The sequence below is a fragment of the Triticum aestivum genome, chromosome 2A (assembly GCF_018294505.1).
Source record: "Triticum aestivum cultivar Chinese Spring chromosome 2A, IWGSC CS RefSeq v2.1, whole genome shotgun sequence".
Lineage (NCBI taxonomy): Eukaryota > Viridiplantae > Streptophyta > Magnoliopsida > Poales > Poaceae > Triticum > Triticum aestivum.
In genome coordinates, this window is record NC_057797.1 from 465291425 (window position 1) to 465362818 (window position 71394).

At 45.9% G+C, this 71394-nt stretch overlaps 3 protein-coding genes and 1 pseudogene across 6 annotated transcripts; all 4 read left to right on the top strand.

Moving 5' to 3' along the window:
* Nucleotides 1-1942: 1942 nt before the first annotated feature.
* On the top strand, nucleotides 1943-5631 carry LOC123189005 (protein DETOXIFICATION 16). The gene is made up of 9 exons (XM_044601319.1): nucleotides 1943-2158; nucleotides 3074-3345; nucleotides 3436-3980; nucleotides 4071-4157; nucleotides 4238-4294; nucleotides 4496-4734; nucleotides 4836-4954; nucleotides 5057-5143; nucleotides 5223-5631. The coding sequence occupies exons 2-9, from the start codon at nucleotides 3097-3099 to the stop codon at nucleotides 5280-5282; spliced, it is 1443 nt and encodes a 480-aa protein (XP_044457254.1). The 5' UTR covers nucleotides 1943-2158; nucleotides 3074-3096; the 3' UTR covers nucleotides 5283-5631.
* Nucleotides 5632-15027: 9396 nt separating this feature from the next.
* On the top strand, nucleotides 15028-22104 carry LOC123189006 (protein MAIN-LIKE 1). The gene is made up of 7 exons (XM_044601320.1): nucleotides 15028-15246; nucleotides 15341-15426; nucleotides 16003-16096; nucleotides 19437-20626; nucleotides 20702-20812; nucleotides 20911-21073; nucleotides 21775-22104. Exons 4-7 carry the CDS (start codon nucleotides 19440-19442, stop codon nucleotides 22087-22089), a joined length of 1776 nt encoding a protein of 591 aa, XP_044457255.1. The 5' UTR covers nucleotides 15028-15246; nucleotides 15341-15426; nucleotides 16003-16096; nucleotides 19437-19439; the 3' UTR covers nucleotides 22090-22104.
* A 2894-nt stretch (nucleotides 22105-24998) lies between these two features.
* LOC123189007 (protein DETOXIFICATION 16) lies at nucleotides 24999-31588 on the top strand. Of its 4 annotated transcripts, XM_044601322.1 has the most exons (10): nucleotides 24999-25196; nucleotides 28482-28579; nucleotides 28679-28938; nucleotides 29049-29593; nucleotides 29695-29781; nucleotides 29859-29915; nucleotides 30257-30495; nucleotides 30674-30792; nucleotides 30895-30981; nucleotides 31103-31588. In XM_044601322.1, exons 3-10 carry the CDS (start codon nucleotides 28702-28704, stop codon nucleotides 31160-31162), a joined length of 1431 nt encoding a protein of 476 aa, XP_044457257.1. In that variant the 5' UTR covers nucleotides 24999-25196; nucleotides 28482-28579; nucleotides 28679-28701; the 3' UTR covers nucleotides 31163-31588. The 4 variants fall into 4 exon arrangements, with proteins under 4 accessions (XP_044457257.1, XP_044457258.1, XP_044457256.1 ...); XM_044601323.1 differs by lacking the exon at nucleotides 28482-28579 and having other exon boundaries at nucleotides 28675-28938; XM_044601321.1 differs by lacking the exon at nucleotides 28482-28579 and having other exon boundaries at nucleotides 25000-25196.
* Nucleotides 25695-27827, top strand: LOC123191708 (BTB/POZ domain-containing protein At5g66560-like; annotated as a pseudogene).
* Nucleotides 31589-71394: the final 39806 nt, after the last annotated feature.

The following is a 71394-nucleotide window of genomic DNA, read 5'->3' on the forward strand; positions in this document are numbered from 1 at the left end:
ATCTCTCTCTCTCTCTCGTGTTCTTGAGGTGGTACGATCTTGATGTATCGCGAGCTTTGCTATTATAGTTGGATCTTATGATGTTTCTCCCCCTCTACTCTCTTGTAATGGATTGAGTTTTCCCTTTGAAGTTATCTTTGAGTCTTTAAGGATTTGAGAACACTTGATGTATGTCTTGCGTGGGATACCCGTGGTGACAATGGGGTATTCTATTGATCCACTTGATGTATGTTTTGGTGATCAACTTGCAGGTTCCGCCCATGAACCTATGCATAGGGGTTGGCACACGTTTTCATCTTGACTCTCCGGTAGAAACTTTGGGGCACTCTTTGAAGTTCTTTGTGTTGGTTGAATAGATGAATATGAGATTGTGTGATGCATACCGTATAATCATACCCGCGGATACTTGAGGTGACATTGGAGTATCTAGGTGACATTAGGATTTTGGTTGATTTGTGTCTTAAGGTGTTATTCTAGTACGAACTCTAGGATAGATTGAACGAAAAGAATATCTTCATGTTATTTTACTACGGACTCTTGAATAGATTGATCAGAAAGAATAACTTTGAGGTGGTTTCGTACCCTACCATAATTTTTTCGTTTGTTCTCGGCCATTACTGACTTTGGAGTGACTCTTTGTTGCATGTTGAAGGATAGTTATGTGATCCAATTATGTTATTATTGTTGAGAGGACTTGCACTAGTGAAAGTATGAACCCTAGGCCTTGTTTCAACGCATTGTAATACCGTTTACGCTCACTTTTACCACTTGCTACCTTGCTGTTTTCATATTTTCAGATTACAAAAACCTATATCTACCATCCATATTGCACTTGTATCACCATCTCTTCGCCGAACTAGTGCACCTATACAATTTACCATTGTATTGGGTGTGTTGGGGACACAAGAGACTCTTTGTTATTTGGTTGCAGGTTGCTTGAGAGAGACCATCTTCATCCTACGCCTCCTACGGATTGATAAACCTTAGATCATCCACTTGAGCAAATTTGCTACTGTCCTACAAATCTCTGCACTTGGAGGCCCAACAAAGTCTACAAGATGAAGGTTGTGTAGTAGACATCGGGGCCCACAAGCGTGGCAGGGCGCGCCCCCAGGCTTGTGGCCACCTGGTGGGCCCCCTCTGGTAGTTTCTCTGCCCAAGAATTTTTATATATTCCAAAATAATTCTCCGTAAATTTGCAGGACTTTTGGAATTGTGCAGAATAGGTCTCTCAGATTTGCTCCTTTCCGGTTTAGAATTCCAGCTGCCGGCATTCTCCCTCTTCATGTAAATCTTGTAAATTAAGAGAGAAAAGGCATAAGTATTGTACCATAATATGTAATAACTGCCCATAATGCAATAAATATCAATATAAAAACATGATGCAAAATGGACGTATCAGGTCCCTTGTCGTGCACCCATCAGGTCCGACAAGTGCCGACGTGGGAAGTGAGGGCGACAAGACTCCTCCTACCGGCACGTCCATCCTCTCCTTCGGCGCCGCAACCAAGCGCACGTTAGCATGTGTCGGTGAAGGCGGAGCCTGCCTAGGCTCCGAACGGCGAAGAGAGATAGGGGGCAAGGGGGTCAAGGGCCTCCTGCCCGCAACTCCCCCTCCCCTCGACACCGGAGAGGCGCTGGGCAGACCCAACTGGCCTCTCGGAGACCTCTGGTCTCGGGCCCTCTGCCTGCTCGGCAACCGTCTCCAAGACCTCCTGTCTCGGGGCGTCGCCCGTCGCCGTCGTAGCGGGCACCATCAACATGGCGCCGGTCCCAAATATCTTTTGTCTCGGGGCGCCGTCCGTCACAGGCAGACAAGCCTTAGTCGGTACCGACGGCAACACTCGCTCCGACGGATCATTCGGCTCTACCCTATTATTCCATAGGGCATTATTGAATAATATAATAATATGGTTGTGTGCATCGCTTGATGCGGATCGGGTTCAACCTTCTTTTTAAAAGAACTATATGTGGTGTGAGAGTGTGACATGCATCACTCATTTTCTCTGTAGCCGCCCTGCTCGCGGCCCCATCGCCCTTGTGTGAGGAGGACTTGTTCTGCCGCTTCCTCGCCGTGGCCACCCGGGCCGCCGACGTCTAGCCCCCGCGGTGTTCTCCCTCTCCGCGGAATCTTCAACACGCCCTCTACCTGCCTGCGGTGCTGTTCTTATCCCCTTTCTCGCCTTTTATCGGTATTGCTCCATTGGAGAGGTTCGCCACTTCTCTGGAATTTGACTCCGTGCTTTGGTTGTAGCATCTAAGAGCGACAGAGTTTGCTCTTGCCTCATTTTGAAGTACATCTTAGGAGGTTCTGTTTTGCGCGCAGAGGAGGGATGTCTTGAATTTTCTTGGATGGATTCAAGAAGCCATTCTGAATTTTTACTTTTGCGGTTCCTAATCACAGGAGTCGTCAGTTGATTCGCTAGTGGCCCTGGATCTTGGAAAATGCCCTTCCGTTTATATGTACTCCCTCCGTTTCAAATTACTCTGTAGGTGGTAGCACGTGAGTGGTCAGACACAACAGAACAAAAAAGGAATAAATTTTAAGATATGCGCGCTTAGAAACGATTGGCCTTAAACTGTTTACATTATTGATGATATGTTCAAAAGGTGTGACAGTGACAACGAGTGGGCAAAGGGAATCCATGTTTGATTTCATTATTACTACCTTGGTACTATATTCCTCTGATTAGTATTGCAGATCTAAGTGCACTCAAGAAGGGATAGAAATGGCAATCTTGTTGTGGTCGAGCATGTATTCTTTATTATCCCATCCACTGCAGATTGCCGGATAGTTATTCTCTCAGTTGTGTTGAACCTTGTTGCCAAGCTGCCTCCTTAGTCTCCCATGGAGTTTTAGTCCACTTGACTTCTGTACTCTGAATCGTCTCAATCATGCTCAAATTTTCTTGTTGACACATGCTGAACTTGGCTGCCAAGCTAATGCCCTCTGTTTCCTCTCGATTTCCTGTCGGAATTTGGCTATATAATATTGGTGAAATCCATCGGTATCTTCTTCCACGTTCGTGTTAAATATCCCTTCATTTCACTTGTGAACACCTTCCTTGTTCAGAAGTAGAGTGTGAAGTTCCAAGCATGCTGCCAAACATGGAGGAGCCCCTTGTTGGAGGCAAGAGTGAGAAGACAGGAGGGCCAGGAGAGAGCCTCCTAGTGATTGAGGTCAAGAAGCAGCTGTACCTTGCCGGGCCTCTCGTCGTCGGAAGCCTCCTGCAGAACGTCGTCCAGATGATATCAGTCATGTTTGTCGGTCACCTCGGTGAGCTCGATCTCTCGAGTGCCTCCATCGCCACCTCCTTCGCCGGTGTCACCGGCTTCAGCTTGTTGGTATATATATATTATGTCGACTTTGTCTCTTACATATGTTGGACCTCCTGAACAACTAACATCAGCTTTCTTTGTTCATGATCATTTGAGGCCGGCATGTCCAGCAGCTTGGACACACTGTGTGGGCAAGCCTTCGGAGCAAAGCAGTACCATCTTCTTGGCATCTACAAGCAGAGGGCAATCCTTGTGCTCACTCCTCTGAGCGTCGTGGTTGCTGTGATATGGGCATACACTGGGCAGATCCTCCTCTTCTTCGGCCAGGACCCTGAGATTGCCATGGGAGCAGGGAGCTACATCCGTTGGATGATCCCAGCGCTGTTCGTCTACGGCCCGCTGCAGTGCCATGTCCGGTTCCTACAAACGCAGAACATCGTCCTCCCGGTGATGCTGAGCTCAGGTGTCACAGCACTGAACCATATCTTGGTGTGCTGGTTGCTGGTTTACAAGCTTGGCCTGGGCAACAAGGGTGCTGCCTTGGCCAATACAATCTCTTACCTGACCAATCTGCTCATCCTGGCTCTCTACATCAGGCTCTCTCCATCCTGTAAGAGGACTTGGACAGGGTTGTCAATGGAGGCGTTTCGCGACATCCTTAGCTTTTTGAGGCTTGCCGTTCCATCTGCTCTCATGGTTTGGTGAGTTTGAGTTTATCCTTCTCTAATTGCAGGTATAATTTTCCGTCGTCCATCTCCAATTGAATTTCATCCTACATTTATTTTACACAGTTTGGAGTGGTGGTCATTTGAGCTGCTTGTACTTTTTTCTGGATTTCTTCCAAATCCTAAGCTCGAGGCGTCGGTGTTGTCTATCAGGTGAGGTGTCATATGCATGGCTTATTTCACATCTGGATCGCCTTCGCCTTCTCTGATAGTAACAGCTCAACTTGCTGCAGTTTAAATACTCTTTCATTAGTGTTCAGAATCCCATCTGGGCTTGGTGCAGCTATAAGGTCAGACTGAACAACTTGAATTCATAAACCTGATTTTTGATCATATAGAGTACTTCAATGATACTCCTTCCGTAAAGAAATATAAGACATTTGAGATCACTGAAGTAGTGACCGAAAACGGCTTACATTTGTTTACAGAGGGAGTATTATCTATCTTACCATACGGAAAACCTGATATTCATTATTATCTTGCCTCTGTAGCACCCGTGTATCAAACGAGCTTGGTGCTGGGCGACCTGATGCTGCCCGTCTAGCGACCTATGTGATCATGGTTCTGGGTCTTGTATCGAGCGTATCGGTCGGTCTTGCTATCATTCTGGTGCGCAATTTATGGGGGTACGCATACAGCAACGAAAAGGAAGTGGTGGAATACATTGCCAGAATGATGCCAATTCTTGCCGTGACATTCTTGTTTGATGACCTGCAGTGTGTCCTTTCAGGTAAGTGCAGTGTAGGTGCTTCAGAGAAAATAAATTTGGAAATTATAAGGAGCCTGCATATAGATATAGGATGAACAATATCTGTGATCGGCGTTTTTCAGGTATCGTTAGGGGCTGTGGCTTCCAGAAGATTGGCGCGTATGTCAATCTCAGCGCGTACTACCTTGTCGGCATCCCCGCGGCTTTATATTTTGCCTTTGTGTACCACCTTGGTGGAATGGTACTTATTTTACTTATGTTATTATACAAAAAGCTCTAAGTTGACCTATATTCCTCATTTGACTTGAGGAAACCTCTGAAAAATGTCGTCATGAACTGTTAGGGGCTGTGGTTCGGATTAACCTGTGGACTTGTCGTGCAGACAGTGTTGCTCCTGTCCATCACCCTGCGAACCAACTGGGACAAAGAAGTAAGCGTGCGGTCATATTGTTTTGTGAGTTTTGTTATGTTGGCTTCTCAGTGATCATACTGCATTGTTGCTTTGGTAGGCTTTGAAGGCAAAGGACAGGGTTTTCAGTTCTTCCCTACCTTTAGACTTGGCAACATGAGACACACAAGACAAGATGCACAATTTTCTCAGGAAATTAGCCAGGGAGATGTGCATGGGGATAAGGAACCAACGAGGAATTGGTTGCTAAAATGGTGCTTCACTGGCATGTGCAATTCTTCACAGAAACATCTGGAAATAGGCGATCCGCTTTGGTAAAAACAATTTGGATACGGAAAAATAAAAATGTTAGGATGAGTAGAGGCGCAGTACTACCCTTGATAATGTAAGTAAGGGCAGGGAATAAAGTGTTTCTTCACTAGAATCCATAGTGTGGATCCAGGATTTCCTGAGAGGATTGATGAGATTATTCTCTTCACGGAAAGGAGGTTCCTCGTCAGCATTGCATATGCTTGGCTTTTGTGCTTGGTAGTGCATTTCTGAGGCATGAGGACGCTAGTGATTACGATTGAGGACCACTACGTATCTAGAAAAGGCTAAAAGTAATGTTCGCCAGGACAAATAAAACAAGGAGACGACGTTGAGACTTTGCAGAAATGTGCTTCATGGGCAAACGGCGGTGACAAAAGTGTTTATCATCTTGGCTGGATGATTTTGAGCTTTCGTGATCGTAGTAGTAGCGTGGCCGCCCCCACGTGAGTCGGCAAAACTTGGTGTTGGTGCGGAGGTGCCCACCATGTATTGGACGGAGAACGCTCCTGGCCCGTTGTGTCCCTGATCTAGTGCTTTCTTTCTCTTTTGACATCATTCCTGATCTAGTGTTAGTGGCATCGCTGCGCACTATGGTTAATGGGGAGAAGACTAGAATAAAAACACAGGGTGTGCAAAAATGGAGTAAATAGCATAAAACTACTAGTTTACATGCTAGGGTTCCAAAAAACTATCACTTTTTAATTTTTCTCAGAAAGCTACCAGTCGCGCGGTTCGCTGTTTCAAAAAACCCAAAACGCCCGTGACTAGCGATTGAACCATTTTTCTGACCGCCCGGACCCACATGTCAGGCCACCTGGCCACGCGCGCTCACGGCGCGGCGTTGACGGCCGTTAGCCCGTGCGGCCCGGTCGGAACTGGGGTAAATAAACCCCCTCGGTCGGTCGGGCGCTCCTGCTCACTCACTCTCTCCCTGCTCGCTCACTCCCCTGCTCTCACTCCCCTGCTCCAGTACGAGCTCGCCGCCGCTCGCCGTCTTTGAGGTGGCTCGCCGTTGACCTCCTCGCCACCATGCCTTCCTGGAACGACGAGGAAACTAGCTCGGAGGAGGAGTGCGAGGTCGTCAGCATGGACATGGGACTTATGGTAAGTTCTTTGCCACCTAGGGTTAGGGTTAGGTGCTAGTAGGCCTAGGCTACCGCCATGGATCTTGCTAAGTGTAGTGTTGCTGTTGTAGGATTCTTGTTCAATAGTGAGGCTGGGGTTTGATTGTAGGATTGATGTAAGCTAGGGTTCATCTCAGTACAGTGTTAGGGTTCATGTTGAGTTGGGGATTTTTTTAGTGTTCATGTTTAATGAAGCGTGCAAGTATATTCTGGTGTTGAGTGCAGATTGAAACTAGTGTTTGCTGGTTATTTTGGTTGCTGGAGGAACCAGACACCACTGTGGAGCTCCTTTTCTGTGGCCAACTTGAGCTTGCTCATCCCAAGTGCATTCTGCATCAAATGAGGCCTATTAAGCGTGTTGCTTTTGAAGGGCCTTTAACAGGAAGGCGTTTCTATGGCTGCCCAGTCCAGGTTAGATGGCAATAAACTTTTCTGCTATGTATGGTCACTGATGATTGATATGATGCAACACTTTGTTTGATATGATGCCAATAAACATTTTTCTGCTATGTATTTTTGTTACTTTGGAAACTTAATCATGGCATTATAATAACTTATCATATCTCATTTATGTTATTCATTGTTAGAAATTATCAAGTATATACAAGTTAATCATGGAACTGAAATAAGCTCCTAGTCCATTTGTAATAACTTATCACATTTATAAATGCAGGAAAATGGTGTGAATTGTGGTGTTGTAGAGTGGGTTGATGGGCCTTGGCCGACTGTTCTTCAGAGATGTTTGTGCAAGCTATGGGAGATGTTCCATGAGCAGAACTTTGGAAGGGTACAGGACAAGGAGAAGTTTGAGAAGGAGTTGGCCAGGCTTAAGAGTGAACATGAAAGGGAGTTGGCCAAGCTTAGGACTGAAAATGACAAGCTTTGCATTGAGTACACCAAGCTTGTTGATGATGTATCCAAGATGTTTGATTGGCATGATGGTAGGGTGGACAAGAAGGTGCACCAGAAACAAGTGGAGGAGGAAGAACTTGAGAAGAAGAAGAAGGAGCTAGAGGAGAAAGCTATGTTGGAGGTGCAGATGGAAAAGCTCAAACTTGCAAAAGAACAGAGGTGCATTTTGCAGAGCCAAGCTGATATCATTAAGAACACCAGGAAGGCTATGAAGGATGTTCAAGTTGATAGAGATGTTCTTAAGAAGGAGAAGGCAAAGCTTGAGCTTGTTGTTGTTGAGCTGCTGAAAGAAGGGTATGGCAGCAAGGAGAAGTTAGAGCAAATCAAGGCCATCCTTGAGTCTTGAAGTGGCTTTGATATGTTGGTGAAGTAAGTACATCCAAAGGCCTTTATATAAGGATGTGGCCTGGCATGACTGCAAGTGATTATGAGTGTACATTTTGAGGGAATGTGAAGTTTAACCTAGTGTAAGAACCTTATTTACTATGTTGTTAAGTTGTAATGGATCACCTATGCTATTAAGTGTTGTAATGGATCTCCTATGCTATTATGTAGTGGAAAATGGATCTCTTATGCTACTAAGTTGTGAAAATGGATCTTGTATGCTATTAAGTGTTCAACTTGATCTTCTATCTTTTAGATGTTATATGTTAGCCTACATATATTATTTCTGTGAGTAATTGGGCTTAGTGGCCCACTATTCTCTGACCAAATGCAACCCTAGGCCTACTAAACCCACCCCATCCATCTGTCAATATAAACCCCTCCCCACCCCCACCCTTTCCCAGTCACTCCACCAGCCGCCACCCAAAAGAAACCCTACAGATGGATCCTGACATGGGAGATGTCACAGAGGAGGAGGGGGAAGCTGTGGATGTTAGGACAGCAGCAGCAACACAGAGGAGGAGGAGGCGCAGGCAGAGGGCACTAGAGGCGACCCAGGATGAGCAGCAAGAGGAGTTCAACCGCCGACTCTCCGACAAGGTACTGGAGAAGTGCAATGACGAAGAACTAGAGCTGGTTTTCACTGGTGGCAGGGGAAGGTCATTCATGGAGATCATTAGGTGGGCAAGGATGAGGGCAGTCATGGCTCCTCATCCAGCAACTAGGGCCAAGTGGGTCCGTTTCTTCGAGCGATATGACTGATATGTCAATCTCATCTCATCCATCTATATACCTATCTATCTATTTTTCTATGTTGGTGTACTATGTAAGATCTATTCTATGTAATAAGTGGTGTTTGATGCTACTCTGAACCAATGTATCTATGTATTTATGCTACTCTCAATGAATTTATGCTACTTTCAATGAAATGTACTAACTGAATTCACTGACAGAAGATACACTCACTGAAATGTACTGACTGATTCAACAAAGGAATCTTTGTCTGAATGAACAAACTGCACAGTAGTTATTACAAACCATGGTAGTTCAACTGACTGAGTATCTCTGAAACAAAATAAAGTTACAAACCATAGTAGTTATTACAGACCATAGTAGACCCAAATCCATCCAAGAGCTCAAGTTACAAACCATGGTAGTTCAACAAACAGAACCATGCCAAATGAACTCAAGTTACCCAAATCCAAGAGCTAGTTACCACTTGCATAAAAATAGTCTTTCAGCCTCCCACTTGGCTTCCTGATCCTCTTTGACCCCTCCTGGACAACAGTTGAATTTGGTTGCCTTGGTGCAATGAAAGTTCTTCTCTGGACACTTGAAGATCCGGTGTTCTTTGCTGGAGAAGATGTAGATGATCTGGTGTTCTTAGCAGGAGAAGAAGTGTTAGTCCTGCTCCTCTTAGCTGGTTGTGCTTGTGCTGTAGCTGCTGGAATAGTTGAAGCAGCCCTTTTTCTTGCCCTAGGCCTAGAATTAGCAACTGGAGCTGGTGAAGGTGCAGAAGGTGTAGCTCTTGCTATAGCTGGTCTTGCTTCAGGTGTAGTAGCAGCAGGTACTCTTGGAGGCCTCTGAGCATTTGTAGCCATAGAAGAACCAGCTTGAGAGTAATTTGCTCTATTTTCCTACACAATTAAGAAACATTGTAAGAAAATGAACAATGAAAAGAGACAATGAAATGAGACATGGCCTCAAATGACCTGGTGCTTGTTCATCCTCATCTGAAACTGGGAAAATTATATGCTTGTATGTTTCACAGTACATGGGCTTTCTGAAGAAGTCATTGACAAAGTCTTCAGGATGTAGCTTCACTTTCTACATTGCAGCAATGGAATGACTGCAAGGCACAACAGTCATGTCCCACCTCCTACAGTCACATGTATGGTTGTTCAAGTTAACACAATATGTGTGCTCAGATCTACTAGTCACCTGCCAGATGCCTGGACCTGCCATGTATGCATCACAATACTTAGCCCACTTCTTGCCTTCTTCTAAAATTTCTGAGTAGGTTGGTGTAATCTCCCATCTACATGACTCTGTTTTCTCTCTGGTTTTCTGAAACTTGATCATCAACTTTGTTCTTATGCCCTCTAGCATAGTCCTGATTGGCTTGTTCCTAACATCCAATATCATTCTGTTGAAGACTTCACTGAGGTTGTTAACAACCAGGTCAGTTTTGCAAACAGTATCCATTTTATATCTTGCCCATGTATGGTCTGGTATCTGTGACAACCACCGCCAAGCTTCAAAACTTTCTTTCTTCAAATTTTCCATCCCTTTTTCATGACCACTCTTAGTGAAGGAATAGGCAGCCTGATCTAAGTGTTTCTTGAGTTCCTCCCCTCTAAAACCACCAAATTGAAAGTTGGCATATATATGTCTAAGACAGAACCTCTGTGGGGAGTCAGGGAATACATCATTGATTGCATTCAACAATCCCTGTTAATTATGAATTAATGATGGCTTAGAATGATGGATAAGTATGATAGTCAGGGAATACATCATTGATTGTATTCAACATACCTTTTGCCTGTCAGGCATAATTGTGTACTTGCCAAACTTGTTTCCACTTCCAATAGCAATTCTCAGCTGTGTGAGAAACCATGTCCAGTTGTCTGTGTCTTCCTTGTCAACAACACCAAATGCAATGGGGAAGATGTTGTTGTTCCCATCCCTGCCAGTAGCTGCCAATATTTGCTGTCCAGTGCTGAGCTTGATGAAGCAACCATCTAAACCTGAAAATATGATCACATTAGTTGTAAATAACATGAATGCAACCATCTTAGATATATGTGTAAGGATCAGGTACCTATAAATGGCCTGCATCCATTGAGAAAGCCCTCTTTGCATGCAAAAAGGCAGTAGAACATGTAGTTGAACCTAGGGGTAGGAGCTGGATTTTCTAGGTCATCTTTGGTTGTCACTATGCATCTACTGTCTGGATTAGTATCTAACACACACTGTAGATAGTCCCTTAGTCTGTGATATTGGAGTCTGTGATCTCCTTGCACAACTTCAACTGCTTGCCTCCTTGCCCTATATGCCAAGCTTTTAGGCACATGAACACCAAATGTTTTCTTTGTGTATGACATAATTGTCTCAACACCAGCTCCAGGGTTTGATCTAATGGTATCCTCACAAACCTTGGCAACCCAGTTTACTGTAACTTTGGTGCTCTCTCCACTTGCTCCACAAGTGTGGTCCAAATTCATCTTCTTGATGCTGAAAGTAGACTCATTTGCTATTCTAGAGGCCACTATATAAAACTGACAACCTTGCTTTCTATCAGAGCACCAAGCAATAACCCTAGTTGGTTCATTTTTGTGATACTCAAAATTCCTAAGTGTCCTAACATGGAAATTTCTTAGTGCTTCTCTGAACTCCACAACATTTAGGAAGCACAAATGCAATGCAAACTGCTCATGTGCATCAGGGACTGATGGATCATACCACCTCCTCTCCTTCCTCTTCTTCAACCTTCTCTTCCTACCAGAAGGCAGCCTTGGAACTTCTTCTTCATCACTAAGACTAAAATCATCTGGAAAGCAGTATTCATCAGGTTCAGGAACCCAATCTTCAAACTTGATGTGTTCAGGCTCACTGTGTGACTTGCTAGTTGGGCCTGGATTTCTGACAGGATTAAGCTTCTTTGCTCCTTTCTCTAGTACATCTGAGGGTTCTTCATGTTCAGAAAGGATTTGGTCTTCCTCCCAAAACTCAGAAGGTTCTGAGTTTGCTCCACAATAGTGATCTGCAGGTTCTTCCTCTCCCCTAGTCTTCTGGCTTGTCCTTGTGCCTGCCTCATCTTCACCCCTACACCAAGCCTTGTATGATATATTCTGCCCTTTGTAATCACCCCTAAAAAACTCAAAATCTAAAGAGGATTTGTCCATCTCATCTTCATCTTCATCTTCATCTTCATCATGTTCTACTTCTACATCTTCTTCTTCTTCCACAACATTTTCCCCTTGTTGAAATTACAACTCTGTTGTGTGTTAAGATAGGGCTCCTTAGGGATTGCTGCTGCCAAAGTTGCATTAGAGAGTGGATACAGGACCCCTTGTTGGGAAACACTATAAACAACAGGTTTACCAACATGATCAATGGGGATCTGCTCCTCAAGCATGATGTGATCCATGTTAACATCTGCTAGGCTTGGATCAGTAGGCTTTCTGACAGTGATGTTCAGGATCTTCTTATCAACAAACCAGTCAAGCATGTCCTCTAATGCCTCCTCACTATCCAGGACCTCCACCCCTCCAAGCCCTTTCCCTCTTCCTTTACATAAGTCAGACAAGCATCCATTCCATAACCCTCCAACTCAGCCAATGCTAATATGGTCAGATAACTAATGTCTGAAGAAACTGAATACTTTCTCTCCATGTTATCTGTTCCTTGAAAATGTAGCCTCATGTCTCAAATCTCATCATCTAAGCTGTAGGATTAAATTGACAAACAATTAATTTTTAACTCACTAAAACTTTAAACAATGACCAAATGTACTGAACATTACTGAACTTTCTTCTAATTACAGTGAATGCACTGACCAAATGAACTAACCAAATGCACTTTCTTCTGAACTGACTTAACCAATAAAACAATGTACCATGCCAAGAACAAACAATTACTAACCTTAGTTCTAAATTGAACTAAAGGACCCAGAAATTTGTAATTTGAACTAAAGGTATGAAGTGCTAGAAATTTCTTACCTCACTCCACCAAAGGATGAAGCCCAAGTGTGGCCTCCTTCTGGATCCGCATGGATGGACTTCGCCACTGCCCTAGCCGCGCGGACTGCCGGATCTGAGCACGCCGGATCGACCTCAGCCGCGGGCGGTGATGGCTGCTGCAACCGCTGCGCCGGGAAGCTCGAGCTGCCTCGCTCTGGGGCCACCTCTGGATGTCCACCGCCCTCCTGGTCGGTGACGCCTTGGCTCAATAGCTCGCCACCGACGGCATTTGGCTGCGCCGCCGCCATCGCCAACCTAGGTCACTGCGGGGGAGAGGGGAGAGGAGGGGGAGACTGAGAGAGAGTGCGGCCCGACCAGCTCCTTTCGTTCCGATCGGACCGCACGGGCTAACAGCCGTCAATGGCCGCGCTGTGAGCGCGCGCGGCCAGGTGGCCTGACATGTGGGTCCGGGCGGTCAGAAAAACGGTCCAATCGCTAGTCATGGGCGTTTTGGGTTTTTTGAAACAGCGAACCGCGCGACTGGTAGCTTTCTGAGAAAAATTAAAAAATGGTAGTTTTTTGGAACCCTAGCCTATAAACTAGTAGTTTTATGCTATTTACTCGCAAAAATGAGATGCATGTCCCTTAAAGTCCGCCACATTGGTCCAGCAGGCGGAAATGATGCTATCAAGACAGCTCAACATGGACAAAAATGTAATTGACCCTTTTAGTATCGGTTGCATGTGTTCTACTCCCTCCGTCCCATAATAAGAGTGTTTTTGACATTACACTAGTGTCAAAAACACTCTTATATTATGGGACGGAGGGAGTATTTAGTACTAGTAGTTTATTGAACACTTCCGGTGTTTTGGTTGTTTTCTCTACTATCTTACGCTAATGTGGAAGGCACATTCTACACTAGTTTCGATGGCATTTTTTTCTACTGTGTTTTTGCACTAATGTGTACTCACTTTTTTTAATATTGCATTTTACATGAGGTGTTTTTTTTTCACTAGACTACACCCATGCTTATTGATTGCAGCTTTGGTATGTTTTTTAGTGTGGTGAGTCAAGTTGCTAGTTCACCTTACCGAGGCTAGCAAGCACAATTAACTCATTACCGTAGTTAAATGTGTATATTTTCATTAGGGCATCTCCAATGCTAATTCTCAAACCACCCATAACCATCCGGACTGCGCGGCTCGAACGTGTTTTCCATCCAACGTGAAAATATATCGATCTGCCGATTGGTCCGGACGTGCATTTTCTCGCAAAATGGAAACAAACCGAGGGGCTTTGTGGGAGTCCAGACAACTGTCACGCCCGCTTCTGACTACCCCACCAAAAAACCCTCTCCCGCGCACGCACACATTCCCGCCCGATGTCAGCTGCCCGCATTCATGCCGGCCCAGAGCGAACGCGACCGCTCACTGAAACCGACATTAAAGTGGCTCATCGGCCGAGAGCGCCCCGCGCTGCTCGCCCGCTACGCACGCCTTCTCTCTGCATTTAAACGTCATCCGTCTACCCGTCTACCTTCATTAAACCGACGTGTGTGCCGAGAAACCTACTCCGGTGCCCCGAGTGCCACGCGCCCATCCCTGTGCCGGCCGACATTAAACATCTCTTAGGCTGTTGTTAATACAAAATGTGCCGAGGAACCTACTCCGGTGCCCCGAGTGCCACGCGTCCATTCCTGTGCCGGCCGACATTTATCATCTTGTTGTTTAAAGTGTCTGCGCTAGGATGTTGTTAACCTCACCGACAAAAAGAACCAACACATGATTCGATGGTTACCAGAGTAGTTATACCATAATCTCAAGGATCAAACCCTATGTATGATGTCCATGTGTCTTGTTTAAACGGAATGTTCCGGTGAGAGACAACATTCAGTCGATTTTTTGTCCAAAAGGACCCCCTGCCGAACGCTATTGACAAAAAAGACTACCTACGGATAAAAATGTCAAAAAAGACCCCCTCACCAGTGGCGGCAGGCGCGGCAGGTGACACGTGTCACCTGCCGCCACACCAGGAAGCGGCGGGCCCGGCCGCCACGACAGGAGGCGGCCGCGCGCGGTATAACAGATTCGGCACAGTGCAACGTAACGGGCGAGGCCAGGTGGGCCACGCCACCACTGGCTGAGGCGGCCACTGCTGCCCATGCCGCGCCCAGGCCGACAGCAGCATCTTCACGGGAAGCGAGGCGCGGGCCCGGCCGCCACCGGGTGAGGCGGCAGCGCGCATGCGGCCCAACAGCCCCTGACGGCGCTGATTTCTACGGCGCTGATTTCTATGACAGCGACCTGACGACGCTAATTTGGACGGCCTGCTGCAGTGCGTGATTTCCGCAGATGCTTTGTAAATTGGAATCTGATTCCTGCAGCCTGCGTGATTTCCGCTTCTTGCGACACCCGAGAGCGGTGTAGTTGCTGCGTGTGATGAGACACCGCAATGCTGGAATCCGAGGCTTCGGTAGCTGAGTGTACCTCGTTCTGCCGACAATACAGTGCTCCTCCTCTTTATATACGCACAACCGCGGCTGCGCATACACTCTCTCGAATATCTCTCCTTGCCTTCACTGCCTCTCTACTCTGTCTAAGTCTACAAGAATACACAGAAGGAAATACTTGGTAGCTACTTTCACTCGTGATTTTGGCCGATTTAGAGTTGGTTTTCGAAGATGGTGAAGTTGAAGAAAAGATAGATTAAGGTAAGATCTATCCATTTTTGTTGGTTTTGTTTGCATGCATGATGTTTTTGTTCTGTTTGATTAGTTCCTAAGTGTGTACTCTATGTTGTTTTAGGCATTATTTCAGCACTTGGAGGAGTCATTTGGAGTTTCTGGAGTAGGATTTGCCGTGCTAAGTGAAGTACGAAGGGGGAGATCAAGGTATGAGCTTTGCAATACATGGATTTTTTTGTGATGCACGGTGGTAATTAGTTAGTCATTTAGCTCGTCATTAGCTATGTGATGTTAGTGCTTAGAGGTTCGGAAAAAATTCAAACGACGGATACAACATTTAAACTATTTTTTTGATAAGAGTAGGTTGAAGATGTTGTATCAATGTTAGTTGCATACATTTGTATTGACATGCGAGAAGCTCTTAATACGGTAATTAAGAAAAAATTACACTGTAATTGTTCATTGCATGTGGTATGATATTTCATGTGGTATGTTTATTAATAAGTCTATGGTTAGGAAATCGTAGGTCTACTTTGTTATGTCACAATAATCTAAATTTTATATGTTAAGATTAGGTGGTAATGTACTTAATGATAAATGTAATTAGGTAAAATAATTCATCTTAGTAGCAAACAAGGAGGAGATGACGTGATTGAAGAAATTGTGTTACCATCTTCGCTATCCCTTTTGAGATGATGACCACATACATGCAAGTGCTATTTTCATACTTTTGATAGCAGAAAGAAAAATCCGTGTGTAATATTGATGTTCATGTGATAATAGGTTGACTCTGTTCATATATTACTGGTGACGGATATTTATTCGAACTATTTGGACGCTTAATTGCATTTGCAAGCACATCCATATTGGACCTAAGGTATAAAATGACGCCGTAATTTTGTTAATATTTTTTATATTGATGTACTGTCATGCCGCTGCAAATATTATTATTTGTAAATAAATGAATTTTATCGTATGATATGAAAAACATTATATCATGCCAGAAGAAATTAGATATTTTACTCATATGATATTTAAATGTTATTATCGTAATATTATGTTTAGTGGTTGTTTGGATAGCGAGTACTTACCCTCAGTTTTGTCATAACCTGTTGTAAGGAAATTATGTAGAAAACCATATTTTACTAAAAGTCGTTTTTCCAGAAGCTAAGTTTTTGCATGTTACGAGAACTATTTTAGGATATTTTTGGGGTAGTTAGAGAAAAGCAAACAGAGTTTTAGTTTGTTACGCTCATAGACAAATTTGAGAAAAATAGATCTTTAAATACCCGTTAACCAAACAACCCCTTAAAGTCTAAGGAAATGATTCTAAAAACAAACCGAATATTTATAACGAAAATACGGTTATTATTTTAGTCATAAGATATGTAAATATTGTCATCGTTACTAAATGTTCAGTTACTAATTATTTGAAATGTAAACATGTATGTTGGTTAGGTACTATGGAAAATTTAGTAGTATACTATGGGAACGTCTTACGCGACGGTCCATGCGGGGTGGATGTGTCCTTCTGTGAGTCGACTACAGTAGTGGTGAGAGACATGGTCAACGTGGGTTACGCAGCTGTTAGAAGGTGCATCCGAGCGGTGTTTGGCCCAGTGATGCAGGAAAAAAAATGACAATGGAGGCCTTCGTCGTTGACGGAGGAAATGATGGGACAGTTGCCCGTTGGGGTTTGCGGCCTGTCACAGGTGATCGGTCGTGGGGGTCGTACATGAGGTTTGCAAGCAATCCCAATAACTCAATGTATGGTCAGCCGATGGTGTATGTGGAGTTCATTTCAGTCACTGATGTTGCCGGATGCAGTAGCAGGGGTGGTGAGGTCGAGTTGGCCATCACATCAGCCCCTAGCATCGGCCCATCGGAACCGACGGGCGGCCAGCCTGTGTATGACACAAGATATTGGTCGGCGGCCGTTGACATGAGCGAACACGTGGAGGGATTGCCAGAGGCGCTAGATGATGATGATCATTCTTCTGCGTCTTCGGAGTCAAGCGGAGAAGAAGATGTTCCTCCTCAGAGGGCGGTCGCGGCGGCACTGCAACCTGGGTTTTTACAGGATATGAGCATCCAACGAATTTCACTCTGCTTCTAGCCTAGGAGCGGGAAGCCTGGAGGTTGGGCAAGTTTTCCCAGATAAGAAGTCTGCTTACCAGGCAATGGGTAGCTATGCAATCGGCATCCACCGCTAGCATAGAGTGAAGCAGTCTGATAAAAAAGAGTTGAAGGTCATATGCATCCACACCGCGAAAGGTTGCCGCGGAAGAGTTCTCGCTAGACTGAAGCCTGGGGTATGTCAGTCATGGCATATCACAAAAATAGTGGAGCATACCTGTGAGCAAACTGGGACTCTTTCAGATCACTGCAATGTGACAGCAAAATTTGTGGCACAGACGATGGAAACAATTGTGCAGGGAAGTCTCAACATTAGTGTTAGGGCTCTGCAAAAAGATGCAGAGGATCTAATTGGATTCCCTGTTAGCTACAGCAAGGCTAGGCATGCGAAGGAAAATATATTCAAGAACTTGTATGGTACCTATGAGGAGGCATATTCTTATGCCCCTAGAATGCTTCATCAAATAGCAAGTGCTAATAGGGGGACTCAAGTTTGGCGGAGAGAACGTCCAAACCCAATGAACCCGGGTGAGCTAATCCTGGACCGCTTATTCTGGGCATTCGCCCAGACTATACAAGCCTTCAGGCACTGTCGCCCGGTATTATCTGTTGATGGTACCTTTCTCACTGAAAAGTACAAGGGCACACTATTGGTGGCGATTGCAGCGGATGCAAATAATCAACTTCTTCCTATTGCATATGCATTGGTCGAGAGCGAGAACAAAGATAGCTGGTTGTGGTTCCTGAGCTGCGTGAAGATTGGTGTCGTGAAAGAGCGTAAAGGTGTTTGCATCATTTCTGATTGCAACACTGAATTATTAAGCGCTCTTGAAATAATTAAGGTGTCGGAAGAAGAGTGGGGCTGGCCCGATCTAGAGGGAAGGTGGTGCATGAGGCATTTGGCAGCAAACTTTTACTCCAACTTCGAAAACCAGGATTGGTTCAAGTTATTCAAGAGGATGTGCATGCAAAAAACTAAAGCCAAAATGAATGCGATATGGGCAGGTATCAATGGTGAGATCGACCGCGCGGCCTTGCCGCAGAGAGAAGACCGGAGGGGTCGTAGGACGGCCATAAATTTGAGCCAGTGGATCACCGAGAATTGCCCTCATTTGGAGAAGTGGGCACAGGCTCACGACACCGGGGCTCGGTATGGAATAATGACCAGCAACATGTCAGAGGTGTACAATGGTGTTCTTAAAGGGGTGCGAGCACTGCCTATCACAGCCCTAATTGAAGAAACTTGGAACCGGACCCTGTCATACTTTGCAGACAGGGTCACCGTCGCCAAAGCACAAGTTGAATTGAACAAGCCATGGTTCGAGAAGATGCAAAGACATCTGGACGAGAAAGCAAAGAAGTCCCAAAGTCATGGCTGCAGGAAAGTGGACGCACTTAGGAATAAGTGGGAGGTCAATGTGCGAGCCAAGTACGTTAAGGGTCACCACAGAGGATCAAAAAAGCAAGCTGTCACCCTTGGCTCAACCTCCTGTGAGTGCACTTGTAATAAGCCCAAGCTTGAGGGCTACCCTTGCAGTCATGTGCTCTGGGCGGCTGTTGTTCAAAAAATCAGCTTCGAGCCATACATATCGCCGTACTTTAACATGTACAATCTGTACAACACTTGGAACGGTGAGTTCTGGGCTTGGGGCATTGATATGAACTACAAAATGTTGTGGCCAGATGGGCCGAAATGGGTTCCGAACACCGACTTGATGAGAACCGCAAAGGGACGACGTCAGTCTAGGCGTCATCGCAATGACATGGACCATAGCCAGATGGGAGAACCAAGGCGATGTCGCGTTTGCAGGTGTCCTGGACATTCACGCAAAGACTGCCCGTATCGAGCCAACAACAACGCATAATGTTGATATATATGTACTCGCCATGTCTATTTATATTTCTACTCGTTATGTGTACTTATATTGAATTTAAATTCATTCTCTTTGTATTATTGTACTCCTGATGTTAACTTCAGATAATTAATGTAAATCGTATCTCTTTGTATTTTTTAAGTTAATTTAGATTTGCATTTGTATTTCTGTCTTCCTCGTAATTTATATTTGTATGTTTGTGTGCAGGTTATGGGTGAAGTGCCAGTGCTTTTGCAGGGGCCCCATGACGCCGGGCACCGTTGCCACCTATTTTTGAAACCAAATACTAAGCATGACTATCGGCCTTTCAGACTTCGAACCATAAAAAAAACATGGCCAATACACAATCATTTCCTTGCTCACCTTGACGCTTATGGACTACAAGGTTTTGCTAGGCTCACATCATGCGACGACCAAGTACGTTCGGACCCATCCCTTTTGACATCCCTCGTTGACCGGTGGAGACCTGAAACCCACACCTTTCACTTTCGTTTTGGGGAGCTTGCACCTACACTGAAAGATGTTTCTATGATCACTGCTCTACCAATTAGAGGTGAGCCGATAGTCTCTCCACGAGTGTCTCCATCTTGGGCATTAGATATAGCAGCCCGTCTTGGGATGGAAATGCCAGAATCACAACGTTCTGGTAACCCTCGGGGCATCCCACTCGTCTGGCTTCGTGATAACTTTCTTAATTTATCTAGCTTCGCCAATGAGGAGACGAGAAAAAGACATCTGTTTGCATATTTGTTGTGGCTCCTCGGGAATCTATTTCCAAATTCACATGGGGACGTTGTTGTCCCTGGTCTCATCTACATTGCAGAGAATATGGTAGATGAACCTTTACCCGAGCAGCCAAAATACAGCTTCGGTTCTGCCATGCTATCTCATACATACAGAGGCTTGTGTGATGCCACGCAAAAAACCTCTTTCGCACAAAAAGCTCCATTACTTTGTGTCGCCTATGAGTTTCTACAGTTGTGGTCCTGGGAATACCTCCCTGTAGGACGACCTCGTATAGTACAACCCATATACCCATATGACTTTGGCGAGGGTGCTAGCGCAACTATGGCCACCAGGTGGACAAAGGCACGGAAACGTTGGTCTCCAGATATTGCGAAAAATTGTTACCCTATGTACCACCAGCAGTTTGAGATACTTGATGAGGCAGAAGTCACATGGAACCCGTGGACTCAGGACCAGCTAAAAATGGTCTTTGATGCTCGACACTTCACACCAGGCATGTTGACCGATAGTGCATTCTGGCTGACTCGCTGCAACTTATTGTTCCTGTGGTGTGTTGAACCTTACAACCCAGAGCGTGTAATGAGACAGTTCGGTCTCTATCAAGAAATTCCACCACCTTTTCCCAGACGTATCGATGAGGAAACACATAAGTAAGATGTGACATCCCTAAATAGTTAGTGTCATTTTTAATTTACTAAACTCACACTTTGTTACATAATTTGCAGGCTAACCAATATGGGCAGGGGTTGGAGTTTATACGATTGGAGGGAAGAGAACAGTGAATGGGTACACAAGTGGACAAATGAAGCGCTAGCAGATATAGTGCGTCAACTTAGGTATATTTTATGTACATTATTTTTTTATGATGATCATACGATGCGTGAAGATGCTTTGCTTTCATCACAACGGTTTATGTAATTATTTAATTTTGCAGGCCGTACGATGGAAGTACAGATCAAGCGTACAAGCAGTGGTACTGCATGAACACACGTGCTAGCCTGGCCAGTCAGCCAGCTACTATACCAACACATCTCACACAAGAGGAGCAGGCGCGGAGACATGTTGAGCTGCATGCAGCTTACTATCGTGACCACCTGGTAATCACTTGTAACTTTTTTATGTCCATCATTTCATAATCATTGGAACTAAATAACATTCAAATATTGTTCAGCTTGAAAATGTCAACGAAGTAGGGCAGATGGCTACGGATAGCATGCCGGCCCAGGGCCCATATCGCAAGACATTCCAGAAACTTTTGCAACAATTCGTGGCAAAGAAGTTCAGATGCGGTAGAGGCGACGACGTTGCCACTGGAGCATACATGCCGGTAGCGAGGTCAGCCAGACCGAGTGCGGCACCATCGTCCAGACCGAGCGAGGCGCGTACGAGCCATGAGCAATGGGGGGAGGGTCCGAGTACTAGAACGACATTGCCACGACATGACTCATCTCTGCCACTGCATCGCTCTTCTTCGATGCAGCTTCGTCAGGGGCAAACATCTCAGGACCATGGCACGGGCTTGGATTCGATGCTCGAGCAATTTCTTTCCCCTAACCCATATGCGTACACAGGATATGATGCATACACCCAAGGTGAGGGATCTCAGCCATTTCTCTCCACGCGAGGGATCCCCATGCCCGAGGAGACTCGTGTACCAGATTTAAACCAGCACCAAGTACAATGGCCAGACAGTATAGGAGAGGGATATGCTCAGGTAGTCATGTTTACATCTCAATGCATTTACAATGATATCATATATTATCCTCTAACAGTTTGTTTAAAATGTTTCTATGTGCAGGACACACCTGATGTTAATTGGGGCGATGAGAACACCCAACGCGGCGTCAACACAGGCCTCCGAGGAGCATCACATGATCATGGCGTCAACACAGGCCTCCGGGGAGCATCACATGATCTTGGCGACACGGTTACATCATTAGTTACAGAGTTCTTCGGAGGGGATGTTATTGGCCCATCTTTTATCCCCCGGAGTCACAACCATACGCCTACAATTACGCTTCAGGTTCGCAACAAGGATTCGCGACTCCACCACCTACGCAGGACTCGCAGACACATGAAGCCGAAGTGGAGTACGGCCGCGGTCTTCGTGTGACCCGGTCACCTAATCGCTTGTCGCCTTCCGGTCGTAAGGAAAGGCCAGGTGGTCGTCGTTAAGTAGGGTGATTCATCTATGCACGTGCGCGACCCATTGTATCTATATATGTGTGTATCAGACTTTTCGATTTGAACATCTATGTTTGCTGAAATAAAAATGCACCAGTCAACGCTTTCCCCTCAATATTTTCAGGCAACGCTTTCCCCTCAATATTTTCCCGCCAACGCTTTCCCTCCATATGTTCCGCCACCCGTTTCCCGCCAACCCCTTCCCGCCATATCTTCCCGCCACTCGTTTCCCGCCATATGTTCCCGCCAACCCTTTCCCGCCATACTGCACTCGTTCTTTCCCGCCATTTTCTCCTCTCTACCTATAAAACCCCCTTCAGACGGAGGTGGATAAGCATTCGAGTGTAGTGTAGTCGAGATGTCCCATTATCCTTTCGATCGTAGTTTTCACCCTGGGATGAGCAGGACTCTTCTGAGGCTAGCTACCGATTTCAGGATGGACAATAGGATAGTTCCATGGGACGAACTCACCGGTAGTGACACCATAATGAATGAGTTGGCTCACCAATTACGTAGGTCTGGGTGGCCTGAAAGGACCTATGAGGAGGTATGTAAAGAACTTCTTAGGTTGCATGCAAGGTGGAAGAATGTAGTGGAGCCGAAGAGTGAAACTTTCAGAAGGACTGCAGAAATGCATCCATTTTTATGGACTGAGGAGAGCGAGGATGAAGATGATATCTTCATGCCGCCGCTTCCGGGTGCTGCATCATCAAAGGGCAAGAGTTCTGCATCGTCTAAGGGCAAGAGTACTGCATCCTCGAAGAGCAAGAGTTCTGCATCGTCCAAGGGTAAGAGTTCTACATCCTCGAAGGGCAAGAGTTCTGCATATGGAGGATGACGATGATGCCTTCATGTAGTTTTATTCCAGTTCTACCGTTTAATTCGGATGTACGTGCATTATTAGTTTGTACTCTGTTATTGTAGGGCATTATGTTCTATCTTAATTTTATTTTGTAGTTGTTGCACGATGTTCGATATTAGTGGAGGGAAAGAAAATGCCACTACTTTATTCTTAAACTATATTTTTTTTCCATTACGACACGGCACAACTAAAAATAAGATACATTGTAGGAATATACCTACATTTAACTCCTGAAATAAAGCTACATTAAAGTGCAGAAATAAAGATACAAATGATTGCGGAATTTTAAATACTACCACAGGAATCTACTGAGTCCAGCGTGGATATTTTCCTTTTCCATCGCCAGCTTCTTCTGCTGCCTTGGCCTGACGAGCCCTTTCTTTCTTTCTCTGCCTCTCTGCCTCACGAGCCTCCTTTCGCTGTCGTTCCTGCTCCTCCATGCGACGAGCCTCTTCCCTGTTTTTCTTTCCCATTTCCTCAAAAAAACGGTGTTGCTCCGCATAGTATTCTTTTAACTCTCTCTCTTGCTCTGCTTTCTCCTCAGCTTCCGCCTTCTCGCGTCGCTCTTCCGCAAATAAACTATTCCACGCACGGCGACTTCTTTCACGAATCTCAGTCACTGCCCAAGCCGGCTTCTCCGTGTCAATCCAATGATAGTACATGCACAGAGGCGGAGGAGACTACAACAAGAAACAAGAATGTTACTAAAGAATCAATGAAAATACCAACAATATCTATTCGTGATGGTTAAAGCATACCGGAGGCTTGTCGTACTCTGAAATAGCTACGGCATGATCTTCCTCATAATTGGCGCACATGAAAAACTTCATGCCCAACCAATCTGAAAAATCTGTCACCTCCTTCACCTTGCAAAGATTGCCACACCAACATCGCAGGACTGCCACCCCAGGAGGCAAACTTGGGTTCTTCATTTTCCTCGGCCTAATGCTTTGATCCGAGCAAGGCAAACTCATACCGACTGAAAAAAATTGTGTTATACACTTTGCGCAGTGGCGATTTCAAGGATGGCTGGACGAGAGCCTCGGTGTCTCCTTTTATAAGCCCAGACGATAAATAATGGCGAGAAAATTAAGCAGTAAATTTTAGGATCCCTGTAGTGTCGGCACAATAGCTTCCCGCAGTATTGGATTCCCGCAGCGAGTGACTGATGCCGTCGCATCCTCTCAAGCAATAGCCAGAGCGATTCTCACAGTGCGGTCCTATCCGCTGAGGCAAAAGAAGCTAAAGCAAGACTGATTCTTGGACGAAAGAAGCATCAGCGTGCATTTTCCCGCTCGTGGGAATCACCGCCGTCAGGGTCGCTGTTGCACACGGGAATCAGCGCCATCTGCAATAGGAAAATGCGTCGGGCGTGAAGAAAGATGCCGCCTCCTCCGGTGGCGGCCTGGCCCACGCCTCGGCCCGCGCGCAGCTGAGGTTGTCGGACGGGAAGCGACAGCGGCAGAGCTCGCCGCCTCACCTAGTGGCGGCCGGGCCCACCGCTCCTGGCCCGTTCCGTCCCGGCTACCGCACTGTGCAAGAACCCGTTGTGCACCGCGCGGCCGCCTCCTGGCGTGGCGGCAGGTGCCACGTGTCGCCTGCCGCACCTGCCGCCACTAGTCAGGGGGTCCTTTTTGACGTTTTTATCTGCAGATAGTCCTTTTTGACAATAGCGTTCGGCAGGGGGTCCTTTTGGACAAAAAATCCATTCAGTCCAGGCGTGGAAACTTCATCAATCTTGAAACTCCACAACCGATATTTAGCGGGCATTTCGTGAGGTTATTCGTGACTCGGCCCCCTCCTCCTTTCACACACACACACACACACACACACACACACACACACACACACACAGAAGACAACGAAAACTACCCTGGAATGTATATGCGTCATACGGTTCAGGCCAAACTAATTTGTTTTCGCCTTGGAAAAACGATGGCTACAGTTTGTATTCATCTCTGTTGTATTTGAAACTCAGGCTGCGGACGGGCCCGAGGCGTACAAAAGTCTTGGAGTAGCGATGCGCCCCGCTCCGTAATGGGCCAATAGGACACCACTCCATCATCCCCGTAGCCGCCTCCGTCGTGCGCGGTGGCCGCCGCCTCGGCCGGGGACAACTTCTTCTTGGGGCCTTCGTCCCCGGGGCCGCCTGAGCCGCTGCCGCAGCGCCTGCGGTACGGTTCTTGTCCACACCCTTTCCTGATCTTTTTGCTCCATCGCAGAGGTTTGCCAGAATTTCTCTTGGATGTCTCATGAGTTGGCTCTTTGCGTGGATTTCCTTTCTCACAAACTCCAAATTCGCTGTTGCCCATGCCTGATTCAGGAGGTTATGAGAGCGAGAGAGGGGGGCGTCCCAAAACCTGGAGGTAATAGCATCCCAGGTACCCTAACTTGCACCCAATGTGATGATCTAGTCCCAAAGTTGCAAAACTAGATCAACTCATACCCCAACTTGCAACCAATGTGATGTTTTAGTCCCAGACCAATCAGAGCTCGCCAATTGGCTGCCAAGTGGCTGGCCGGTCAGCGCCTGCAGTTTTGCACAAACCCCCCTGCCGTTTCACTGATTCAACCTGCAGTTACCCCCCACATGAACCCCCACCTGAATTAAATCTGTGCTCGACGAAATTCCGCGGAGAAGTTGGTGCTTGCGCGCGCAGTTCCTGCTCATGTCCAAGAGCCGCAACATCAGCCGCCTGCTTGCCGAGCAGGACGAGCAGCGTCTAGAGGGCCAGCGGCGGCGTCGGCATGGGAGTTCTGAAGGCAATGTCGAAGAGCATGCTGCGGCAGAAACAGAGATTGAGGAAGCAGAGGAGGAGGACGGGGACGAGGAGCAGCAGCATGTTAGGATGCATGACGGCAAGTCGTACCGCATCACCTTCCCGGACTTTCCCGGCGGGCCAGGCACCTTCGAGGCGGCGCCAAGTTCTGCTACGGCGTCCGCGTCGAGCTCACACCCTGGAACGTCGCCCTGCTGCGGTGCGCGGCCGAGTACCTGGAGATGACGGAGGAGCACTCCGAGGACAACCTGGCCGCACGCGCCGAGGCCTACCTCTCGCAGTCTGTGCTCCTCCACCAAGGCGCTCAAGTCCTGCGAGGAGCTGCTGCCGCACCCGAGGAGCTCGGCATTGTCGCCCGCTGCATGGACGCCATTGCCGCGCGCTCGTCGGCGACGTCGCGCTCCTGGTTCGGCGACCTGGCCGTGCTCGGTCCGCACATGTACAAGCGGGTGATGGTGGCCATGGCCGCACAAGGACGTGATGACGGAGGCTTTGGAGGGCTGCCTCGTGTCCTACGCCAAGGCCACCCTCCCGGGGCTGTCGAGGTCCATGAGGTGGCGCCGCGCGTCCGCGCCGGTCTCGTCGGAGGTGGAGCAGAGAGACCTCCTGGAGGCGGTGGTCGCGAGCCTCCCCGCGGACAAGGGCTCGGGGAGCATGGTGACCGCGAAATTCCTGGTCGCGCTGCTGCGGACGGTGCACATCCTGCGCGCTTCCGACGCGGCGCGCGCGGCGATCGAGCGGAAGGCCGCGACGCAGCTGGAACAGGCAACGGTGGAGGACGTGCTCATCCCGAGCTACTCCGGCGCCACGGAGACGCTCTACGACGTGGACTACGTCGAGCGGGTGCTCAGGCACTTCCTGGTCGAGGAGGAGGTGGGCGAGGACGAGGCGTCGTTGTCAGCTGCAATCACCGAGGAGGAAGCGGCGGCAAGGACGATGGCGTCACGTCCGTTGACCGTGGCAATGGTGCAGGTGGGCAAGCTGGTGGACAACTACCTGGCAGAGGTAGCGTCCGACGCCAACCTGAAGCCAACCAAATTCTGCGAGCTCGCGCTGGCAATGCCGGACCACGCCCGCATCTACGACGATGGCGTCTACCGCGCCGTCGACATCTACCTCAAGGTACGTACATTCCCCGATTTGTCATTGACTGCTTCTTTTTAGAGCATTAGGAAGCCACAAGGCTTCCCCGGTTCCATTGCAACGCTTGAAACCAGAGTTGATACAACGTTCAGGAAAAGAAAAAAACAGAAAAAGTAAAGACAAGCTACCAGCCGCGAAGGCACCCAGACTACAACTAAGGAGCTAAAGAAACTAAAAAGACCTTGCACATGGCTAGTCTACAAGGAGTGTCGGAGTCTGGTTGTCGAGTAGCAGTTTGTTGCCGACTCCATGGCTCGTGACTGGTGCATGCATGCGCAGGCGTATCCGCGGCTGACGGCGGAGGAGCGGGACAGGGTGTGCGGCGTGGTGGACTTCAGGAAGCTGACGGTGGAGGCATGCACGCACGCGGCGCAGAACGAGCGGCTCCCGCTGCGCGCGGTGCTACAGGTGCTCTTCTTCGAGCAGCTGCAGCTCCGATGCGCCATCATGGGCACACTGATAGCGTCCATGGCTTCCCCGCGAGCGCGGCATCCGAATCCTCGTCTGCAGCGGCCAGTGGCGGCGGTGCGTCACGCCGCTGGCCCGAGCGAGGCGTGGCAGACGACAACGATGCAGGAGAGCCAAACGCTGCGGGTGGACATGGACGACATGATGAGCCGGGTGCAGGGCCTGGAGAGGGAGTGCTCCAGCATGCGAAGGGCGATCAAGAAGATCGACGGCAGTGGCGCCGCGTCGCAAGGCAGCGGCAGCCCAGACGTGGCCGCCCCGGCAGGCTGGCGGTCCAGGTACCGGTGCAAGTTCAGCACGCAGGTGTGCGACTCGCAGGCGCGCAACGCGGTCGTGTCCAGGGCGTCCAGGATGGGGATGAGCCTAGGATGGGTGTCCAGGGCGTCCAAGCCGTCCATTGATAAAAGGAAATGACAGGGGGGTTTGTGCAAAACTGCAGGCGCTGACCGGCCAGCCACTTGGCAGCCAATTGGCGAGCTCTGATTGGTCTGGGACTAAAACATCACATTGGTTGCAAGTTGGGGTATGAGTTGATCTAGTTTTGCAACTTTGGGACTAGATCATCACATTGGGTGCAAGTTAGGGTACCTGGGATGCTATTACCTCCAAAACCTGCTCCGCTTAACTCGAATTCAGGAATCCATTCTGAATCTCGTATGAATAAACCACGGGGTGGGTGGTTAACCGATACTGATGACACTGCATGTCTGCATCTTAGGAAATTCCCTTTTATGTGTGCGTCTGCGTCGTGAAGCAGGCCGTAGCACGTCAGGGGTCGGATATGACACATGACCCTGACGACGAGAGCGGCTCCAGCTCCGGCCGTGATTGCTTTCTTTACCTATGGCTATGAGATCATCTACGCGTGTAGCTTTCCAACCTTTTGACTATAATAGTGCAGACGCGCCGATCAAGCATGTGCCGTTAACTGTTCCATTCGATTCAATCTTGCCTGTCAGATAGTTTATTGTGTCAGATGTCTTGAGCTTGGCTGCCAAGCTGCCTCCTTTCTCTCACAAAGATTCTTTACTCCACTTGACTCGAGCACGCTGAAATTGACTGGTTCAGGGGCACCTTCAGCTTGGCTGCCAAGCCAGTGCCTCTGTTTCCCCTTGGTTTCCTTCCTGAATTTGTCATCGACTGCAGGCCTATACAATACTGATAAGGTTGATTAGTACTACGTGCTATGTATAATATATTCTTCCCCAAACATGATAAATATACCCTCACTTCACTTGCTAAAACCTACCTTCTTCACAAGTCAGAACAAGAGCGTGAGATTTCAAGTATGTCGCCAACCATGGAGGAGCCCCTTGTTGACAAGACTGGAGGGCCAAAGGAGAGCTTGGTGGTGACTGAGGTCAAGAAGCAGCTGTACCTGGCCGGGCCTCTCATCGCCGGATGCCTGCTGCAGAACGTCGTGCAGATGATCTCGGTCATGTTCGTCGGCCATCTCGGTGAGCTCGCTCTCTCGAGTGCCTCCATCGCCACCTCCTTTGCCGGTGTCACCGGCTTCAGCTTGTTGGTATATATGTTATGTCCATTCATCTCCTGCATATTTTTGATCCTCCTGAATGGACAACTAACATCAACCTGAATATTCTTTCTCGTATCTGTTCATGATCATCTTATTAGGCTGGCATGGCGAGCAGCTTGGACACACTGTGCGGGCAAGCCTTCGGGGCAAAGCAGTACTACCTGCTCGGCATCTACAAGCAGAGGGCCATCCTTGTGCTCACTCTGGTGAGCGTTGTGGTTGCGGTGGTCTGGGCCTACACCGGGCAGATCCTCCTGCTCTTCGGCCAGGACCCGGAGATCGCCATGGGGGCGGGGAGCTACATCCGATGGATGATTCCGGCATTGTTCGTCTATGGGCCGCTGCAGTGCCACGTCCGGTTCCTCCAGACGCAGAACATCGTCCTCCCGGTGATGGCGAGCTCGGGCATCACGGCGCTCAGCCACGTGCTCGTGTGCTGGTTGCTGGTGTACAAGATTGGGCTGGGCAACAAGGGCGCTGCCCTGGCCAACGCCATCTCGTACCTGGCCAATGTGTCAATCCTGGCTCTCTACATCAGGCTCTCTCCATCCTGCAAGAGCACTTGGACAGGGGTCTCAAAGGAGGCGTTCCGCGGCATCGTTAGCTTCATGAAGCTCGCCGTGCCATCTGCGCTCATGGTTTGGTGAGTTTTAGCTTGTGCCCCTCCCCTCAGATTATTTGCATTGCAGGTAGATTTTTTTCATGGTCCATCTTCTGACTTAATCTGATCCTGCATGTACACAGCTTAGAGTGGTGGTCGTTTGAGCTGCTGGTGCTTCTCTCCGGACTTCTCCCAAATCCTAAGCTCGAGGCATCCGTGCTGTCCATCAGGTGAGTTGCAGCATTTTCATGGAGTGTTTCACATTCTGTGTGCCCTTTTCTGACAGGAAATGTCGAACCCCTTGCAGCTTAAACACAGGTTCGTTGGCATTCATGATCCCCTTCGGGCTTGGGGCAGCCATAAGGTACTACAACTGAACAACATAGACTCGTAACCATTTGCCAATTGCCATGCGTGTAGGGTGTGTTTGGATTGTGGCCAAAGGGCACCTTACCAAAATTTTGGTCATGACCCAAAGATTGGTTTTTGTTTGAATGGTTGCCAATTTTTTGGCATGCCAATGAACTCTAGCCAACTCTAGTTTATTTTTGTTGCCAATGTTGGCCAAATCATGGGCAACCAAAACCTCAACCAAAATTTTGGCTAGCCAATGCTTTAGTGGGGCAACCTTGGCACAAACCAAACACACCCACAACTTTATCGTATAGCAATTGTGGCAATGAAATCGTGTTCTTGTGATTGTAGCACCCGTGTCTCGAACGAGCTTGGTGCTCGGCGGCCTGAAGCCGCACGTCTGGCTACTCGCGTGATCATGGTTCTGGGTCTCGCGACGGGTGTGTCGCTAGGACTTATTATGATTTCGGTGCGCAATCTATGGGGATATGCATACAGCAACGAGAAGGAAGTGGTGGAGTACATTGCGAGGATGATGCCTATTCTCTCCGTGTCCATCATTTTCGACGATCTGCAATGTGTTCTTTCAGGTAACTAATATAGACCACGCAAATTCCAAGTAGTTGCAGACAGTTCCTGAATTTCATTCTACTTTAGTCCATCTTCTTGTGTGGTATCATTTCGATGAACATCAATATGCAGTGTCTCGGTGAATGTTACACTCAAGATGTACTGATTGCAACGTGGGGTACTTGATATACATTCCAGGTGTTGTTAGGGGCTGTGGCTTGCAGAAGATCGGTGCTTGTGTCAACCTCAGTGCATACTACCTTGTCGGTATCCCGGCGGCGCTATGCTTTGCCTTTGTCTACCATCTTGGCGGAATGGTACTGATTTTACCACCCATGCCTTACAGAAAGTTCCAGCTTCACTGGTAGTATTTCTCATTTAAAGAAACCTCTCAAAACCTATGTGTGCCTGAAATTCAGGGGCTGTGGTTCGGAATAATCTGCGGACTAGTCGTGCAGATGCTGCTGCTGCTTGCCATTACCATGTGCACCAACTGGGATAAAGAGGTGGGCAAATTTCAAACCAAAACTTCTACCACGCACACGCATTGTTTCGTCGGCTTCTCGGCGTCTCAACTCTCGAGTTCTTATAATGTGTGGCTCATCATCTTGCATTTCTCTTGTGTAGGCTCTCAAGGCAAAGGACAGAGTCTTCAGTTCGTCCCTACCTCTAGACATGACGACATGAGCATGGAACAAAGATGCAGAATTGCTCTTGGCCAGGACCAGGACGCTAGTTGGGCAAATGAGATAAGAAACTCGTCAGGAATTTGGTTACCGCTTTGTCTCCATGTCACCAGCATGGCCGTGCGGCTTCCTCGAAGGAAACGTCACCCAACGAGTGATCTGTATTGGTGATTTTTGTAGAAGACGTGAGACGATCGAGATGTTTTCACAGGCAAAGGCTGATACGATGATAAGGGAATAAAGTAAAATATGGTGTGTACTAGAAAATTCGCAGTATGGATGCAACATTTTCTTTTTGAGAATTTAGTAGATTATTAATTTCTTGGTTACAAATACTATTAGATAGTTTTGTCTGGGTTGCTGATGTGGAAAAACTGAAATACAAGGATGCAGTCACTGTTTGTCATTTACAGTGATTACGTGTGTACTTCGGTGTGTGTACCAAGGTAAAATTGTTTTCTTTTTGTCTAGAATAGGTGAAATCGGTTGCTGACGGCAAAACATTGTAGAACGGACAACTAACCAATGTACGCCTTGCTCTAGCAGTCGGCTGACCATCCCTTGAACCCCGGACCTTCTCCGGCGAGTCTCGGCATCCTGCACCCTAAGGCCAACTCCATCTTACGACCCTAAACGAACGTCCGTTTTATCCGGATTCTATCCGTTTGGATAGGGATTTGGGGTCGTGTCCGGACGTGTCCTGGGATGCGGTGGCCGTGCGCCCAGCCGCGGACGCATCCTGGCCGCATCCTGTCCGCATGCATTTTTTCTTTGCAAGTCCTCAACTTTTTTTTTCATTCATTTTTGGTACATGACAATACATCATCACATTTTGACTAATAAAGTAAGGCCAAAGAAAATAAGAACAACAAGAATACATTTTAGAAGATAGCCAACTTCCATAACTGCCCCCTTGAGTTGGGTTAGGGCCTTCTCGATGCACTCATTGTTGATCTGTGGAGGAGTCTCGATCTGGCATCCTCCTTTCTTCTTCAAGCCAGAAGTAGATGTTGCTTCCTCAGACCTAGTCTCGTGTCTAGCCTCTAATCTAACAACAAGTGCACTTGTCTCATTTACAACCTCTATGCTAGCTAAAAGTGCACGAACATGTAGTAAATTTCGCTCTATCAATATATCGATGTACTCTTCTTCCCAATACCAAAACTTGCATCCATTCTACACAACAAAATTTGAAGTTAGCACAACTAGTCAAATCTAGAGTACAAACCGAAGCTAAGAAAAGCGCATACCCCATCGTTTAAGCACTTGATGAACACCCATCCAGGATGTTCCGACGTTGTAGACGCGCGGCGCACGACCATCCTTGGGCAGTGGTCGCACTTAATGAGTGGCAACGGTGCGTTGACGAGCTTTTGGGCAAGCACCGAGCCCGGCCGACCACCATTCGTGTATCTGCCGGCGGACCATCGACGATGCAGATCCGAGCGGCTAGTGGCCTTGCGGCCCTGCCAGGGCCTTCCGGCGAGGTGCCCGGCCAGTCCATGGCGCGGCCCGGCCTCCCACAGCCGGCCGAGCTCAAGACCGACCGGATCCACCCCAAAACCGGCCGGCGGGTGCGCAAACCAGGTGGCCCTGGTTGGGTAGCTCGACGGCGCCGAGGGGAAGGGGTTGGGCGAGCTCGCGTCGGCGGCGGCAGAGTGGAGGGGGTGCGGCAGCGGCGGCGGCAGCGAGGGGAAGAGTGGGGAAGAGTGGAGGGGGTGCGGCCGAAGGGAGGGAGGGGGCGGATAGAAAAAGGCCCGCCTTGTGCCACCGACGGGCGGTCCAGGGGAGGACACGCGCAGACGACCGGCGCGTCCGCGTGGTGTTCGTTTCACCCCCAAAGCGGCGCAAACTTGAGCCGCGGATGGGTCGAAAGCGGACACAAAACGGACAAAAGTCCGTTTGCTCCCGCGCGCTGGGCTGCCTCTTTTGTCCCTTTTACCCCAAACGGACGGGGCCGGACAGGATAGGGGCGCGCGGTGGAGTTGGCCTAACATACTCAGGACTCGGGGTTCCTATATAGCGCGTACTGCGCCGTCGCTCGCTGCTGTTTCTATGGGCCGGCCCATTTCGGGGGTTTCACGCCCAACCGGTTTTGGGAAGGTTCTAGAACCTTCCCTGAACCGGTTTTTTCTATTTTCTTTTGTTTTTCTTTTCCTTTCTTTGTTTTTATTTTTCGTTTTCTATTTTCTTTACTTTTATGTTTTCATTTATATTCTTGTTTTTCAATTTCTGAAAATCTATTAATTCACGATTTGTTTTCCGGAATGATGAACATTTTTTTCAAAATCATGGTTTAATTTTTACTAATTCGTTACTCTTAAATCATGAAAAAAATTGAAACTGCGAACATTTTTAAAACTCACGGATATTTTTTCAAAATCGTGAACATTTTTTACTAAATTTCTGAACAATTTTTTAGGAATTTTTGAATATTCTCGTAAGTCATGAACATCTTTTTCAAATTCTTGAACATTTTAATAAATATTTTAAATATTTTCGATATCATGAATTTTTTTCAAATTCGTGAACATTTTTTTGAATCGTGAACATTTTTTTCCAAATTCGTGAACAATTTTCTAATTAGTGAACACTTTTTTGGATCGTGAATATTTTTTCTAAATCCGTGAACATTTTTCGAATTAGCAAACTTTTTTTTGAACCATGATTTTTTAAAACAAATTGAACATTTTTTAAGTTTCTGAACATTTTTTACAAATTGGTGAACAGCTTTTGAACTCCAGAGCATTTTCTGTAATCATGAATATTGTTTTTTAAAATCATGATAGTTTGATAAAATTAGCAACTTTTTTGATATCCCAAATTATTGAAAAAAGAAAAAAAGTGAAACAAGTAGCGTCCCGGCCGGGCTGCCTCTTGATCTTTTTCCTTTTTGAGGGGCCAAAAGCCTCTTGATCTGGCTCGTTGCTGCCGCAGAAGCTATGGGCCGGGACAGTTGTCGCGACAAGCAAGGTGCGTGAGTAGGTTCATTGTGGCTAGTTCACGTGTTAAATCTGAAACTACAACATCACTAGTTGAGAAGTACTCGTTGTAAAGATCATTCCAAGTTTTCAGGTTGTGATAAGCGCGCCACTTATCGTAATCTTGGAGTTTTTTCTTTTTTCATAGATTCGTTTATTCAAAGTGTTTTATCTCTCAAACCGTGCGTTCAAATCTCAAACCGCTTTCACCGTTGGATTCCTCGTGTTGAGATTTTCAAAATTAGATCTCATGTTGATAGATTTTGATGAACTTTTTTTAACAAAAAAACCGACCAAAAAAATCAGACGAAAAAACCAAACCGGAAGCACGCGTTTTTCCTTTTCCGAAAGAGGCACACACGTGCCTCTCACGAAATCACAACCATGCCTCTCGCGGAAGCAAAACCGTGACTCTCGCGGAAGGAAAAAAAGAAGAGAAAACGCGTTTTCTTCGTTTCCGAGGAAGCACGGCCGTGACTCCCGTGAAAGCACACCCGTGCCTCTTGCGGAAACAAAACCGTGACTCTCGCGAAAGGAAAAAAAAAACAGAAAACGTGTTTTTTTCGTTTTCGAGAGGCTCGGCCGTGACTCTCGCGAAAGCACAATCGTGTCTCTCGCGGAAGCAAAACCATGACTCTCGCGAAAGAAAAAAAATAGAAAACGTGTTTTTTTTTCGTTTCTGAGAGGCACGACCGTGACTCCCGAAAGCACAACCATGCCTCTTGCAGAAGCAAAACCGTGACTCTTATGAAAGGAAAAAAACAAAAAATGCATTTTTTTTCATTTCTGAGACGCACGGTTGTGACTCTCGCGAAAGAAAAACCGTGCCTCTCGCGAAAGGAAAACCGTGACTCTCACGAAAGGGGAAAAAAGAAAACGCGTTTTTGCATGCAAAAAAATGTTTTTTCGAAAAAAAATTGGTCGAAAAATTAAGGAAGACAGGCAGAAAACCAAAACGTCGAAAAACCCCCGGAAAAAACCGTTTAAATAGCCAAAAATGCGTGCGAAAAAAAACAAAATCCGGAGGCAGCGCCGAGAGCGTGACACGTGACGAATGGCTGAGAGCGCGCCAAGTGGCGCTGATCATTGCGAGGCTCCCAAAGAAGCGCTCGTTAACTAGTGGCTCCCCTAAAACTATCCCCTGATGATCCCAAAAGTCAACATCCCTAAATTTAGTTGAATAGAAATAATGAGTATCATCAAGCAGAGGAATGCAGGACCATCACATGTAGCAGCAAAGGCACCCAAACACATATATGCTTGTTTGGTTGCCTACATAGCTCCAGCTCCACCTTGCATCATATCGAGGATCTTGAGTGAGGTTGTCCTAGTTGAATAGATGTAAAGATTTCTAGATGAAAGGCACATACCGAGCTCGATAAAAGGCTTGAACCTCGCCCGACTTTGAATTATCAAAGCCAGCAACCGGCCATGATTACATCAAAGTACAACAAACAACAACAAAATGAAAAGGAAACAAGGATGCAACCCATAGCAGCAGATGCATGGTGTTGAAGGAGGCTAAAAAGCTACGGCTAAAGAAAAAAGGCTACAACTTGGGACCTAAGAGGGGGCTTGATGGGGTCACTGAGGGAGTCCTGGACTAAGGGGTCCTCGGGCATCCGACCAATTGAATATGAGCCGGACTGATGGGCCGTGAAGATACGAAGACCGAAGACTCTGCTCGTGTCCGGATAGGACTCTCCTTAGCGTGGAAGGCAAGCTTGGCGTCGACTATGAAGATTCCTTTCTCTCTAACCGACCTCGTGTATCCCTAGATCCCTCATGTGTCTATATAAACCGGGCTAGGTCCGTAGATACTTTCGAATAATCATAGCCATGCTAGACTTTTAGGGTTTAGCCATTACGATCTTGTGGTAGATCAACTCTTGTAATACTCGTATTCATCAAGATCAATCAAGCAGGAAGTAGGGTATTACCTCCATAGAGAGGGCCCGAACCTAGGTAAACATTGTGTCCCCCGTCTCCTGTTACCATCGATCCTAGATGCATAGTTCGGGACCCCTTACCTGAGATCCGTCGCTTTTGACACCGATATTGGTGCTTTCATTGAGAGTTCCATTGTGCCGTCGAAAGATAGGATCGATGGCTCGCCTTGTTCTCAAGGACAATGTCACCTCCGGAGGAACACTGGCCCCACGCTAAACCCTCCGGCTGGGCGGCTTCATTATGACCGCCCGTTCGGCCACTAAGTCGATGATGGCTTCTCGGGTCATCGAAAGTCCCCTTCATGTTGACTCTAAGTACTCCAAGCAGATGGATCCGGCGGAGCTGTCGTCTTTAAATGAGCTCCTAGATCACATTGCCGCCTTGAGGGTTGCTACCTCTTGAGCACTGCGTTGGATTCCCCCGAAGAGGAGAGGATGATGCAGCAAAGTAGCATAAGTATTTCCCTTAGTTTTTGAGAACCAAGGTATCAATCCAGTAGGAGGCTACGCGCGAGTCCCTCGTACCTACACAAAAACAATAGTTCAACGCAACCAACGCGCTTAGGGGTTGTCAATCCCTTCACGATCACTTACGAAAGTGAGATCTGATAGAGATGATAAATAATATTTTTGGTATTTTTGGTATAGAGATGCAAAGTGAAATGTAAAAGGCAAAGTAAAAAAGCAAATCAATAATAAAGTGATGGAGGTTGATATGATGAGAAAGAGACCCGGGGGCCATAGGTTTCACTAGTGGCTTCTCTCAAGAGCATAAGTATTCTACGGTGGGTGAACAAATTACTGTTGAGCAATTGACAGAATTGAGCATAGTTATGAGAATATCTAGGTATGATCATGTATATAGGCATCACGTCCGAGACAAGTAGACCGACACCTGCCTGCATCTACTACTATTACTCCACTCATCGACCGCTATCCAGCATGCATCTAGAGTATTAAGTTAAAAATAGAGTAACGCCTTAAGCAAGATGACATGATGTAGAGGGATAGTTTCATGCAATATGATAAAAACCCCATCTTGTTATCCTCGATGGCAACAATACAATATGTGCCTTGTTGCCCCTTCTGTCACTGGGAAAGTACACCGCGAGATCGAACCCAAAGCTAAGCACTTCTCCCATGGCAAGAACAACCAATCTAGTAGGCCAAACCAAACTGATATTCGAAGAGACTTGCAAAGATAACCAATCATACATAAAAGAATTCAGAGAAGATTCAAATATTATTCATAGATAGACTTGATCATAAACCCACAATTCATCGGTCTCAACAAACACACCGCAAAAATAAGATTACATCGAATAGATCTCCACAAGAGAGGGGGAGAACATTGTATTGAGATCCAAAAGGAGAGAAGAAGCCATCTAGCTACTAAATATGGACCCATAGGTCTGAAGTAAACTACTCACACTTCATCGAAGGGGCTTGGATGATGATGTAGAAGCCCTCCGTGATCGATGCCCCTTCCGGCGGAGCTCCGGAACAGGCCCCAAGATGGGATCTCTTGGATACACAAAGTTGCGGCGGTGGAATTAGGTTTTTGGCTCTATCCCCGATCGTTTGGGGTACGTAGGTATATATAGGAGGAAGGAGTACGTCGGTGGAGCTTCGAGGGGCCCACGAGGCAGGGGGCACGCCCTCCACCCTCGTGACCGCCTCGTGGCTTTCTTGATGGAGGGTCCAAGTCTCCTGGATCTTATCTGATGAGAAAATCACGTTTCCGAATGTTTCATTCCATTTGGACTCCGTTTGATATTCTGTTTCTCCGAAACACTGAAATAGGCAAAAAACATCAATTCTGGGTTGGGCCTCCGGTTAATAGGTTAGTCCCAAAAATAATATAAAAGTGGAAAATAAAGCCCGATATAGTCCAAAACAGTAGATAATATAGCATGGAGCAATCAAAAATTATAGATACATTGGAGACGTATCAAGCATCCCCAAGCTTAATTCCTGCTCGTCCTCGAGTAGGTAAATTATAACAACATAATTTTTGATGCGGAGTGCTACTTGGCATAATTTTAATGTAATTCTTCTTAATTGTGGTATGAATATTCAGACCCGGAAGAGTCAAGGCAAAAGTTCATATTGACATAAAAATGATAATACTTCAAGCATACTAACTAAGCAATTATGTCTTCTCAAAATAACATGGCCAAAGAAAGTTCATCCCTACAAAATCATATAGTTTAGTCATGTTTCATTTTCCTTACACAAGAATGCTCTCATCATGCACAACCCCGATGACAAGCCAAGCAATTGTTTCATACTTTAGTAATCTCAAACCTATAAACTTTCACGCAATATATGAGCGCGAGCCATGGACATAGCACTATGGGTGGAATAGAATATAATGAGGGGGGTTATGTGGAGAAGACAAAAAATAAGAAAGTCTCACATCAACGAGGCTAATAAATGGGCTATGGAGATGCCCACCGATTGATGTTAATGCAAGGAGTAGGGATTGCCATGCAACAGATGCACTAGAGCTATAAATGTATGAAAGCTCAACAAAAGAAACTAGTGGTTGTGCATCCAACTTGCTTGCTCACGAAGACCTGGGGCACTTGAGGAGTCCCATTGTTGGAATACACAAGCCAAGTTCTATAATGAAAAATTCCCACTAGTATATGAAAGTGATAACATGAGAGACTCTCTACTATGAAGATCATGGTGCTACTTTGAAGCACAAGTGTGGTAAAAGGATAGTAACATTGTCCCTTCTCTCTTTTTCTCTCATTTTTTGGGCCTTTTCTTTTTTTATGACATTTCTCCCTTTTTTGGGCCTTCTCTTTTTTTTTGGCCTTTCTTTTTTTATTCCTCACTTGGGACAATGCTCTAATAATGATGATCATCACACTTCTATTTATTTACAACTCAATGATTACAACTCGATACTAGAACAAAGACGACTTTATATAAATGCCTCCGGCGGTGTACCGGGATATGCAATGAACCAAGAGTGACATGTATGAAAGAATTATGAACGGTGGCTTTGCCACAAATACTATGTCAACTACATGATCATGCTAAGCAATATGACAATGATGAATGTGTCATGATGAACGGAATGATGGAAAGTTGCATGGCAATATATCTCAGAATGGCTATGGAAATGCCATAATAGGTAGGTATGATGGCTGTTTTGAGGAAGATATAAGGAGGTTTATGTGTGAAAGAGCGTATCATATCACGGCGTTTGGATGCACTGGCGAAGTTTGCGCCAACTCTCAATGTGAGAAAGGGCAATGCACGGTACCGAAGAGGTTAGCAAGGATGGAAGGGTGAGAGTGCGTATAATCCATGGACTCAACATTAGTCATAAAGAACTCACATACTTATTGCAAAAATCTACAAGTCATCAAAAACCTCGGTACTACGCGCATCCTCCTAGGGGGATAGATTGGTAGGAAAAGACCATCGCTCGTCCCCGACCGCCACTCATAAGGAGGACAATCAAATAACACCTCATGTTTCAAATTTGTTGCATAACGTTTACCATACGTGCATGCTACGGGACTTGCAAAATTCAACACAAGTATTTCTCAATTTCACAACTACTCAAGTAGCATGACTTTGATATTATTACCTCCATATCTCAAAACAATCATCAAGCATCAAACTTTTCTTAGTATTCAACACACTCATAAGAAAGTTTTATTATTAATCTTGCATACCAAGCATATTAGGATTTTAAGAAAATTACCATGCTATTAAGACTCTCAAAATAATCTAAGTGAAGCATGAGAGATCAATAGTTTCTATAAAACAAATCCGCCACCGTGCTCTAAAGATATAAGTGAAGCACTAGAGCAAAACTATAAAGCTCAAAAGATATAAGTGAAGCACATAGAGTATTCTATCAAATTCCAAATCATGTATGGCTCTCTCAAAAGGTGTGTACAGGAAGGATGATTGTGGTAGACTAACAAGCAAAGACTCAAATCATAAAAGACGCTCCAAGCAAAACACATATCATGTGGTGAATAAAAATATAGCTCCAAGTAAAGTTACCGATAGAAGTAGACGAAAGCGGGGATGCCTTCCGGGGCATCCCCAAGCTTTGGCTTTTAGGTGTCCTTAGATTATCTTGGGGGTTCCATGGGCATCCCCAAGCTTAGGCTCTTGCCACTCCTTATTTCATAATCCATCAAATCTTTACCCAAAACTTGAAAACTTCACAACACAAAACTTAAAGTAGAAAATCTCGTGAGCTCCGTTAGCGAAAAAAACAAAAGACCACTTCAAGGTACTATAATGAACTCATTCTTTATTTATATTGGTGTTAAACCTACTGTATTCCAACTTCTGTATGGATTATAAACTATTTTACTAGCCATAGATTCATCAAAATAAGCAAACAACACACGAAAAACAGAATCTATCAAAAACAGAACAGTCTGTAGTAATCTGTAGCTAGCGCAAGATCTGGAACCCCAAAAATTCTAAAATAAATTTCTGGACGTGTGGAATTTATCTATTAATCATATGCAAAAAGAATTTACTAAATAGCACTTTCCAAATAAAAATTGCAGCAGTTCTCCTGAGCTCTAAAGTTTCTGTTTTTTACAGCAAGTTCAACAAGACTTTCCCCCAAGTCTTCCCAACGGTTCTACTTGGCATAAACACTAATTAAACACAAAAAACACAATCAAAACAGAGGCTAGATAAATTATTTATTACTAAACAGGAGCAAAGAGCAAGGAATAAAAATAAAATTGGGTTGCCTCCCAACAAGCGCTATCGTTTAACGCCCCTAGCTAGGCATAACAAGCAAGAATAGATGTAGGTATTGCCATCTTTGGTAGGCAATCCATAAGTGGCTCTCATGATAGATTCATATGGTAATTTTATTTCTTTCTAGGAAAGTGTTCCATGCCCTTTTTTAATGTATATTGAAATCTAATATTCCCTTCCTTCATATCAATAATTGCACCAACCGTTCTAAGGAAAGGTCTACCGAGAATAATAGGGCAAGAAGGATTGCAATCTATATCAAGAACGATAAACTCTACGGGCACATAATTCCTATTTGCAACAATAAGAACGTCATTAATTCTTCACATAGGTTTCTTAATAGTGGAATTCGCAAGATGCAAGTTTAGAGAGCAATCATCAAAATCACGGAAATCTAGCAAATCACACAAAGTTTTGGGAATAGTAGAGACACTAGCACCCAAATCACACAAAGCATAAAACTCATAATCTTTAATTTTAATTTTAATAGTAGGTTCCCACTCATCATAAAGTTTTCTAGGGATAGAAATTTTCAACTCAAGTTTTTCTTCATAAGATTGCATCAAGGCATCAACGATATGTTCGGTAAAGGCTTTATTTTGGCTATAAGCATGAGGAGATTTTAGCATGGATTGCAACAAGGAAATACAATCAATTAAAGAGCAATTTTCATAATTAAATTCCTTGAAATCCAATATAGTGGGTTTAGCATCATCTAGGGTTTTATTTCTTTTAATCCCACTTTTATTAATTTCATCATCAAGATCTAAATACTCCGAATTTTTATAACACCTTCTAGGTAAAGGTGGATCATATTCAGTCCCATCATTATCAAGATTAATATTGCAAAACAAAGATTTAATAGGGGACACATCAATAACTTTTAGATCTTCATCATTATTTTCATAGGAACTAGTAGAACACGCTTTAATAAAGGCATCTTTCATAGCACGCGTCCTAGCGGTTCTTTCCTTGCACTCATCAATGGAAATTCTCATGGATTTGAGAGACTCATTGATATCATGCTTAGGAGGAATAGATCTAAGCTTTGGAGAATCAACATCAAGAGAAATTCTATCAACGTTCCTAGCCAAATGATCAATCTTAAGCAATTTTCTTCAATCATAGCATTAAAATTCTTGTGCAAAGAAATAAATTCTTTAATATTAGATTCAAAATCAGAGGGCATCTTATTATAATTTCCATAAGAATTGTTGTAGGAATTACCATAATTATTAGAGGGATTACTAGGATAAGGCCTATGATTGAAATTTCCTCTATACGCGTTGTTACCAAAATTATTCCTACCAACAAAATTCACATCTATAGATTCATTATTATTCTCAATCAAAGTATACAAGGGCATATCATTAGGATCAGAAGAAACACTCTTATGAGCAAATAATTTCATAAGTTCATCCATCTTTCCACTCAAAATATTAATTTCTTCTATCGCATGCACCTTTTTATTAGTAGATCTTTCAGTATGCCATTGAGAATAATTAACCATAATATTATCTAGGAGTTTAGTAGCATATCCTAAAGTGATTTCCACAAAAGTGCCTCCCGCGGCCGAATCTAAAAGATTTCTAGAAGCAAAATTCCATCTGGCATAAAAATTTGTATAATCATCCAAAAATTCAAACCATGAGTAGGGAAATTATGTATCATTAATTTCATTCTCTCCCAAGCTTGTGCAACATGTTCATGATCAAGTTGCTTAAAATTCATAATATCGTTTCTAAGAGAGATGATCTTAGCGGGAGGAAAATACTTAGAGATAAAAGCATCTTTGCACTTGTTCCATGAATCAATACTATTTTTAGGCAAAGATGAAAACCAAGCTTTAGCACGATCTCTAAGAGAAAAAGGAAATAGCTTCAATTTAACAATATCATTATCGACATCTTTCTTATTTTGCATGTCACACAAATCAACGAAGCTATTAAGATGGGTAGCGGCATCTTCAATAGGAAGGCCGGAAAACGGATCTTTCATGACAAGATTCAGCACCGGTACGAGGAGCAATCGGAGTGCTAAGGAAATCATTATTGTTGGTATTGGTGAAGTCACACAATTTAGTATTATCTTGAGCCATCGCGACAAACAAGCAATCCAACACACGAGCAAACAAAAAGCAAACGGGCAAAAAGATGCAAATAGAGAGGGAGGAAGGAGAGAGAGAGAGGCGAATAAAACGGCCAGGGTGAAGTGGGGGAGAGGAAAACGAGAGGCAAATGGCAAATAATGTAACACGAGAGATAGGGATTGTGATGGGTACTTGGTATGTTGATTTTTGCGTAGACTCCCGGGCAACGGCGCCAGAAATTCTTCTTGCTACCTCTTGAGCACTGCGTTGGATTTCCCCGAAGAGGAGAGGATGATGCAACAAAGTAGCGTAAGTATTTCCCTCAGTTTTTGAGAACCAAGGTATCAATCCAGAAGGAGGCTACGCGCGAGTCCCTCGTACCTACACAAAAACAATAGCTCAACGCAACCAACGCGCCTAGGGGTTGTTAATCCCTTCACGGTCACTTATGAAAGTGAGATCTGATAGAGATGATAAATAATATTTTTGGTATTTTTGGTATAGAGATGCAAAGTGAAAAGTAAAAGGCAAAGTAAAAAAGCAAAGCAATAATAAAGTGATGGAGATTGATATGATGAGAAAGAGACCCGGGGGCCATAGGTTTCACTAGTGGCTTCTCTCAAGAGCAAAAGTATTCTACGGTGGGTGAACAAATTACTGTTGAGCAATTGACAGAATTGAGCATAGTTATGAGAATATCTAGGTATGACCATGTATATAGGCATCACGTCCGAGACAAGTAGACCGACTCCTTCCTGCATCTACTACTATTACTCCACTCATCGACCGCTATCCAGCATGCATCTAGAGTATTAAGTTAAAAACAGAGTAACGCCTTAAACAAGATGACATGATGTAGAGGGGTAGTTTCATGCAATATGATAAAAACCCCATCTTGTTATCCTCGATGGCAACAATACAATACGTGCCTTGCTGCCCCTTCTGTCACTGGGAAAGGACACCGCAAGATCGAACCCAAAGCTAAGCACTTCTCCCATGGCAAGAACAACCAATCTAGTAGGCCAAACCAAACTGATAATTCAAAGAGACTTGCAAAGATAACCAATCATACATAAAAGAATTCAGAGAAGATTCAAATAATATTCATAGATAGACTTGATCATAAACCCACAATTCAACGTCTCAACAAACACACCTCAAAAAGAAGATTACATCGAATAGATCTCCACAAGAGAGGGGGAGAACATTGCATTGAGAACCAAAAAGAGAGAAGAAGCCATGTAGCTACTAACTATGGACCCGTAGGTCTGAAGTAAACTACTCACACTTCATCGGAGGGGATTGGATGATGATGTAGAAGCTCTCCGTGATCGATGCCCCTTCCGGCGGAGCTCCGGAACAGGCCCCAAGATCGGATCTCGTAGATACAGAAAGTTGCGGCGGTGGAATTAGGTTTTTGGCTCTGTCCCCGATCGTTTGGGGGTACGTAGGTATATATAGGAGGAACGAGTACATCGGTTATAACGCCCTCGATGCGGCTATATCTCCCACGTGTCGAAGCACGACTTAGAGGCATAACCGCATTGAAAGCAATGTCGCAAGTGAGGTAATCTTCACACAACCCATGTAATACATAAGGGAAAAGATACATAGTTGGCTTACAATCGCCACTTCACCCAATTACATGAATAAAGCATTACTTCATCCAAGTACAATCAGGGCCCGACTACGGAACCAAAATAAAAGAAGAACCCCAAATGCGACACAGGTCCCCGATCGAACCCCAACTGGGCACCACTACTGATCAACTAGAACGATACAACACAAAAGACAAGATCTTCATTGAGCTCCTCCTGAGCTTGGTTACGTCATCTGCACGGAATCATCGGCACCTGCAAGCTGGTTTTGGAAGTATCTGTGAGCCACGGGGACTCAGCAATCTCGCACCCTCGTGATCAAGACTATTTAAGCTTATGGGTAAGGTAAAGGTATGAGGTGGAGCTGCAGCAAGCGACTAGCACATATGGTGGCTAACATACGCAAAAGAGAGCGAGAAGAGAAGGCAAAGCACGGTCGATGAACTATGATCAAGAAGTGATCCTAAAACAACCTACGTCAAGCATAACTCCAACACCGTGTTCACTTCCCGGACTCCGCTGGAAAGAGACCATCACGGTTACACACGCGGTTGATGCATTTTAATTAAGGTCAAGTTTAGGTTTTCTACAACCGGACGTTAACAAATTCCCATCTTCCCATAACCGCGAGCACGGCTTTCGAAAGTTCAAATCCCTGCAGGGGAGTCCCAACTTAGCCCATGACAAGCTCTCACGGTCAACGAAGGAATAGACCTACTCCCGAGACATTCCGATCAGACTCGGTATCCCGGTACTCCAAGACATCCTCGACAATGGTAAAACAAGTCCAGCAAGACCGCCCGATGCGCCGACATCCTGATAGGAGCTGCACATATCTCGTTCTCAGGGCAACACCGGATGAACACTACGTACAGCTAAAACCAGCCCTCAAGTTTCCCCGAGGTGGCGCCGCAAGTGGCTCTAGTTTGGACCAACGCTTAGACAAGCACTGACCCGGGGGGGTTTAAAATAAAGATGACCCTTGGGCTGGCCTAACCCAAGGGAAAAAAGGCTAGGTGGCAAATGGTAAAACCAAGGTTGGGCCTTGCTGGAGGAGTTTTATTCAAAGCGAACTATCAAGGGGTTCCCATTATAAGCCAACCGCGTGAGGAACACAAAATCCGGGAACATAACACCGATATGACGGAAACTAGGTCGGCAAGAGTGGAACAAAACACCAGGCATAAGGCCAAGCCTTCCAACATTTACCAAGTATATAGATGCATTAATTAAATAAGATATATCGTGTTATCCCAACAGTAAACATGTTCCAACAAGGAACAACATCTCCATGTTCCAACAAGGAATAAAACTTCAATCTTCACCTGCAACTAACAATGCTATAAGAGGGGCTGAGCAAAGCGGTAACATAGCGAAACAACGGTTTGCTAGGACAAGGTGGGTTAGAGGCTTGGTTCAACAATATAGGAGGCATGACAAGCAAGTGGTAGGTATCGCAGCATAGGCATAGCAAAAGAGCGAGCAACTAGCAAGCAAAGATAGAAGTGATTTCGAGGGTATGGTCATCTTGCCTGAGATCCTACAAGGAAGAAGAACGAGTCCAAGAAGAAGGCAAACGGACGTAGTCGAACACAAAAGACAAGATCTTCATTGAGCTCCTCCTGAGCTTGGTTACGTCATCTGCACGGAATCATCGGCACCTGCAAGCTGGTTTTGGAAGTATCTGTGAGCCACGGGGACTCAGCAATCTCGCACCCTCGTGATCAAGACTATTTAAGCTTATGGGTAAGGTAAAGGTATGAGGTGGAGCTGCAGCAAGCGACTAGCACATATGGTGGCTAACATACGCAAAAGAGAGCGAGAAGAGAAGGCAAAGCACGGTCGATGAACTATGATCAAGAAGTGATCCTAAAACAACCTACGTCAAGCATAACTCCAACACCGTGTTCACTTCCCGGACTCCGCTGGAAAGAGACCATCACGGTTACACACGCGGTTGATGCATTTTAATTAAGGTCAAGTTTAGGTTTTCTACAACCGGACGTTAACAAATTCCCATCTTCCCATAACCGCGAGCACGGCTTTCGAAAGTTCAAATCCCTGCAGGGGAGTCCCAACTTAGCCCATGACAAGCTCTCACGGTCAACGAAGGAATAGACCTACTCCCGAGACATTCCGATCAGACTCGGTATCCCGGTACTCCAAGACATCCTCGACAATGGTAAAACAAGTCCAGCAAGACCGCCCGATGCGCCGACATCCTGATAGGAGCTGCACATATCTCGTTCTCAGGGCAACACCGGATGAACACTACGTACAGCTAAAACCAGCCCTCAAGTTTCCCCGAGGTGGCGCCGCAAGTGGCTCTAGTTTGGACCAACGCTTAGACAAGCACTGACCCGGGGGGGTTTAAAATAAAGATGACCCTTGGGCTGGCCTAACCCAAGGGAAAAAAGGCTAGGTGGCAAATGGTAAAACCAAGGTTGGGCCTTGCTGGAGGAGTTTTATTCAAAGCGAACTATCAAGGGGTTCCCATTATAAGCCAACCGCGTGAGGAACACAAAATCCGGGAACATAACACCGATATGACGGAAACTAGGTCGGCAAGAGTGGAACAAAACACCAGGCATAAGGCCAAGCCTTCCAACATTTACCAAGTATATAGATGCATTAATTAAATAAGATATATCGTGTTATCCCAACAGTAAACATGTTCCAACAAGGAACAACATCTCCATGTTCCAACAAGGAATAAAACTTCAATCTTCACCTGCAACTAACAATGCTATAAGAGGGGCTGAGCAAAGCGGTAACATAGCGAAACAACGGTTTGCTAGGACAAGGTGGGTTAGAGGCTTGGTTCAACAATATAGGAGGCATGACAAGCAAGTGGTAGGTATCGCAGCATAGGCATAGCAAAAGAGCGAGCAACTAGCAAGCAAAGATAGAAGTGATTTCGAGGGTATGGTCATCTTGCCTGAGATCCCGCAAGGAAGAAGAACGAGTCCATGAAGGAGACAAACGGACGTAGTCTAACGGTTCCTCACAAACGCGACGTTACCGGAACCAACCCGAAGAAGAAAACACCGGAAAGAAGCACACAACATAGTAAACAACCACGCCATAAGCATGGCATGATGCACAAACAAGTATGATGCATGTCCGGTTTAATGAAGCATGGCATGGCAAAGTGCACAAACAATCCTACAAATTAAGTGGAGCTCAACATGCAACTCCGTTGCATATTGACGAAACACCACATTCAAGTTATTTAGATCGATCTCGGTTATGTACTCAACAATATTAAATGTTGTTAAGCATGGCAAAAGGTGAAGCATAACAAAACTATACTATCTAAACAATTTAAATGGGGCCGGATATCGCAAACAAAAAATCCGGTAAATCCCCATATGCATTAGTAAATTAATGCAAACAACAAATTAAACATTTTAATTGTTGTTATCATGATGCGGATGACATGAACAAGTTTATGCAATTTTAAGAGAAGTTGACAAGAGCATTAAGAAGCATTTGTCATCGTGGCGGAAACAAAAGGGGTGCCACAGCAACGATAACGAAACGGTGCCACGGCAACGTTCCAGTTCCCGGTAACTCGATTGAGATACCAATGCAAAGGAGAAGTGTGCGGATGCGGGTCATGCGATAAACGGTGGGGTGCTCCTGTGTTACCGGATTCCCACGGGTTAGCGGCAAACGAGGAGGACCGAGCAAGTGACAACTCGGACACGGTGCAGACAATGGGTGCATCTCAAACATCGCAAGCATTCATTCACGGACGTCGTCTCGGGGTTATACCTTCAAAGTGTGCGTTATCGGAGCGGTTTGAGTTCGATGCGCTGTAGGGGAAGCAGACGTTTTTGGGACGTTCGTAGTCGAAGTAGTCGTTCTCGCATGCTCTAGGGTCGACGGTAGAGGTTCTCGCGATCTCGGCGACGGTAGTGGTACACGTTTTCGTAGAAGGACTTGATGAATCCGAGTCACTTGGGGGTCGACGGTAGTCGTTCACGTTTGTTCGGAGAGGTACTAGACGCACCCCGGATCTGTAGTCGTACACGCACGTAGATGAACTTGGCGGGTCCTCGACGTCCTGGTACTTGGCATTCGGTGCGGTACTTGATGAATCCCGAAACGGTCTTAGGCGTCTTCGCGCGTAGGGGTACTTGGCATTTTCTGAGATGATCTTGGCGTAACCGTGCGTAGAGGTACTTTGCAGATCCATGGAACTTGCGGGCTTGGTCTCGCCGAAAAGGGCTCTTGGCGGTTCCATTCAGGAAGGATGCAACGGATCGAAGCTAGCAACTGGTGGCACTTGACTCGGGCAGGGGCAGCGCTGGGGAGGAAGCAGGAGCATGGCGAGGTGGATGAGCTTCTGCAGATGCTCGCCGGAGGTGAACGGCGGCGAGGCAGGGCATCGTCCTGCTGGTTTGAGGGGCACAAGACCATGGCAAGGTGCACAAGGAAGACGCCCAGGGCGCGGAGCTTCGAGGCGAGGAGGAGGCCATGGCAGGAGGCAGTGGAAGCGGCAGAGGGGAGGCACGTCCTTGCCGGAGTCAGCAGGGCGGCGAGGCAGGTGAGCGTGGGCGTCGGCGAGGCGCGCCGGGCGGCAACGGGATCTGGGCGCGAGCGGGGATGCGGGGGTCGGGGAGGCAGTCCAGCGACACAGGAGGCCGACGCCGAAGGAGACCCTGGGCGGTGCCGCAGACGTGGAGAAGAGGGAGGTATGGCGCAGGGCAGGGGAGATGGGGTCGGGCCCCTGGTGCGATGCGTGTGGGAGCGAGAGGGAGAGGTGGGTCGAGCGGTGGTTGAGGACGAGAGGGAGAGGGAGATGGGATCGAGCCAAAACTCTCCCCGGCGGCGCGAGGGGAGAGCAGAGGGAGGATGAGATCGGGTAGGGTTAGGGGAAATTAGGTGGGCCGGAGCTGGATGGCCCTATAGGCCGGCTGAGCTAATGGGCCGGCCGGATGGCCGAGGCCCAGGTAGCTGCTGCTGCTGCTTTTCTATTTCTCCAGGCAGAAAAAAAACAAAAGGAAAGAGCAGGAAAAAGAAGGAGAGGAGCTAGAGAAAAATAAAAATATACTCGTGATCCTGAAAATGTGCTCTATTTAATAAAATTGGTTTGGAGATTTTTAAAGGAAGTAAAAATAATTCAAGTTTGAATTAAATTCAAACTTGAACCATTTTAAACCCTAATCAAAACAATTTCAATAGAGATGAAATTTGACATAGAGGCTAGGTGCATGGTGTTGGAATATTGAGGCAAAGATGAACATTAAAAGAGAAGGGAACGTGACACTTGCCAAAAGAAGGAAGTAGAGGGAAGGAGAAGGTGATGAAGTAAGATTCATGCATGGAACATGCAACAACTTAATATGTATGAAAACACACAATGCACAAGATGACATGATGAAATGCAACATGATGCAATGATGAATGCAAAGAACCAAACAAATCACACGACGAAACTCGTAACCCAAGGAAGGTATCTGAAGCTCCGGTCTTGGGGCGTTACAACACTCCACCACTACGAGAGGATCTCGTCCCGAGATCTAGAATGGCACCGGAGGGACAACGGAAAAGGAAGAGAAACAGTAAAACTAAGTTGCTTCTTTGACAAACGAGTGAAACCAAATAACCTTGAGAGGTTGAACAAATTCATGAAAAGAATACAACAAAGGTAAACAAAGTCGAAAACACTCCGTTAGCAAGGAGGGACAAAGAACATTGCGAAAAACCTCAATGTTGAAGGGCAAGATATATATTGAAAGCACTCCAGTTAAGAAGTTATGCAAGACTTGAGCAAAAAGGGCACAACACTCCGGTTAAATGGATAAACACGAAAAGAAGATGATCTTTGACAAAACGAGATGATGGGTTGAAAAGAGCAACATGACAATGCCCCCGGAAACAAAAGAATAGAAGATAGATAATTGAAATAAAAGAATGGAGAAGAAAATGCCAACTTCTGCCACAAAAGAGCCTGAAAAAGCATCTTTAGGAGAAGGGTTGAACGGAGTTGTTGGAAAACCAACAACGAAAATAATAAGGTTGATATGGTCTTATGGAATACAACTCAAATTATGAGGTGACAACCCGCCACTCACGGGAAAGAATTAGATTGGAATAACAAGGAGACGAGAAACTTATTTCACCGGAAGGATAAATGAAGAACTTGGGTCATTTATAAGCACCGTAAATAGCAACAATCCTTAGGGAAGGCTTTAGGTGAAACATGACACAAGATAACTCCAACGAAGAGGTTGATGAATTTAAAATACCTCATTCTTGATAGCTTGAGAAACATGAAGCATGAAGGAAAATTATCAAGAATGACATAATACCACCTCCAATGGTACGAAAGAAAGAATTGCACTCCGGATTACAAGAAGAAGACTGCTTGAGCTCCTTAAAAGAATCTTGATGAAAACTTCGAGAAGGAAATAAATCCTTGATGAACCCTCATGTAGAACCTTCATGAAGAACTCCGGTAAACAAAATGATAAAGAGAAAGAGAAATTGAAAACACAGGGTGAATCCTTGCAATGATTTAGATGGATATCCGTGATAATTAGAGCTTGGAACTCCGGGAAAGAAAAGACAAGGCATCTCGAACTGAGAATATGATATGATGAACCACTCCGGAAAAAAGGAATTAATCACTTGGATGGAACAGGAATAAGAATTATGTTATGCGTATCCTTCAACAATTTAATTGCTGACAAGCAACGGATTTGGCATACTGCTTATCCTCGTAGAAAGATTATGAGAGATATAGCGCAAACTTGAGAAAATATTGAACGAACCACCGGTAGGGTTGAAAAAGAACTAATAAAAGATAACGAATCACCGGGAAGAATTTGCAAATGAACGACGATGCTTGAGAGAATTTAGATACAACTGAAATGAAGAGATCACGAACTGATTAGAGATGACTTGAACGAAGCACCGGTAAGATTTGGGGAACCATAGCTGAAAGCTGAGAATGAATAAATTCTGAGATGATGGGCTCTGGAGAAACAAACTGAAAAGAATCTTGAATTGCTCCGGATGGTTGAAAAGAATTCTCATGATCAAAACAATTATGAGAGGATGGCATCAAGCTAGAACCACGAGTCTCTGAGAGAACGGATAAGATATGGAGGAAAAACTCTTCTTCGGTCTTCAAAAGCTGAGAATGACGACGAGAAACACCACCATGAATTGTTGAGATGCTCTGGAATGAAGAAGAATGGAAAAGTTGAAACAACGATGAAAAGAATTTGGAAGATCTTGGAGAAAGACATTTGACTGATGACCATTCATTCTTACGTCAAACTTCGAAAAGAAATTTGAGGATAGCTCCAGGAAAATAAGAAGAGTCAGGTAAGATCCAGGAAAAGACATGTGGGTTAGGTCCCACTGAAAAGAAACACCGTAGAACGATTTAAAAGAGAGAATGCACCGGTAAGATTTAAATGGCTAGAATGAGATAACAACCTCGAAAGAGCTTGAAAGGATTACGAAAGCAGAGTGGAAACACGAATCTTCGAGATATCTTGAGCACTCCGGAACAAATGAATATCAAGCGGGGAATGATTATGAGGTGCACCGGCATAAGAAAAGCACTTGAAATACGAAAAAGAATATGATCAACACCGAAAGCTTGAATTGGATTCACCGGAGAAGAAAAACGAGTGATGAGAGACGAACTTGAAGCTCTGTTAGAATCTTCTTGAGAATCACCAGATAAGGATATTGATTGAAAAGAATGGAGAGACTTCACATCAGTAAAATGGATACTTGATTAAAAAATCTGAGTCGTTGAAGAAAAACTAGGGGGGGAGGGCGGGAAAACAAAGGCAACTTGGGAAGGATGAAACAAACACCGTTGAGAGAGCTGATACTTGATCTTGCAGATGTTGAAATGATCGGATCCACTTGAGGAGAGACACACTGGTTAAAAAGGATTGACATGACAAACTCGATGATCGAGGAGGATTAGTGTTCACATCGGGGTATGAGAACGCCTCTTAGGAAAAGATATGGAATCTACATTTGTCTTCGAAGCAACTCGAATACCACAACTCAAAACAAAAACAAAGGATTGGCTTGCAGAATAAGCCGGAACAAACATATGATAGAGATTTCGTCTGAAGTTTTCGTGGTGGGGCCTACACGGGCTCGATCGTACAGCACCATCATGTACAAGGTAGTGCACATGACATATGAAGCGTCCCTGAGTCGGCATAGCCAAGGACTCTTTAAGACACAACGAGACCACTGTAAAACCAACCGTGAATAGGCGGACCACTAGACGTCGAACCCCAATTTCATATCATACATCTGTGGGAAAGATATCCTAAGAGGTACTTGATTTCCCACCTATAAACTCCCGAAATTTTCCGGTTATGCAATCAGGTGTTGGGGATACAGGGGAAGCATAATATCTCACCCAAAACTAGCAAATCCTACATCCAGCTGTATCCATCCTTCAACACATAACCAAGAAACCTTCAAAAATTATCTACCTCAACCTTCGAAAAGCATCTGTTATACAAGTTATGGCAATACTCCCGAACTCCCGCCCCAGTACTGGGTGGTGTCGAGGTTATCTCACCAACGAACTGCATAAAAGAGATTTTCGATGTCGGCGTACTAAACTCAGGCATTCCAGAGTTGCAATGATAAAATTATGATGACAACACCTCGGAGCTCAACTCCCCGGGACACTTCCACAAAACCCCTGACAGGAGGCACCAAGACAATGTTGTCGTCACAAAACCATCAGAACAATTCCAAGATACCCGCGTGATCCTAAAAAAATTAGTGAAATTTGAGAAGAGAATAGTCAGAACTCTACGTCAGGATGCCTTACCCGAGCGATGAGGACACTGGGGAGTAAAAAGAATTCTTAAACTCTCCGATATATAATTTCTAAATGACTCAAAACATTTTTCTAGACACAACACGACCGCTAAAACGATCAAGCAATGGGGCTCCTAAGGTCGGGGAAGGCTCTGATTACCAACTTATAACGCCCTCGATGCGGCTATATCTCCCACATGTCGAAGCACGACTTAGAGGCATAACCGCATTGAAAGCAATGTCGCAAGTGAGGTAATCTTCACAGAACCCATGTAATACATAAGGGAAAAGATACATAGTTGGCTTACAATCGCCACTTCACACAATTACATGAATAAAGCATTACATCATCCAAGTACAATCAGGGCCCGACTATGGAGCCAAAATAAAAGAAGAACCCCAAATGCGACACAGGTCCCCGATCGAACCCCAACTGGGCACCACTACTGATCAACTAGAACGATACAACACAAAGGACAAGATCTTCATCGAGCTCCTCCTGAGCTTGGTTACGTCATCTGCACGGACTCATCGGCACCTGCAAGCTGGTTTTGGAAGTATCTGTGAGCCACGGGGACTCAGCAATCTCGCACCCTCGCGATCAAGACTATTTAAGCTTATGGGTAAGGTAAAGGTATGAGGTGGAGCTGCAGCAAGCGACTAGCACATATGGTGGCTAACATACGCAAAAGAGAGCGAGAAGAGAAGGCAAAGCACGGTCGATGAACTATGATCAAGAAGTGATCCTAAAACAACCTACGTCAAGCATAACTCCAACGTCGTGTTCACTTCCCGGACTCCGCCGGAAAGAGACCATCACGGTTACACACGCGGTTGATGCATTTTAATTAAGGTCAAGTTTAGGTTTTCTACAACCGGACGTTAACAAATTCTGATCTGCCCATAACCGCGGGCACGGCTTTCGAAAGTTCAAATCCCTGCAGGGGAGTCCCAACTTAGCCCATGACAAGCTCTCACGGTCAACGAAGGAATAGACCTCCTCCCGAGACATTCCGATCAGACTCGGTATCCCGGTACTCCAAGACATCCTCGACAATGGTAAAACAAGTCCAGCAAGACCGCCCGATGCGCCGACATCCTGATAGGAGCTGCACATATCTCGTTCTCAGGGCAACACCGGATGAACACTACGTACAGCTAAAACCAGCCCTCAAGTTTCCCCGAGGTGGCGCCGCAAGTGGCTCTAGTTTGGACCAATGCTTAGACAAGCACTGGCCCGGGGGGGTTTAAAATAAAGATGACCCTTGGGCTGGCCTAACCCAAGGGAAAAAAGGCTAGGTGGCAAATGGTAAAACCAAGGTTGGGCCTTGCTGGAGGAGTTTTATTCAAAGCGAACTATCAAGGGGTTCCCATTATAACCCAACCGCGTGAGGAACGCAAAATCCGGGAACATAACACCGATATGACGGAAACTAGGGCGACAAGAGTGGAACAAAACACCAGGCATAAGGCCAAGCCTTCCACCCTTTACCAAGTATATAGATGCATTAATTAAATAAGATATATCGTGTTATCCCAACAGTAAACATGTTCCAACAAGGAACAACACCTCCATGTTCCAACAAGGAACAAAACTTCAATCTTCACCTGCAACTAACAACGCTATAAGAGGCGCTGAGCAAAGCGGTAACATAGCCAAACAACAGTTTGCTAGGACAAGGTGGGTTAGAGGCTTGGTTCAACAATATAGGAGGCATGACAAGCAAGTGGTAGGTATCGCAGCATAGGCATAGCAAAAGAGCGAGCAACTAGCAAGCAAAGATAGAAGTGATTTCGAGGGTATGGTCATCTTGCCTGAGATCCCGCAAGGAAGAAGAACGAGTCCATGAAGGAGACAAACGGACGTAGTCGAACGGTTCCTCACAAACGCGACGTTACCGGAACCAACCCCAAGAAGCAAACACCGGAAAGAAGCACACAACATAGTAAACAACCACGCCATAAGCATGGCATGATGCACAAACAAGTATGATGCATGTCCGGTTTAATGAAGTATGGCATGGCAAAGTGCACAAACAATCCTACAAATTAAGTGGAGCTCAACATGCAACTCCGTTGCATCTTGACGAAACACCGCATTCAAGTTATTTAGATCGATCTCGGTTATGTACTCAACAATATTAAATGTTGTTAAGCATGGCAAAAGGTGAAGCATAACGAAACTATACTATCTAAACAATTTAAATGGGGCCGGATATCGCAAACGAAAAATCTGGTAAATCCCCATATGCATTAGTAAATTAATGCAAACAACAAATTAAACATTTTAATTGTTGTTATCATGATGCGGATGACATGAACAAGTTTATGCAATTTTAAGAGAAGTTGACAAGAGCATTAAGAAGCATTTGTCATCGTGGCGGAAACAAAAGGGGTGCCACAGCAACGATAACGAAACGGTGCCACGGCAACGTTCCGGTTCCCGGTAACTTGATTGAGATACCAATGCAAAGGAGAAGTGTGCGCATGCGGGTCATGTGATAAATGGTGGGGTGCTCCCGGTTACCGGATTCCCACGGGTTAGCGGCAAACGAGGAGGACTGAGCAAGTGACAACTCGGACACGGTGCAGACAACGGGTGCATCTCAAACATCGCAAGCATTCATTCACGGACGTCGTCTCGGGGTTATACCTTCGAAGCGTGCATTATCGGAGCGGTTCGAGTTCGATGCGGTGTAGGGGAAGTAGACGTTTTTGGGACGTTCGTAGTCGAAGTAGTCGTTCTCGCATGCTCTAGGGTCGACGGTAGAGGTTCTCGCGATCTCGGCGACGGTAGTGGTACACGTTTTCGTAGAAGGACTTGACGAATCCGAGTCACTTGGGGGTCGACGGTAGTCGTTCACGTTTGTTCGGAGAGGTACTAGACGCACCCCGGATCTGTAGTCGTACACGCACGTAGATGAACTTGGCCGGTCCTCGACGTCCTGGTACTTGGCATTCGGTGCGGTACTTGATGAATCCCGAAACGGTCTTAGGCGTCTTCGCGCGTAGGGGTACTTGGCGTTTTCCGAGATGATCTTGGCGTAACCATGCGTAGAGGTACTTTGCAGATCCGTGGAACTTGCTGGCTTGGTCTTGCCGAAAAGGGCTCTTGGCGGTTCCATTCAGGAAGGATGCAACGGATCGGAGCTAGCAACTGGTGGCACTTGACTCGGGCAGGGGCAGCGCTGGGGAGGAAGCAGGAGCATGGCGAGGTGGATGAGCTTCTGCGGATGCTCGCCGGAGGCGAACGGCGGCGAGGCAGGGCATCGTCCTGCTGGTTCGAGGGGCACAAGACCATGGCAAGGTGCGCGAGGAAGACGCCCAGGGCGCGGAGCTTCAAGGCGAGGAGGAGGCCATGGCAGGAGGCAGTGGAAGTGGCAGAGGGGAGGCACGTCCTTGCCGGAGTCAGCAGGGCGGCGAGGCAGGTGAGCATGGGCGGCGGCGAGGCGCGTCGGGCGGCAACAGGATCTGGGCGCGAGCGGGGATGCGGGGGTCGGGGAGGCAGTCCAGCGACACAGGAGGCCGACGCCAAAGGAGACCCTGGGCGGTGCCGCAGACGTGGAGAAGAGGGAGGTATGGCGCGGGGCAGGGGAGATGGGGTCGGGCCCCTGGTGCGATGCGTGTGGGAGTGAGAGGGAGAGGTGGGTCGAGCGGTGGTTGAGGACGAGAGGGAGAGGGAGATGGGATCGAGCCAAAACTCTCCCTGGCGGCGTGAGGGGAGAGCACAGGGAGGATGAGATCGGGTAGGGTTAGGGGAAATTAGGTGGGCCGGAGCTGGATGGCCCTATAGGCCGGCTGAGCTAATGGGCCGGCCGGATGGCCGAGGCCGAGGTAGCTGCTGCTGCTGCTTTTCTATTTCTCCAGGCAGAAAAAAAACAAAAGGAAAGAGCAGGAAAAAGAAGGAGAGGAGCTAGAGAAAAATAAAAATATACTAGTGATCCTGAAAATGTGCTCTATTTAATAAAATTGGTTTGGAGATTTTTAAAGGAAGTAAAAATAATTCAAGTTTGAATTTAAATTCAAACTTGAACCATTTTAAACCCTAACCAAAACAATTTCTATAGAGATGAAATTTGACATAGAGGCTAGGTGCATGGTGTTGGAATATTGAGGCAAAGATGAACATTAAAAGAGAAGGGAACATGACACTTGCCAAAAGAAGGAAGTAGAGGGAAGGAGAAGGTGATGAAGCAAGATTCATGCATGGAACATGCAACAACTTAATATGTATGAAAACACACAATGCACAAGATGACATGATGAAATGCAACATGATGCAATGATGAATGCAAAGAACCAAACAAATCACACGATGAAACTCGGAACCCAAGGAAGGTATCTGAAGCTCCGGTCTTGGGGCATTACATCGGTGGAGCTTCAAGGGGCCCACGAGGCAGGGGGCGCGCCCTAGGGGGGCGCCCTCCACCCTTGTGACCGCCTCGTGGGTTTCTTGACGGAGGGTCCAAGTCTCCTGGATCTTATCTGGTGAGAAAATCACATTTCTGAAGGTTTCATTCTGTTTGGACTCCGTTTGATATTCTGTTTCTCCGAAACACTGAAATAGGAAAAAAAACAGCAATTCTAGGCTGGGCCTCCGGTTAATAGGTTAGTCCCAAAAATAATATAAAAGTGGAAAATAAAGCCCAATATAGTCCAAAACAGTAGATAATATAGTATGGAGCAATTAAAAATTATAGATACGTTGGAGACGTATCAAGGGTCGCCACGGACTATGATCGGATTGGGCTTAAACCCGACCAGAGAGAAATTAGAACTCCACCGATCACCCATCAAGTAGCGGTAGTAGAGGAGCAAGACGACAACTCTTCCTCTACACTAAGAACGAACTACGTTCAGATCTCCGAACTTGAAGAGTCGGATACCTACCCGTAAAAAGACATGTCCTGTCCTCCGAACACAGAATCGGATGACAAGCCGAAAAAACCAGCTGACATCCCGGAGCCCGATCTACTAAATCTGGAGATTCTCCAAACTCCGGATCCCAATTTGGGTCAGGGTTCGGACTTCAATCCACCCACCCACCCAGACATAAGCACTCTCAGGGGCATATGACAGTAGTATATGGAAACGGCCCACCACTTCTGGGCCAGATTCCTCCTTGCCAAAGATAAGATTGAAGATTGCGACGACGAAGACGCGATCACAGCGTTTCGCAGCAATTGCATGGACGAAGGAATCCTCAACTCCATCAACCGTCGTTGCATATCACGCTTCGTAGACTTGGCAACCATAGTATACAAGTACGACACAATGGAAAGCGCCTGGAAAACTCATGCAGCCTGCTGGGAACCGCCAGTTTCCATCCAATCCCTCGTTTAGGTGAAAAGGACGCACCCTAGTGGCACGCCGGCCCAATGACAAAGAAGTACAAGCCCATTACGAGATGCGGAACGGTTCTGGAGGGATGGATCGATGGACCATGCAAGCTACACACAACACCGGACACTATATCAACTCACAGCCTTAGAGCATGTTGGATACTCCGGCAGGTGGCCAAGAGTGGCGAGGATATCCTCACCAAAATAACCCAGAGCAATATCCTCCAGAAGACGACGAACCCAAAGTACTGATGGTCTTTGAGACTTTTGCTTCAAACAATAAGCGTAAAAGGGCACTCCGCGACCTGGCCGAAGTCTGCCAAATCGCAGAAACAAACCCTTGGAACGACACGGCCATAACTTTCAATGCCAATGACGAACCAAAAGTCAGGACAATCCGGGCACCAGCCGCCTTGGTCCTTAGTCTGATCGTGGACGGCTTTCGGCTCACCAAGGTTCTCATGGACGGCGGCAGCGGACTAAACCTCATTTACGAGGACACACTCAGTAAAATGGAAACAGACAGGAGCCACATCAAGCAAAGTAGCACGACCTTCCGGGGAATTATTCCTAGTCGGGACGTGCGATGCACGGGAAAAATCACCCTCGACGTGGTATTCGGCACACCGGAGAACTATCGGACCAAAGAACTAACCTTCCAAGTGGCCCCTTTCAACATCGGATATCACGCCCTATTGGGGCGAGATGCATTCACACGCTTCCAGGCTACACCTCACTATGGGTATATGAAGCTCAAGATGCCGGGGCCCAACGGCATAATCACTCTTGCTAGTGATCCGGACATAGCACTCCGCGTCGAAAAACAAAACTGCATCACTGTCCCTTGAGTCATTATCCGAAGCCCTCGCGGCCAAAGAATTAACCGCATTACGCTCCACAGTGGATAAGGACGACGTAATCTTGGATAAACGACCCAAATCCACCTCCTTCAAACTAGCAGAAGAAATAGTCAAATTCCAAGTCCATCCAACGGACCCCAAGAAAACAGCATCTATCGGGGCACAATTAGACCCAACGGTCGACACCGTGCTACAAGAATTTCTGCGCGAAAATTGGGATATATTTGCATGGCATCCTTCTAATATGCGAGGAATCCCACGCAGATTGGCCGAACACAGCCTCAACATATTGAAGGGGTATAAACCGGTCAAACAAACACTGCGGCGTTTTTCCAAACCCAAACGTCAAGCGATGGGGGAGGAGCTAGCCAAGTTAATAGAGGCCGGATTCATTAGAGAAATAAAACACCCGGACGGGCTAGCAAACTTGGTGATGGTACCAAAAAAAGGATAAATCCCGGCGCCTGTGCGTTGATTTCAAAGACCTCAATAAGGCATGCCCTAAGGATCCCTTCCCCCTCCCTCGCATCGACCAGATTATCGATGCCATCGCAGGACACGATTCACTATGCTTCCTCGACGCATATTCTAGATACCATCAAATCAAAATGAATGAGTCTGATCAAGCCGCAACGGCATTCATTTCCCCATACGGGCTATTCTGCTTCAACACCATGCCCTTCGGGCTCAAAAACGTCGGGGCCACCTACCAACGCATGATTCTAACATGCCTAGAGAAACAGATCGGCAAGACAGTTGAAGCATACGTGGACGGCGTCATCATTAAAACTAGGCACGTCGACTCACTAATAGACGATTTACGTCTCACATTCGACAACCTCCGTACATATGACATCAAGCTCAATCCGGAAAAGTGTGTTTTCGGTGTTTCTGCTGGAAAGTTGCTGGGCTTCATCGTTTCCAAAAGAGGAATTGAAGCAAATCCATCCAAAATCCGAGCCTTGTCACAATTGGCCACACCAACGGACCTTAAACAGGTCCAAAAACTCGCTAGGTGCGTGGCAGCTTGATACGTCTCCAACGTATCTATAATTTTTTATTGTTCCATGCTATTATATTATTTGTTTTGGATGTTAATGGGATTTATTTTACACTTTTAAATTATTTTTGGGACTAACCTATTAACCCAAGGCCCAGTGCAAACTGTTGTTTTTTTTGCCTATTTCAGTGTTTCACAGAAAAGGGATATCAAACAGAGTCCAAACGGAATGAAACCTTTGGGAGCGTGATTTTTGGAACAAACGTGGTCGAGAGGACTTGGAGTGGATGTCAAGCAACCAACAAGGAGGCCACGAGGCAGGGGGTGCGCCTACCCCCTGGGCGCACCCTCCCCCTCGTGGGCCCCTCGTGGCTCAACCGACCTACTTCTTCCTCTTATATATGTTCACATACCCTAAAAACATTCAGGAGCACCACGAAACCCTATTTCCACCGTCACAAGCTTCTGTACCCAAGAGATCCCATCTTGGGGCCTTTTTCGGAGCTCCGCCGGAGGGGGCCTTGATCACGGAGGGCCTCTACATCAACTCCATGGCCCCTTCGATGATGTGTGAGTAGTTTACTTCAGACCTTCGGGTCCATAGCTAGTAGCTAGATGGCTTATTCTCTCTCTTTGGATCTCAATACAAAGTTCTCCTCGATCTTCTTGGATATCTATTCGATGTAACTATTTTTGCGGTGTGTTTGTCGAGATCCGATGAATTGTGGATTTATGATCAAGTCTATTTATGATCAAGTCTATCTATGAACAATATTTGATTCTTCTCTGAAATCTTTTATGCATGATTGGTTATCTTTGCAAGTCTCTTCGAATTATCAGTTTGGTTTGGCTACTAGATTGATCTTTCTTGCAATGGGAGAAGTGCTTAGCTTTGGGTTCAATATTGCGGTGCCCGATCCCAGTGACAGAAAGGGAAACGACACGTATTGTATTGTTGCCATCGAGGATAAAAAGATGGGGTTTATATCATATTGCTTGAGTTTATCCCTCTACATCATGTCATCTTACCTAAGGCATTACTCTGTTCTTATGAACTTAATACTCTAGATGCATGCTGGATAGCGGTCGATGTGTGGAGTAATAGTAGTAGATGCAGGCAGGAGTCGGTCTACTTGTCACGGACGTGATGCCTATATACATGATCATGCCTAGATATTCTCATAATTATTTGCTTTCCTATCAATTGCTCGACAGTAATTCGTTCACCCACCGTAATACTTATGCTATCATTACGGTCACTGGACTTCAGAATATGCTCATTATGGTCACTGTATACATTCTCGTGGTGATCATACGGTATCTAGCTCACGATACGTCTCCGTATTTTCTTGATGACACTGACGGACTTTGCATTTGATGCGTGCTCCGTATTTTGTTGAAGACACTTATGGTCATTGTATTTGAAGCGAAAGCACGATATGGTCACTGGACTTCAGAATAAGCTCATCACGGTCACCACATACATTTTGTCATGCTAACCAACATGTGGTTGGATGGTTATGAGGACAGTGATTTCTCGAGCCCACCAGGGTTAAAGTCTCGGTGCTCCCATTTATCCTGGGTTAATTTCAGTATTTTTCGGCGATGTGCGTTCATTGGGAGGAGACGTTCCACTCGACTACGAGGCACCTATGGTGACTTCGTAAAATCTCAAGATCATATGCTGGCTCACTCTCTCGAAGGTGCTCATAGGGTTAGGGTCTGCGTGTGTGCGCTTATAGCGGTGAGTGCTCGCATGTATATATGAGCCCTTGCGTCTGTACCGTGTTAAAAAAATACATGTCATGATTATACGGTCACTGGCTCACTCGTACAACTCCGTATTTTGTTGATGACACAATCAATTGACCAATCAAATGTTCCACATGGCGCAACTAGTGTTGCACCATCGGGGCGCGTAACCATGGGGCCCACCTGTCAGCCTGTATATGAAAGAAAGAAATGGTAGTTTGAGTCTGTATTGTGTTAATAAAATACATTTTAGGGTGATCATATGGTCACTGGCTCACCATACAGCTCCGTAATTTGTTGATGACACGATCAATTGACCAGTCAAACGGTCCACATTCAGCAGCGCACATTATCATAGGGCCCACCCGTCAGCGCGTATATGAAGGACAAAAATGGTAATAAATTAGTGGTCGGTGGGTACTCGAAATCGTGAGACCTCTGGTTGGCAGTCGCCGGCGATGGAGGGCGCGTTGATTGGGCGGTGGGGTGGGGATCGCCAAAGAAAAAGCTCGGCGCGGGGGAGGGGCCTAGAGGGATGGCCGGTGCGGTGGCGGACCGGCGGTGGGGAGTGGTTTCGGGGCGGGCGGGACGGCGTGGCGGCGCGGGCCGGCCGCGGGCGGCGGGGGCCGGTGGTTCGGCCGGTGGTGGCTGGCGACTCAGGGGGGAGTTTGATGATAAACTGCAGGCCCTTAAGTTCATATCCAATGGCTGGAAAATCTAATGACCAGAGATGAAAAAGTCAGTCGACTGACGTGTAGCCTCACCCCGCACGTACACATGCACGCACGCAAGACACACACGCATGCAGGCGTGCAACGCTGACACATACACATGCACTCACGAACACACACACGTACGCACACATGCATGCAACACTGAAATGTACCCTTGCACACACGCAACACTCGCACGCCTGCATGCACACAGCACACGGCGCAAGACACACGCTCAACCTATATGTGCATGCACCCTTTGTTAAGGACATGGATTGTTGCGGGTATTAATCAATCTTATCTGTGATAACCAGAACATTGATGTTTGCAACGGTCTTTATGAATCACAACGTATTGAATGGGCTATCAATATAGTAGGATTATCTACACGAAAAGGATGACGTCACACTCAATGAACAATTATCGGTTTATGAAATGCCCGCTTCTGACCGCCCTGGCCCACCAAAGGTTCCTCTGCTGTGCGCTGCCTGCCTTGGGTCACTGACATGCAGGCCATGTACCCAAAGAGCCCACACATCAGTGGAAGAATGGCGTGGTGTCCTACGTCAGAGTCGAGGGCGCCACTCGCTGCACGCCCGACTGAACACGCCTCCTTGCCGCATTCAAACGCCTCCATGAAACCCGCTCGTGTGGAAGCCAAGAAATCCACTCTGGACACACGTCCATTCATGACCGGGCCGCCATTAAACGCAACACCGGCCGAGCTCCTCCCGTCCGCTGTCTATTTAATCTCCTATTTAAACGAGGCCAAACGCCGGCCAAGAATCGCACACCTCTGCAGCTCCCCTATCTCCTCCTTCACCATTTTGTCCACTCTTACAATGGCTTACGAAGAGTAGTTATTCCACACAAGCCATTTGTCTAGGTTTGTATCTCTCACACACACCCACGTAGGTGGGGGACATGCACGAAGAGAAGAGGTGCACGCACGGCGCACGTACTCCCGTCTCTTTCCCAACCACACCCGCGTGGGTACACGGTGGAGCTCATTTCTGTACGAAAAGTCAGCCCACGTGGTAATTTGACCATGTATTGGTTGTTCACTTGGTGGAGGGAGGATCGTCTACCACGGGTGAACAAACAAATTGCAACTTGACGCGTTATGTTACAAAAGAGGCAAACCAAGTGGGGCCTACCTTAGAGTCAAGGCTCTATACACTGGAGTACTTTTGATGTGTCCCGTCAACTCGCAGAACGAGGAGAAGCTTGCTTAGTACGCCATCACCCCTGCCCACGGGCGCGGTGGCTCGCAGGATGAGGTGAAGCTTGCTTACTAGTAGTAGTACTGTACGCCTTATGCCCGCTCCCTCGCCCACGCGCGCGGTGGCTCGTAGGACGAGGAGAAAATTTTACTACTCCCTCCGTTTACTCCTCGTCCCTACTACCTTGGTTAGAGAGATTATCATATTGTTTGGAATATATATGTCCTTTAGTACTCCCTCCATTTACTTATACAAGGCCACTATAAAAAAATACATTTTCCATCTATACAAGGCCACAAATAGTAATCGAGACAAAAGTTACTACTCCCTCCTTTCTAGTTTATGGCTCAATTTCAAAATCTCTCCAACCAAGGTAGACGGTGAGTGGTCGAATTAATTTCGTACTCCTAGTTTGCACAAGTAATTAGTACGCTCAATTTTCTCAAGAAGTTATGTTTACCGAGGCATTAATTAGAACGAATGCATGAATGACCACTAAATTTCCATGAACTTCTACATGCATTGTTGAGTTTTCTCTTGACACTTCTTGCATCGGGTGATCTAACGCACCTCGAAATCCAACATGTGATGGTACTACTACTAGTAGTAGAATTGGGACTTATAAAACAGAAAAACAAATGTTTTTTAGATGAGCCCTATAAACCCTAGTGGGTACGTACTCCGTAAAATCAGATTTTCCCAAAACTAAGTCGCTCAACCTTCATTTGCTTGTTTCCCTTCCTGCCTCCTTGCCTCGAACAGACCATGCCAACTCCCCTGCCTGTCGCACAGGAAAAGACCCGCCCTCGCTTTTTTTTACTCCGGGTTTGTATCGATGGATTGCGCGAAGCAACACAAAACCAAGCCGTGTCTTGTACTCCTCCGTCGACGCTCGCTTTCATGAATTATGTACTTCCTATCACTGACATGTGGGACATATAGCAACCCGGTCGACGTGTCAAGCACCAAATAACAGTGCAGAATAGCAGGGGGACACACCCCAGTCGTACCGCCCCAGTAGTAGTAGTAATGAGCAATGATACGTCAAATCACAATGCCGCACCTTCCTAGATGGACGAAGCAACCATTATTGCACACTTCGGTTCGCCATCATCTCAAACCACATAGTATTGCTTCTGCCTCAAGAGGGACACGCGCATCGCCTTGGTACATCATGACACATGGGACCGCATGATAGGCCATGCTCCCCCACCGATCGCTCGGTAAAATCACCTCATTTTTACTACTATACTTCCTCCATATCGGTTTACATGGCATGCACGTCGTTCTAGGTTGAGAATTTAACTGGCTATATATGTGATGAACAGTATATGTTTAGAAACTACATCCGCTTAATAATCCAATGATATACTTTTTGTGACATAGTAACTCATATTTAGTTAGTCAAATGGATGACCTAGAACTACGTGCACGCCCTATAAACCGAGACGCCTAAAAAAACGAGATGGAGAGGGTAGTTCAGTACGTATCTTTTTAGATCAATATAGTCGGGATTCACCAAGGAGCAAAACCAAGTGGTAGGTTGCACCTGTCGTGTTGGCGTAGCAACTCAAGCAGGGTCGGTCCGCACACGAAATGGAGACACACTTAACAGGACCCCTTTGGCCGACATGTGGCTCATCCACCATCTTGTTCCACGTGCGATGCACCAAATTATAGTTCAGAGCAGCGGTTGGAAATGGAGGCACCCCGGTAGTAGCGCCACAGTAGTAGAAAATGAGCGATGAGGGGTCAAATCACAAAGCCCCACCTTTCCTGCATTAAGTTGGACGGACGAAGCAACCATCATTTCACTCTAGGGCGCAAGAGCATAAAGAAAAGAGAAAACCAATGATGCATGCGGCAGCTACCTAAGGCACCCTAGGGTAGGGGTCTTCACTACAGATCATTTTTTTAAAGCGCCTCCACTACAAATCGGCTTCTCCCTCGTCCTCTTGAATAAAACCGATGATGCGTGCGGCGGTAGGGTTTGTAGGAGTACTACTACGGCGTGCGGGGCCACGTCGTAGTAAATGGGAGAGGGATTGAGTTCGAGTTGACGCCTTAAATATGTGTGGGCCGCTTGGTTTTAGGGGAACGAGGCAACATTTTGGGTTCGGGGACCAATGGAGATATAGTGCGTACAAAAAATTGTGGACCTAGGTTCGACCGAAAGGCAATGATACATGGGCCCTGCATTTTGATATACCCGGGGCCACGTGAAATTTTCTACTCTACTCAAAACTAGTAAGGTACACATGCATTGAACGCGTGAGATTTTGAAACCAAATTTTGAATAAATACACACTATAGCATGTAAAGCTTTGAGTCATATATGCATGATGTAGATGTTTGTTTAGTTCTCATAGTTCATCTCATTCAAAATCAATTAGTTTTATAAAAAATGTTAAGATTCATGGGGTTGTGCATTGTAAAGCATAAAGTAAAAAACAAATAATGGCAATTCATTTAGAGAAAAAAATCAATTATGATATGGAAGATTCTAGAACAAAGGAGAAGTGCTTGTGTTTTGAGGTTTGTGCATTATGCTTAAGTTCAACCATGGAGTCTTCTAAATTGTACATGTGGCAGATCTGGTGGAATGTTGATGATATCCAACGGCCAGTAGTGCTCGGATTTGCCATCTCTGCACTGTCGGATTAGCTTCATCCAGCGGCCATCTTTCAAAGTTATTCGCACACTATATAGTTCTTGTGCCATAGTTGCATGTCTTGGAAAAAAGCTACTAGTGGGTTGTACTAGCTATTTAGGAATGGAAGATGTATACATGGAAGTTGTAGGGAAAGAGATGACATGGAGTATCTCAATTCCTATGAGTAGGGATTGGAAAAGAGATGTCATTTGGTTCACATCGTAGGAACTTTTCTGTTGAATCTAGAGATGACATGTATCTCAATTCCTATGAGGAGGGATTAGAAAAGAGATGTAATTTGGTTCATATCATAGGAACTTTTCTATTGAATATACGCTAATGTTTATTTTCCTTTGAAATTATGGGAGTATAGGAATCCATTCATATGAACCAAGTGGCTCTAAAGCTATAGAAATGATATCATGTTTATTTCATTTGAAATGTGGAGTATATGAATCTATTCGTATGAACCAATTGGCTCTAAAGGAAAAAAAATCCTATAAAAATCATATCATATAGAGTTCCTATGATATTCCTCCACACCAAAGGATGGTTGAAATTGCTGCAGGTGATACGATGGTCTTTCTTTGTAGACTCCTCCCCCATCTTCATAGTTACCTCTCGAATATGAATGAAATGATATATACAAGGTATTCTGCATGTGCAATTTGGTACACGAAAACTCGGGAAAAGTTTGCGAGGTTCGAATTTTCAATAAAGCTATATGCACTGCATTTTGGAATGGAGGGAGAATACGGCAGTTGCTAACACTCACGTGGAAGATTTGTGTGTAGGAGGAGTGGCTACTCTGTTAAATGACATGACAAAATTGACATTGTCGGATGCCGATCTAACGGTTCTTACAGCTTTCGTCAGGAAAAGGCTTGTGGCGAATGTTTGTCGGATAATGATTTATGGACACATGCATTGCATTGATACGTGCCCCCTCTCTCTCACGCACACGCACCCTCACGAGTCACGACTCTCCCGAGTCCTCTCGCACCCACCATCTATCTGCAGGTAGACGTCACACACATATGTGCTCTTCACACCCTACCCGCAGAACTTCTAAAAACAAATGACGTCACGCACATTTTATTTTATCTCACACGTCACACACTTATACTATTACTCTTGTAGAGAACGTTCTTTGGACATAGTATATTGTACTCTCACAAAGAGAAGCGGTGCACGCACGTACTAGTTCTCTCACACCCACTCGCGGGTACATGTAGGAGCGTATTTTTTGAAGCTGGTACAGCAAAATCACTCCACTATATATATAAGCAGGAGCCTTAGAGCTTGCTTTACTAGGGTTCCTCTTGTTTACTATCTCATGCTCTCCAGATCTAAGCAAGACATAGGTGGCCACACCTTCTCTCAGCTCACGGATGGTCACAAATCCGTCCGGACAACCTCGACCGGGGCAGGGGTGTAGGTGCATCGTTCACGATGTCGTCGGCGGCGAGCGAGGAGACCAACGTCCTGTGCATCCCGATCGGCGGCCGTGCCATTCTCTCCGAGAGAGCGCCGGCTCGGGAGGGCCTCCGACCCCTTCTTCCTCCCTGCGATATTATGGCCAAGATGCGGCCTTCCGACGCCGTCTTTGCCACATGCCGACGACCCTCTGGTATATATTCCTTCAAAACCCGCCTTGCTCTACTGCCCCAGCTCCCCACTTGGCTTCATGTGGATCTTTTTCTACTTCCGTCCGCTGTTCCAAAGTCACCTAGACTTTTACTATTATTGGAGGTAAAGCTAGTTCATACAGTCGACTCTAAGAGTTGGTTCAAATAGGGAAGAAAGTGAGAAAGTTGTAGCATGAATCTAGGACTTGGTTCTAAGAGGAAACGAGGGAAAGTAGTAGATACTGGCTACCCAACCAGTCTCTTGGTTGAAAAGACGAAGAAAGCATGGTGGATGGCGAAGGGTGTGGGGTGATACGTCTCCAACGTATCTATAATTTTTTATTGCTCCATGCTATATTATCTACTGTTTTGGACTATATTGGGCTTTATTTTCCACTTTTATATTATTTTTGGGACTAACCTATTAACCGGAGGCCTAGCCCAGAATTGTTGTTTTTTGCCTATTTCAGTGTTTCGAAGAAACGGAATATCAAATGGAGTCCAAACAGAATAAAACCTTCGGGAATGTGATTTTCTCACCGAACGTGATCCAGGAGACTTGGACCCTACGCCAAGGAACAAAAGAGATCACGAGAGTGGGGGGCGCCCCCCCCCTAGGGCGTGCCCCCTGCCTCGTGGGCCCCTCGATGCTCCACCGACGTACTTCTTCCTCCTATATATACCTATGTACCCCCAAACGAACAGAGACAGAGCGAAAAACCTAATTCCACCGCCGCAACTTTCTGTATCCACGAGATCCCATCTTGGGGCCTGTTCCGGGGCTCCGCCGGAGGAGGGCCGTCATCACGGAGGGCTTCTACATCATCATAGCCTCTCAGATGAAGTGCGAGTAGTTTACCTCAGACCTTCGGGTCCATAGTTAGTAGCTAGATGGCTTCTTCTCTCTCTCTTTGAATATCAATACAAAGTTCTCCCCCTCTCTTGTGGAGATCTATTCGATGTAATCTTCTTTTTGCGGTGTGTTTGTTGAGACCGATGAATTTTGGGTTTATGATCAAGTCTATCTATGAATAATATTTGAATCTTCTCTGAATTCTTTTATGTATGATTGGTTATCTTTGCAAGTCTCTTCGAATTATCCATTTGGTTTGCCCAACTAGACTGGTAGTTCTTGCCATGGGAGAAGTGCTTAGCTATGGGTTCGATCTTGCGGTGTCCTTTCCCAGTGACAGAAGGGGCAGCAAGGCACGTATTGCATCGTTGCCATCGAGGATAACAAGATGGGGTTTATTTCATATTGCATGAATTTATCTCTCTACAGCATGTCATCTTGCTTAAGGCGTTACTCTGTTTTTAACTTAATACTCTAGATGCATGCTGGAGAGCGGTCGATGAGTGGAGTAATAGTAGTAGATGCAGAATCGTTTCGGTCTACTTGTCATGGGCGTGATGCCTATATACATGATCATACCTAGATATTCTCATAACTATGCTCAATTCTGTCAGTTGCTCAACAGTAATTTGTTCACCCACCGTAGAATACTTATGCTCTTGAGAGAAGCCACTAGTGAAATCTATGGCCCCCGAGTCTATTCTCATCATATCAATCTCCATCACTTTAATCTTGTTTTGCTTTTACTTTACCTTTTACTTTTTACTTTGCATCTTTATACCAAAAATATTATATCTATCAGATCTCACTCTCGTAAGTGACCGTGAAGGGATTGACAACCCCTAATCGCGTTGGTTGCGAGTAGCTATCGTTTTGTGCAGGTACGAGGGACTTGAGCATGGCCTCCTACTGGATTGATACCTTGGTTCTCAAAAACTGAGGGAAATACTTACGCTACTCTGCAGCATCATCCTTTCCTCTTCGGGGAAATCCAACGCAAGCTCAAGAGGTAGCAAGAATAATTTCTGGCGCCATTGCCGGGGAATCTACGCAAAAGTCAACCTACCAAGTACACATCACAATCCCTATCTCTCGCATTACATTATTTGCCATTTGCCTCTCGTTTTCCTCTCCCCCCCCCAATTCACCCTTGTCATTTTATTCGCCCTCTCTCTCTCTATCCTCCCTCTCTATTTGCCTCTTTTTGCCCGCTTGCTCTTGTTTGCTCGTCGTCATGGCTACTCTCATATCTTCTCTGTTGTCTCCCGAGAGTGAAGTTCTAAATGGAGGGAGAAAATCTAAAAGATGCTTGGTATAGAATGTGCAATGCTCAAAATAGATCTACCAGGAAGCAATCTACCTTAATTCTTGTCTGCAATTTTTATGTAGGTGTTAATCCTTGGTATAGATATATCCTCGATACCATTACCGGAGGGAACTTCTTGGGTAGCCATACTTTTGATTCTTATAATGCTATGTTAAATTTATTTGGCTCACCACCTCTTTTGGTTAATGGAACCATGTTAACTTTGGAGCATGTTATGCAAAGACTTGAAATTATTGAAAATAAAGTTGATACTATTGAATTAATTGAAAATCTAGATAAAAAGATCCACAATCAAATTACTCAATATGGATCTAAGGTAGGAATGACTTTGAAGAATGTTAAGGAAAAAGAACCCATAGTTAATGATAAGATGAACTTGGATTCTATTAGAATTGATAAACTTGAGGATATCATTACAAACTTGGGAACCGCTTTTTCTTCCGTAAAGAATACTCCAATTCCTCCTACTAAAATTGCCAAACTTATGTATGTTCCTAAAAATAAGGGTGAATCATCTAAGAAAACTGTGGATCTTAAATCTATAAGTATTCATCCCAATCTTTTTGATATCATTAAGGAACCAATTGCTACAAATGAATTCTTCGATCTTGTGCCTAAAATTTTGATAATCACTAGAAAGAAATAAATTCCTAATGGAAATATATGCCTCATTGAAGAATTTCC

Excerpts from the sequence above, each read along its gene's own strand:
- LOC123189007 (XM_044601322.1), top strand. The coding sequence starts at position 28,702 with ATGTCGCCAACCATGGAGGAGCCCCTTGTTGACAAGACTGGAGGGCCA. Across the intron at positions 29,782-29,858 it reads GCATCCGTGCTGTCCATCAG|CTTAAACACAGGTTCGTTGG; the intron begins GTGAGTTGCAGC and ends AACCCCTTGCAG. Across the intron at positions 29,916-30,256 it reads GGGCTTGGGGCAGCCATAAG|CACCCGTGTCTCGAACGAGC; the intron begins GTACTACAACTG and ends TTGTGATTGTAG.
- LOC123189005 (XM_044601319.1), top strand. The coding sequence starts at position 3,097 with ATGCTGCCAAACATGGAGGAGCCCCTTGTTGGAGGCAAGAGTGAGAAG. Across the intron at positions 3,346-3,435 it reads TCACCGGCTTCAGCTTGTTG|GCCGGCATGTCCAGCAGCTT; the intron begins GTATATATATAT and ends TGATCATTTGAG. Across the intron at positions 3,981-4,070 it reads CCATCTGCTCTCATGGTTTG|TTTGGAGTGGTGGTCATTTG; the intron begins GTGAGTTTGAGT and ends TATTTTACACAG.
- LOC123189006 (XM_044601320.1), top strand. The coding sequence starts at position 19,440 with ATGGGTGAAGTGCCAGTGCTTTTGCAGGGGCCCCATGACGCCGGGCAC. Across the intron at positions 20,627-20,701 it reads ATCGATGAGGAAACACATAA|GCTAACCAATATGGGCAGGG; the intron begins GTAAGATGTGAC and ends CATAATTTGCAG. Across the intron at positions 21,074-21,774 it reads CTTACTATCGTGACCACCTG|GACACACCTGATGTTAATTG; the intron begins GTAATCACTTGT and ends TTCTATGTGCAG.